This window comes from Vitis riparia, chromosome 10 (assembly GCF_004353265.1).
Source record: "Vitis riparia cultivar Riparia Gloire de Montpellier isolate 1030 chromosome 10, EGFV_Vit.rip_1.0, whole genome shotgun sequence".
Lineage (NCBI taxonomy): Eukaryota > Viridiplantae > Streptophyta > Magnoliopsida > Vitales > Vitaceae > Vitis > Vitis riparia.
Genome location: NC_048440.1, coordinates 14,885,739 through 14,952,564, shown reverse-complemented (window position 1 = coordinate 14,952,564; position 66,826 = coordinate 14,885,739). Strand labels below are relative to the sequence as shown.

Here is a 66,826-nt window from a genome sequence, read left to right as displayed (position 1 = left end):
CAAGGAGCACCAGTTGGACACGAATCAGCTGAGACACCAATTAGGCATGAATCAAATGGCGCCGTTGCCGGGGATGGTGCCACTTTGCAGTGATATGATCTTTTGAGAACACTTGTGATCTTCATCACAAGTTTGGTGACTTTTCTTTTCCTTTTACTAATTCTTTTTATTTGTTTTTGTTTCTCTCTTTGTTCATATTTTAGTATACCTTTTATTTAGTTTTTAGTTTACCTTAATTTTCTTTCTTTGAATTGTTTTTCTTTTGTTTTTCTTTCTTTGCAAAATCAGGAGGAATTGCAAAGAAATTGAAGGAAAATCGTTTGGAGCAAGAAAAGTGCAAAAACAGGGCAAAAACATGGCAAAAACAGGGGTCTGCGAGATTTCGCAGCCTCTGCGAAATTGGCACTTTGCTGCGAAACCGTTTCGCAACTCAATTGAATCCTCTGCGAAAGTTTTCACAACTGCGAATCCAAGAATGGCACACGAGTGCCACTCCGCAGCACAGGAGCCCCAATTTCGCAGCTGCGAAGTGGACTACGAAGCTCTAAGGCGTGAAAAATCCCAATTTCGCAGCAATAACTCCATTCTGCGGGGTGTTTCGCAGCTGCGAAACCGATTTTTGGCACACGAGTGCCATTCCGCGGTACAGTGACCCCAATTTCGCAGCTGCGAAACGGCTGCGAACCACCAAAGCATGAAAGATCCCATTTTCGCAGCTAAAGCCCAATTTCGCAGGGTATTTCAAAGCTGCGAAACGGCTGCGAAGCATAAAAACTCCCAATTTCACAGCCAAAGCCCCATTTCGCATCGTGTTTTGTAGCTGCGAAATGGCTATGAACGTAAAAAATTCCAATTTCGCAGCCAAAGCTCCATTTCGCAGGGCACTTTTGGGCTACAAAATCACTTTTTAGCTACGAAATGGCTATGAAATGATCTCCAAGCTTCGAAATGGCTGCCAAATCACCTCCAAGCTTAGAAATGGCCTTTAAATTGTGAAATTGACTTGCAAAATGGAGGGAAGTTTGCAAAAACACCTTGCAAAGCTAAGGGAAGTTGCTAAAATGCCAACAGAGCCCCACGCACCAGCTGAGTACCCTCTGGAACTCATGAATAGCCACCTCTCCATTTCAGCCATGGCCAAGACTAGAGGAGAGCCCCGCGCACCTTGGGATCACACACATGAAGCCTCTCATTCCATTTCTTACCTCCTTAAAACCATCAGAGCCCATAGCTCCAACTGAGGAGACTATGCCACCTAAGGAGACTACCAAAACAAAGGTCAAAGTGCTGATCCAACCCACTCAAGAGGCCACCACAGATGCATCAGCTCCACATGACTCTACCATTACTTGATCATCTCTTCATTTTTTGTATTTACATATTAGTATAAATAATTCCATATTTTGATGTCTTATATTCTAGGATTGGATGTATTACTGATGATACATCAGATATAGACATCAATTCTTGTTTAAACTTAGCATTTTTCTATTTCCTCTACTCACTAACTCTTATGTTTTCTTTGAAACATGTGGTTTCTCCTATACGACTCAAACTCCATGTCACTCAAGAGGTACCACTTCCTCCCTATTTTTTAATCGCTTTTGTCACATTGAGGACAATGTTCAGCTTGGTTGGGGGGAGAGTTGAGGAAGTAAGTATTGTTAATAATGCTAAGTTATTTTGGTAATTTAGTTGCTTTTTATTTAATTTTTAAAATTTTTAAGTTTTTTATTCTACTCTCCATGGTTATTAAGGAAAAATTTTCAAAATGAAAAGGGATAAATTAAATTTTTTTCTTTTTACTTGACTTAGAGTTTGTATTATGCTTACTAAAGTTGATGAATTGTCGAAACATCTATTGAATTCAACCTCAGTTCTTCCACTTTAAGCTATCCACACACTGTGCACACTAGGTTCCGAGTATAAGATGAAAAACTATTTCCCCCTTGACTTAGGAAAATTTTAGACTTGGTACCTTTGACCTCATTTAATAGTGTTGGGACACCTTATAAAAAAAAGCCAATGAGCCTTTGAAAAAAAAAAACGTTTACTTGCCTTGAAACCCGAGCAAGGTCTGAGGGGTATATGGTGAAAATCTTTAAAACCTGGTGCCCTAAGCCTTAATTGGTTGGGAGTCACCGACCTCAATGCTCGTTATAAGGGTGGATAGGTGGAGTTTAACATACTGTAGGTGCTTGGGTATTTAAAAATTCATTCTCAAGAGTCCGGGGTGAAATCCGAGGAGTTAGTAGTTGAAAGATCCTTAAAGCTTGATGCCCTAAACCTTGATTGGTTGGGAGTCATCGATGGACCCCCGTTACATGGACAATTTAGAAAAGAATGCCTTTAAGCCTTGTACTCCTACAAAGAAAAAAAATGTGAAAGAAAAGAGGTGCGTTCTTAGCCTATTGGAGGTTGATTAGTTTGCTAAGCTTTGAAAAAAAACTAGGTTGAGGGAAGAGATTAGTTTGACATACTATATCCGGAAACTAATAAATAACACATAGATTTTTGTGGAAGAGTAAGGTTTGGTCCTTTGGAAGTGGAAATGATTTTAAAGCTTAAATTTGCATAATGCCTTCTCTTTAAGAATTGTGATTAGACAAATTATTTGATAGCTCCTATTGAAGTTTGAGTTTTGTTTCTTTAATGTTCCATGTGAGAGTTTGATCAATCATGCCACTTAAACTTTTTTTGAAGTGATCAGCATGATGTTGTAAATTATGGTACTTTTATTTTATTTTTCTCTCCTTCATTGCTAAGGGACTAGCAATATGTCGGTTGGGGGGAGTGATTACTACTCAAAAAGTGCTATTTGATAGCTTGTAATTAATCCTTTTAAACACTTTTGAGTAGTAGTTATTGCCTTTTAACCTAATTAACATGTTAAGGACCCTTGCAATCAATTCTAATCAAATTGTGTTAAGTTTTGGTGTTTTGATAGCTTTTTGATCACCAAAGCAATCCAAGATTGAGGAGAGTTATTTGGAATCCATGGCAAAGCAATGGAAAGCTCAGAAACATGAAGAACCAAAGCTTTGAAGTCCTTTGCCATAAGCAAATCCGGAATGCAAGGAGAGAAGCAAAGAGGAAAACAGAGTGAAGAAAACAGAGAACAGCAGCTGCAGTCTTCTTTCACACTTTTGGAGTACTCCCCGAAGTCTATTTTCTACATGCTATATATCATTTCAAAGCTCAGGAAGTCAAGAATCCAACGCTTCAAACCGTGTACGATTTGGAGCTGAAATGAGGAAGTTGCAGCCATTGGAATCCAATCACTCCAAGCTAAAGGAAGAATTTTGCACAGCGCTGCGAAATCGCCCTTTTGTTGCGAGATATTTCGCAGCCTTTTTGCACAGTGCTGTGAATTCCCCCTGAAGTTTCACGTCAAGTTGGAAGCCGATAGCCACAAGCTGGATGACCACTTCGCAGCGGTGCGAAACCAACCGGTTGCTGCGAAGTAATTTCACAGCCCTTTTTGTTCATCTGCGAAATCTCGCAGACCACATTTTCACCTGCGAAATGGTCCTTAGTGCTTTCCGATATTTGTAACCGACACTTGGAGATATTTTTCTTCATATTTTTGTTGTCTAAATCCCCAAATTCTCCTTGTAACCCACCTATCATAGGATTCCTTAGTTATTAAGTTGGAAAAGGGGTGAATAACCTCAGATATTTTGTTTTGTAATTTTCTTTATATATATCTCTCGAGAGCTTGTTCTTGAGAAAGGTGAGTACGGACGGATCCTTTGTACGAATTTGCAAGGAAGTAAAATACAAAGCACTTGCTCTGCTTTTCATATATATTTTTGTTTTCTCATTCTTTTTCTTTCTAACCAATCAAACTCTGAGGATTTTTCCTTAGAGGATGAGAGGCTAGATTCTTTGTCTCTTGGAGTGAAGAAATCCGGGTAAGTTTCCTTATGCATAAATTGGAAGTTTTGTTGTTTTAGTTTTTAATGAAGAGAAAGAGTGACCCATTAATGGTTTTTATCTTTTTAGTTAACTTAAAACGTCTTTAAATTACCTGGGCCAACACTTGGTAAGGCAAGTGATCTCCGTCCATGGAGATTCACTAGTTTACCCCTTGCGAGCCTCTGGGAGGTGACTTGAAGGTAGGATTTTCTAGAATAGCCAACACTTGGTAAGCTTTTGGACTCCAAGGAGACATCCATTAGTTATCTCTTGCGAGCTTTTGACGGGTAATCCAAGGTTAAAGATCACCTTGAATGGCAAGTGCTGGGTGAGAGGTATGAGCCATTGCAAGGTGCATCAGTGATAGGGATTTAGTGTTTGAACCCATTAATGGGAAGCATCTGTATAACACCGGTTGAAGAAGGAACTATATGTTAATTCTCTAATGCGAGGAAAAGAAACAAGTGACCAGAACTCCCTTTTTGTATGAGGAATCTGAGCCTAGTGATCTGAAACTCCAAGAAACACTTTTCTTTGTAAGTAAAATTAGTTACTATTATTTTTGGTTAGCTTAAAACCAATCTTTGTTCAAACATCTTTATGTTTTCTTTAAAGCTAACCTTGAAATGAAAAAGCACCAATTCATCTTTGAAAATAATATCATTTGTGAAGTGAAAACCCATCCCAGTGAACGATCCTAGAGCCACTATGCTATAGTAGCTTTGTCTTTGCTACCCTAGTTCATGGTGTAATAGGTTATAAATTTTGTTGATTACTCCCTAAATCAAGGAGCACCAGCTGGACACGAATCGGCTGAGACACCAATTAGGCATGAATCAATGATGATAGTAATGAATACATTCTCATTACTTCAATTATTTCTGGGGGAAAACACATCTTGGAAAAGTTTCCTTCTTATTCTTGTAGGTTATATCAAACAATCATTAGACCCATTAAGTCATATGCTGTCATGAACCAGAAGTTCTATGACTTAAAAAATTTTATGATATGGCATGAACGTCTTGGTCATCCAGGATTATCCATGATGCGTCGTATCATCAATAATTTTTTAGGGCATCACTTGAAGAACCAGAAGATTATAATGCCCAATGATTACAATTATGTTGCTTGCTCATTAGGCAAATTAATTATTAAACCATCATTTACCAAGGTTGAATATGAATCACCAACCTTTCTAGAACGTATTCAAGGTGATATTTTTGGACCTATTCATCCACCTAGTGGACCTTTTCTGTATTTTATGGTTTTAATTGATGCATCAACTCGTTGGTCTCATGTTTGTCTTCTTTCAACTAGAAATACTGCCTTTGCCAGGTTACTTGCTTAAATAATTTGACTCAAGGCACAATTCCCTAATCATCCTATTAAGACAATTCGTCTTGATAATGCTGGTGAATTGTCCTCTCAAACATTTCTTGATTATTGTATGTCAGTTGGTATTGATGTTGAATATCTTGTTGCTCATACCCATAATCAGAATGGATTAGCTGAATCTCTAATTAAGTGTTTGCAACTAATTGCAAGACCATTACTCTTGAAAACAAAATTATCTTTATCTGCTTGGGGGCATGCTATTCTTCATGCTGCCACTTTAATTCAAATTCACCCTCTAGCTAATCATGATTGCTCACCTTTACAACTCGCTTTAGGCTCCTAACCAAATGTTTCACATTTTCATATTTTTGGTTGTGTTGTCTATGTTCCCATAGCTCCACCTCAACATCGACTTGGTATATATGTTGGTTTTAATTCTCCTTCCATTATCCGTTATCTTGAACCAGTCACAGGTGATGTTTTTACTGTCCACTTTGCATATTGTCATTTTGATGAAAATGTTTTCCCGCCATTAAGGGGAGACAAGTCAAAAGAATGGTGAGACATTACATGGTATGTACCCTTCTTATCTCATCTTGATCCTTGCACAAGACAATGTGAGTTAAAAGTTCAAAGGATTGTTCATTTGAAAGGACTTGCAAATCAATTACCTGATATTTTAACATATATAAAGAAAGTAACAAAGTCACATGTGCCAGTTGTGAACACCCCATCATATATTGATGTCCTTGAAGGACAATTGGAGAATGTCATAGCAAATGAATCTAAGACATGCCTGAAGTGTGGTAAACCTATTGGCTCAAAGGATTTAATTCCTAGAAAAAGAAAATGAACAACATATGAAAAACTTAGTATTCTTGAAGAGTTCACAAATATGAAATGGTCAAATGATGAAACCCAACTTGACAAACAGTTATCTCCTGAAGAGGCACAAATTGATCAAATACCGGTATCTAGAACTGAAGAGATCTCAATGAGTCACACGGGAGAAACAAAGGACCATAGCGATATTATCATAGATAATATATTCGCATTCCAAGTGACTATGGACATCATGAGAAATGATGAATATCAAGAACCACAAACTATGAATGAATGTCGAAAAATGAATGATTGGCCAAAATGGAAAGAAACAATCCAAACAAAGCTAAACTCGTTAACAAAACGAGAGGTATTTGGACCTATAGTTCAAACACCTGGAAACATAAAGCTTGTTGGATATAAATGGGTCTTTGTGAAAAAACGAAATGAGAATGATGAAATCATAAAATATAAAGCACGACTTGTTACTCAAGGTTTTTCTCAAAGACCTGGTATAGACTATGAGGAAACTTATTCCCCTGTAATGGATGCAATCACACTTCGATACTTGATAAGTTTAACAATCTCTGAAAGACTAGATATGCGTCTTATGGATGTTGTTATAGCCTATTTATATGAGTCTATAGATACTGACATATATATGAAAATCCCTGAAGGATTCAAATTGCCTGAAGCAACTAATCCAAAACCTCGAAACATGTACTCAATGAAACTACAAAGATCTTTGTACGAATTAAAGCAATCCAGACGTATGTGGTATAATCGTTTGAGTGAGTATTTGTTAAAAAAAAGATATGTGAATAATTCAATTTGCCCATGTGTTTTTATCAAGAAATCAAATTTTGGGCTTACAATAATTGCAGTGTATGTGGATGATTTAAACTTTATAGGAACTCCTGAAGAGCTCACAAAAGCAGCCAATTATTTAAAGAAGAAATTTGAAATGAAAGACTTGGGGAAAACAACATATTGTCTTGGCCTGCAAATCTAGCATTATTCAAATGACATATTAGTCCATCAATAGACATATATAGAGAAAGTATTAAAATGATTTTATATGGACAAACCACATCCAGTCAATTCCCTTATGGTTGTTCGTTCACTTGAAGTGAACAAAGACCCATTTTGTCCTAAAGAAGAAAATGAAGAATTGTTTGGTCCAAAAGTACCATATCTCAGTGCAATCGGTGCAGTAATGTATCTTACAAATTGTATTATACCAGACATAGCATTCTCTATCAACTTACTAGCAAGATACAGTTCTACCCCAACTAAAAGGCATTGGAATGGGATTAAACATATATTGTGATACCTTCGTGGAATAAGTGACATGGGTTTATATTATTCAAAAGAATCAAAATCATAGTTGATTGGGTATGCAAATGCAGGATGTCTTTCAAATCCTCATAAAGCTCAATCTCAAACGGGATATGTCTTTACTTATGATGAAACAGCAATATCTTGGAGATCAATCAAGTAAACAATGGTAGCCACATTTTCAAATCATTCAGAAATTCTTGCAATTCATGAAGCAAGTCGTGAATGTGTATGGCTAAGGTTAATGATCCAACATATACAAGAAACATGTGGACTACCTTCCATCAAAGGCAATGCAATCGTGTTACATGAAGATAATGTTGCTTGTATTGCACAAATTAAAGGAGGATTCATAAAAGGTGACATAACTAAGCATATATCCCCTAAATTCTTCTATACTCATGAGCTCCAAAAGAAATGTGAGATTGATGTTCAACAAATTCGATCATGCAATAATTTAGCAGATCTATTCACAAAGGCGTTACCTTTGACCACATTGAAAAAGTTAAGGTATGACATTAGAATGCGAAGATTGAGAGATCTACCATTTGAAATGTTGAAGAAATCATAATCATGTTTATATGAGGGGGAGAATGCTAATATGGATATATTGCACTCTTTTTTCCTTCGTCTAGGTTTTGTCCCACTGGGTTTTACTGGCAAGGTTTTTAATGAGGCAGTTACCATATTTTTATGATCATCCAAGGGGAAGTGTTAGAAAATATGAGATTTTATTGGATTATGGGAACTTTTGGATGATAATCCATATTGATATATATCTCTTTGTGACTCCCTATAAAAGGGAGATACCTCTAATAAAAATTTATTCTATTATCTTCCTACATCCTAATTTATCTTTCTTGTTTTCTTCTCCTTTCACTTTATAATTTTACAACAATGTGATTTATCAACGATGATGAATATTTATATACAAATATAATTGAGTTATATTATAATTCATACTCTATCTCCTACTCTAATTCAAACCAATAGTAGACTTCTACTCTAATTCAAACTTTATATTCTAGTCTAATTCAAACTAATAATAAATAGATAAATACTAATAGTTCAATTAAGGATAAAAATCTAAATTATTTATTTTCTCTATTATGCCCCGCAAAATGGAGCTCCAGAATGAGAGTCCAATCTTGGTCTTTAGAGAAAGAAAATGGACTATGTAGTATTGAGTATTCGGTTAAGGATAAACATCTAAATAAATGTATTCGATTAAGAATAAACATCTAAATTATTTATTTTCTCTATTATGCCCCGCAAGATGGAGCTCCAGAATGAGAGTACAATCTTAGTCTTTAGAGAAAGAAAATAGACTATGTAGTATTCAGTATTCGGTTTCCGTGGAGGATGGTCTCCCTAATTCTATGGAGTGCAGTCTCCTTGATTCTATGAAAAATGGTCTCCCTGAGTTTTTGTGGAGGGCGATCTCCCTAATTCTATGCAAGGCAGTCTCCTTGATTCTATTATAAGAGTGATCTCCTTGGGTTTGTGAAAAGTGGTCTCCTTAGGTTTAAGAGCCGAGTGGATTCGACTTGGTGGCTGAAAGATTAGGTAAGAGTAGTGGGATCTTCCTAAGTTGGATTTCCAAAAACTTTGAGGAATTTGTAGAAAGAAAGTTTGTTGAAGGAAGAGTAGGATTATGAGCTTTATTTAGCATCAAACTAGATAATGTTTTAGAAGTTGATGTAGTAGATGACATAGGAAATAAAAGAGAAGGCAGAGTATAAGGTAGATCTTAAGTAGAGGTAGAGGAACACGAGCATGTTTGTTTTCTCAAGACATGTACAAAAAAACAATCAAATATTTGAGGAAGCTTTTAAAGAAAGAGAGAGAGGTAGAGTTGAAGGTAATAAAGAAGTATATATTAAATTAAGGGAACCAATACTGGTAGGAAGCAAAGGAGAAGAAAATTCTCGTAGGTTTGAACTATGAAAATTTGGAAAATTTTGGGTTGTATAGAGGTATTGAAACCGGAATATTGACAATACATAGGCATAGCAAGGTCACTGCCATTTGCAGTAATTTGCGGTAAGAGTAGGGGAAGGTTGTACACCTTCCATCCTAAATTTTCTCCAAATCTTGCTCCAAGTTGAGATTAGGATTTAGGATTTCTGATACCATATAGAGAAAGAAAATATGGCATATGATTTTCATCAACGATGATGAATATTTATATACAAATACAATTGAGTTCTATTATAATTCAAACTCTATCTCTTACTCTAATTCAAACTAATAATAAATAGATAAATACTAATAGTTAAATTAAAGATAAACATCTAAATTATTTATTTTCTCTATTACTTGTTTTGTCTTGTACCTAGTGGAATGGGTTTGGAATTAAACTAAATAGGCTACATATGGGTTTGGGATCTTTTTTAAACCTAACGCAAGCTTAGGCATTATCTTGTCCTGTCCCAGCTCACCATGAATATATATAAATTAGCTTTTAAAAATAATTTAATTTAAATTTTTTATTTTCTTATTTTTAATATATATAAAATAATAATAATAATACTTTTCAAAAAACAAGGTGTTAAAAATTATAATATTTTAATTATTTATAAATTATATTTATTTTTAATGTAATTAAAAAAGTTAAAAATTAATTATTATTTTTTTAAGTTTTAGAAAACTTAATTAAATAAATAAATTAGGTAAGGTGGGGCAAGTATGGGAAATTCACATTTTTGTCTTGCCCCATTTAATTTTTTATTATGTCATGATGGGAATTATTTTGAATAAATGAGATGAGATTGGGATGTGATGACCTGTCCCAAATCTGTCTCATTTTCATCCTTATCCTTAAATAATATGCATATAAGGAAAAGTTAAACACCTTTGTTGGAACAAGTCTTGTGATTCAAATTGCCTAATAAGGAGTAGAGAAATATCAAATGCTCCATGAATCAATAACTCTAGCAAAAATATGGGTACAATTAAAGTTACAAAAGAATTTTGGTTAATGTTAAAGTTAATTGTACCCATATTTTTGCTAGAGTTATTATCATAGATAATATCAAGATAATAATGATAATGGAATAACATTTATAAAATAAATAAATATTTTATTTAGTAAGAATATAGAAAATCTTATGATTACATGCATAAATCTTATGATTAGAAATGTTAATAGGCATAAGAAAATAAAATCAAAGTACAAAGTATTAAAATCAAAATACAAAACAAGAAGATAAAAGTACAATGCATAAATCAAAAATAAAATAAATGAGAACTTCCGTAACCAAACCCTCTTTTAATAAGCTAGTCACGTTTTTCACATTATCAACCAAAGTAACACACGAGTTTCATTAAACCAATGATTACATGCACGCCATCTACTACATTTCTTTGATTATTTTTAAGAAAGGAATATTGTCCAATTTTCAACACTTGCGTGCATGTCATAATCTCTTCCTCAATAGCGTCATATATTTCCAAAAAAGCTGCCATTGCATGCTTTTTTTTCTTTTTTTTCTAATTTTCCTACCTCTTTTGTTTTTATTACACCAATTCAATTGCACGTTTTTTTTTTAACTTTCTTGGATTTTTCATTTTTATTACACCAATTCAATTTGTGTATGATGAAAATATCAAAAGAAAACAATGCTTCCATACATTGTATGTAAATATTTACTTGTTGTGTACAAAATTGGATATCAAATAAATCAGAAATTTTGTTTAAATAAGAGGAATAATTCAGTAAATATGTCTTAATAAAATAATAATTTTAAAACATTCTTCTTAATAAAAGAAAGTTTTTTATTAATAAAAATTCAGAAAAATGCTTTTTTTTTAAAAATTGTTTTTAATAGAATTTGAAAATTTGTTTTTAATAATAATTGTTCAAAATTTTCTTTGTTTAATAAAAATAGTTCAAAAATTGTTTTATAAAAAAATTGTCCCAAAAATTAATTTTTAATTAAAAATTATTTTTCAAATAAAGTTATATATTTTTTTAATAATTTTTTTAAGTCACTTTTCTTAAATGAAAACAAATTGAAATACTCTTGTAAATAAAATTGCAAAAATTCATTCATTTTTTTGTAAAAGCAAGTAAAAATAATTTTTGTTATCAAATTAAAATTTTTTAATAAATTCTTTTGATATAATATGTGTAAATAACTTTTTTTTAAAATTAAATACAAATGAAATTGAATCAAATCACTTAAAGAAAATATTTTGTAAATAAATAAATTGAAATCACTCATTCAAAATTGTTTTTAATAAAATCATTTGAAATTTTCGGAAAACTAATTTTTTTCAAATATTTTTTTTAAGCTCAATAAATCAATTTGCATAATTTTGTTATCATTTATTTTGTACATTTTTGTAATTTTATTTTGTCATCATCTTTGTGTATATTGTTTCGTTTCTTTAATTTTGGTATTCATAATTAATTAATTAATTGTCTCAATTTCCTTAATTTGTTTAGTAGAGACCATACGTACACGGGCTTAGAGAGGTGCTACAGCTTATCACCGTATCTTCCCAATAGGTAACATGTTTTTTTTTCAAATAAAGAGTCACACAGAGTTTTCTTTCTTATTTTATTTTTTCTTCAAAAAAAAAAAACAAAAATAAGTAGCGACTCTAAGTCTTTTTCAAAAAATCAAAATTTCACCAAATAAATGAAAAGTGAGTCGTGTCATCGAGTAGGAACGCACGTGAAAAACATAAGTCCTGCTTTGAACGTAAATACCCCATTTAAATATTAAGATAAAATTGTGATGTTTTTTTAATTTTAATATTTAAAAACATATTTATTATATTTAATACAAAAATCCTAGAAAAGTCATAATTTCTCCATTATTAGTTTTTTTTTTAATATTTATAATTCTCTTTGGAATTTTGTATTTAATTTGACCTTAACTACAAAGACAAAAAAATGTTTGTCATCTTAGTGAATTTTATATCTACAACATATAATTGGATGAAATCTAATAGAAGTAGTTGATATTTATTTATTTATTTATTATTTTTGGTTCAAAATCATTTACTATCTATTTAAATGTAATCTTTATTTTTTATTTTTGTAAAATAAAAATTTGTAATAAATTATTTATAAAAAGTAGAACATCTTGTGTAAAAAGAAAAAATTTACCTTATATATTTAAAAATCACTTTCAAAGTTTTTAAATATTGAAATAATAACCTCAATTTTTTGGAACAATTTTTAAAACTATTACCTTTTTATTATAAATCTTTAAAAATTCTTATACTTTAACTTTATATAAAAAGCAATTCTTACACTTTATATATATATTGTGAGGGAAAAATAATGCATAAATGAAAGTTTAGGTCATGACAAAAGTTATTTCATTTCTTGATATGATAAGTTTGTGATAAAGATAAATAAATTTTTAATGAGTTAAAAAAAATCATATAAACTGAGTCAAGTTCTTGTGAGTATTTTGTTAGTACATTATATTGAGTAGTGTAAGTTTAAAATTTTGCCTCATTGGAACTTATTTTGTTTATTGTATCTTACTTTCCTTTGAAGTCTCAAAGGTTGTATGATCAATGGATCAAAATTGTATACATAAATATAGAAAGGTTTTCAAAAAAAGACTAATTTGATTAAAATGTTGCATAAAGTGGAATTTAGGATTTCTAATTAAGTAGAAATGCTTTTAATTATTTAAAATTAAAAACCGATCAAACTTTTAAGTGCTTAAACAAATGGAGCCTGAGTGATAAGGGTGCTCAAGCTGTAGGGCGTTCAAGCGCTTCTCTAGAGAACTCAAGAGTTGTGCTCATGTACTATTAAGAGTTGTTCAATTGCTAGAAGCACTTAATCACTTCCTCCAAACACTTGAAGGTTTGAAGAGATTTTTTTTCTTGTTTCCTGATTTGTTTTAGTTCTTTCTAATTTTTAAAAAGTCGATTTTTGGAAACTTTAAAATTTTGTTCACTAAACTTTCATCCTATGTATGAAAATCTTTTTGTTTTGAGGCAAATTTTACAAAAAAAATTATTGGTTTGTGGATGGTTGTAAACTCCAAAATTTATCTTAATTTTATTTTTATATTAATTTTGAACTCAATTTTACCCTTAAATTTTAAATCCCTATTATATATGATATTTTTAACTCACTCCTCATTTAATTATTAGTTTTTATTATTTTATAAATTATTTTATTTTATTTTTATTATTATTATATTTTTTTCTTTCTTTTCTTCATTTTCTTTTTTCTTTCTTTTCCACCTACCCCCCATTCTCGACGTCTAACCCCTCTCTCCTCTCTTCCAAATTCTCTCTCCTCTCACTTTCCTTTTTCTTTTTCATTTTTTTGCTTTCCATTCAAGATGGCTGAGCAGATTTTTTTTCTGCCTTCCTTTCTCTTCTACCTGCCAACACACGACTGGTGACCATGTCCCCATTTTTTTCTTCCATTCTTTTTCTCCGCCCCAACACCTACTCCCGATGACCACACGTCCCCCTCCCCTTATCACTTCTTCCCCATTTTTAATTTTTTTTTTTTTTTCTTCTTCTTCCACCCATTTTTCTTCCAATCTTTTTTCCTTCCGTTTTTTTCCTTTCTCTTCTTCCACCGTACCCGACTTCCAGAGAGATCCGAACCTGACTTCCTTTCCTTATTCCCTTTTATCTCATCTTCTTCCTCTCATTCTCCTTTTTTTTCACATTATTTTATTATTATTATTATTATTATTATTATTATTATTATTCAAAAAACCCATCAACTCTCATTGTCGTCGATAGGATCACCGACCAATTGTCAAGCCACTGTTAGTCGGCAACCCTTTCCTTTTTTTCTCTCATTATCTCATTCCCTCACTTTCCCATCACACCCATTTCCCATTATTATTATTTATTTTTCTTGATTTGATTTTAATAATAATAGTTGCTTATAAGATTTGAATTATTATTATTATTATTATTATTATTTATTTTTCTTGATTTGATTTTAATAGTAATTGTTGTTTGTAAGATTTGAATTATTAAATTAATATGACATTTGAGTTTTGTTAATTAATATGGAATTTGGGTTAATTTGTTATTGGAGAATTAATATGAAATTTTGGTTAAATTATTGTCGGTGAATTAATTTGGAATTTGTTAATTTGGGTTAGATTAGTTGATAATTTATATGGTTGTATTCATTTAATTTATTTAATTTAGATATGATATAATTGTGGTATATTTTGAATGTGGGTTTGCACATTAAATTGGGTTGATTTGGTTGTAAATTTAGGTTTGCATATTGAATTAGGCTTGGATTATGAAATATTAAATTTAGCCTAATAAAATTTATTTTGATTTATCATGTTTTAGGTTTGATTAATTGAGCTTGTATTTTGGCTATTAATTTGAAAATTTTATATTAAGACCTGTGACATGTGAGATATTTTTGTTAGGTTATATTTGATAATTTGGGCCCATTTTGATTGATTTGAAGTTTGAATTTGAGTCTGAATATTTGTTTTGGAACTTTGTATATTTTTGTATATTTATATTTGGACTATTTTTGTTTTTACATGAGCCTATTTTGCAATTATATTGGATGAGTACGGATTTATGACACATGGAGTACGGAATTTCATGGAAGAAAATGAGAATAAAAAAGTTATAGGAAGATATTGAGCTTGTTGTAAGCTTATTTGGATATAAGTTTTATTACCTACTTCTATTTGGTTTTAATTTTATTGATTTCTGTAAATATTTATTTATATATATTAAGTGCATACAGAATTGAATATTGAACAAATCATAAATTTTATTTAAATAAGAAGAATAATTCAATAAACATGTTTTAATAAAATAATAATTTTAAAATATTCTTCTTAATAAAAGAAAGTTTTTTATTAATAAAATTTAAAAAAAAATCCAAAAAAAAATTATTTTTAATAAATTTTGAAAAAAAAAATTAATAATAATTGTCCAAAAATTTCTTTGTTTAATAAAAATTGTCCAAAAATTGTTTTGTAAATAAAGTTGTCCCAAAAATTAATTTTTAATTAAAAATTATTTTGCAAATAAAGTTATATTTTTTTAAATAATTTGTATAAATCACTTTTTCTTAAATGAAAACAAATTGAAATACTTTTGTAAATAAAATTGTAAAAATTCTTTTTTTTTTTCTAGTAAAAGAAAATAAAAATAATTTTTGTACCCAAATTGAAATTTTGTAATAAATTCTTTTAATACAATAAGTGTAAATAACTTTTTTGAAAATTGAATATAAATTAAATTGAGAAAATAAATTGACTCTTTTTTGTAAATAAATAAATTGAAATCATTAATTCAAAATCATTTTTAATAAAATCCTTTAAGATTTCATGAAAAAAAAAATTAATATCTTTTTTTATTTAGTTCAATGAATCATTTTGCATAATTCTCTTATTATTTATTTTGTGTATTTTTATAATTAGATTTCATCATTATTTTTATATATATTGATTTTCACCATGACTTTGTACATACTCATTTGCATGATTATTTTTCTAGGTATTTATAATAAATTAATTAATTAATTGTTACAATTCCCTTAATTTGTTTGGTAAAAATCATACGTATATGACCTTAGAGGGGTGTTACGGCTCAGCATCATACCTTCCAATAGGTAACTTGACCCTCGAAGCTAGATTCTGTTTTTACAAATATGTCTATTCCAAATAAAAAGTCATAGTTTTCTTTCTTATTTTATTTTCTCTTTAAAAAAAATAAAATAAGTGACGACTCCATATCTTTTTCTAAAAATTAATTTTTTACAAATAAATGAAAACGAGTCTCGTCATTCGAATGGAACGCATGTAAAAAATGCGGGTCCACAGTTGTTTTCACATAAATAATTATAAAAATATGTTTTAATTTAATTTTTCACATTCCTGGATCTAAAAAAATTATTTTTCATAAAAATAATTGTAATATTTATTTATAAAATATATTTATTTTTAATATTCTTTCAAAAATTAAAATAAATAAATAAATAATCGGGCAATGGCAGTGGGCACGCTCATCTAATTGTCTTTTACGATTTAAATAATGGGGACGAGATTGGATGCCTGTCATAGTCATCACCTGCCCTGCCTGTCCTCCAAATCCCTCCCCCATTTACAAGCTAACCACAACTAGTGTTTCAATTGCTCCCTTTTTTTCATCAACCGCTTCGATATTCAATTATGTGGCCACCGTTGATGCGTTGTCAGACTTCCGCCAAATCCGTGTCATAGCCCCGGATTTCCTTATACATATTTATCACACCAAGGTCATGGTCCTCGTGGATCTGAGCTTCAAGCGGAAGGTGAGAAACATTTGAGGCCAGACCTATCAGTCTTAAGGTTCTCTCTTCACAGGTCTCACTCTCAGCTATACATGGAGGAACCAGGGGAAGCAGCAAGCCTTGGTAGCTCTCTGTTGGTCCCTTCTGTTCAGGAGCTGGCAAAGGACTCACTCACCACTGTCCCACCACGATACCTGCGTCCTGAACAAGACCCTCCATTCTCATCCCAGAGTACTTCTCAAACTCCTTTACCTCATATCCCCGTCATCGACTTCCACTGCTTGCTTTCCGGAGATGGCATGGAGTCAGAACTGGAGAAGTTGCACGATGCCTGCAAGGAATGGGGTTTCTTCCAGGTACGGATGCATAGTACTCACTTGCATAAAGGATTATTAGCAAACTGGACTCTTCAAATCAAAACTCATACCAAGAAAACCGAAGTTTCAAGATCCAAAAAAATTCATGAAACACCCTGCAAAGATTTGTTTTGTTTTGTTTTTCGATTTAGCAATCACCCAATAATTGAATTCTCAAGATTATGGGTGATTTTAGATAAGCCCAGATGACCTGTTTCTCCCTTTGATTATCACAAGAAAGATTTCAAATCAAATAAATCAAAAAATATATATATTTGAAGACAAATAGGGTCTTGGACCATGTCAAGAGGGAAATTAAAGAACAAATAAATAGGTTGATTTAAAAGAAACATTTTAAAATAACAAGATATCACCTGGATTGTATCCGCATATATCTCTTCCTTGTCTGTCGTCTTCAAATAATAATAACCATTAACTTCTTTCCATTAAAATAGAATTAATAGTGATACTATAGGTGACGAATCATATAAATTGCAGTTGAAAAATCATGGAGTCAGCAGTAGTTTGATGGAGAAAGTAAAGGCAGAAATACAAGAATTCTTCAATCTCCCAATGGAAGAGAAGAGAAAGTTCTGGCAACAACCGGGACAAATAGAGGGATTTGGACAGGCATTTGTTGTCTCTGAGGAGCAGAAACTTGACTGGGCAGACCTCTTCTTCATGGTCACTCTTCCACCCCATTTGAGGAAACCACACTTATTCCCTAAGTTACCTCTCCCATTCAGGTACTGGAGAAGGATCTCTCTCTCTCTCTCTCTCTCTCTCTCTCTCTCTCAAATATATTTCTAGTAATAAAATTTTGGAAGCATCTTCAATAGATTACACCGCTTGGGCATATATAACTCAATTAGTTCAATGTATAGCTTTGTTAAAGGCTTGTTCGAGAACATATTTGACTTTTATATTACCACCTTTGTACCAATTATGTTTTAAAAATGGTTTTATAAAGGGAATGATAATTTTGATATATTTAAATTTTTAATTAAATAAAAATTTACTTTCTATATCACGTTTGGAGAAAAACATGGATGTGCCTACTTATTCGAAACATGAATAAATTATGTTAAAAGATAAAAGCTCCATTGACCTTCACATGTAGGTTTAAGCATCTTTCCTTTTCATGTAGGGATACCTTGGAAGTTTACGCAGTTGAACTGAGAAATCTTGCCATGGCAATACTTGGCTTCATGGCAAAAGCTCTAAAAATGGAAGCTAAAGCTATGAAAGCACTTTTTGAAGAAGGGCTTCAGTCCATGAGGATGAATTATTATCCCCCATGTCCACAACCTGACCAAGTCATTGGCCTAACCCCTCATTCGGATTCGGTGGGTCTCACCCTACTCCTACAAGTCAATGAAATGGAAGGCCTCCAGGTAAGGAAGAATGGGATCTGGATTCCTATTAAGGCCCTTCCTGATGCTTTTGTTGTCAACATCGGAGACATTTTGGAGGTAACAACAGCTTCTCATTCTTTAACCATTAGGATATTTTGATTGGCCAGGCTGCGGATTCTGTAATAGCTTCACCAAGTTCCAGCTCAATTGAAGAACCAATCCTAGGCTATAGCCTGACATGGGTCTAGGCCCATTTTGATCCCAATAACGACTAGTACCCTAAATTGTCATGGAACAATTTTTTCAGAATTTGTTTCGAAAACACTTGTATTACAAAGAATAGGTCACGAAAACTGTTTCTCATATATGAGTACTAAACATAATTTCATTTTGTTTTCGAAAACGTTTCCAAACGAGTCATACTTCTCCAGAAAGTCTCTGATTTGTTTTCCTGCATGGTTTGATAGATTGTGACAAATGGTAATTATCGGAGCATCGAGCATCGTGCGGTTGTCAACTCCGTCAAGGAGAGGCTCTCGATCGCCACATTTTACAGCCCAAAACTCGAAGGGGATATTGGTCCGGCGCCTAGCCTTGTCACTCCACATTCTCCGGCTCTCTTCAAAAATGTGAGTGTTGCAGATTACATAAAGGGAGTATTTTCACGCGAACTCCATGGAAGATCATACCTTGACGTCCTGAAGATTGACAGTGAAGCAGAAAGCAATTGAGATCATACCTCGAAGGTATCTGTATGCTATGTAAAAGAAAATAAACTTGGACGTAGAATTAAGACCTTTAATTCATATATAAAGTTTGAGAATGATATAAGAGTATTAGTAAAGGGTAACGGCAAGATTTCGATCAAATTGAAGGATGGATAACAAAGTTTTATCTCTAATGTATTATATGTTTCAAGTCTTTACCAAAATCAATTGAGTGTAAGCCAATTTTGAGACGAAGGGTGAGATAAAAATGACACAAAATTGTTTAATTCTATTAATTATTAATTATGAAAATTATCTTACTTTAGTTTTATAATTGACAATAAGAATGAGTCATGATATATACTTATATTTTGAGCATTTAAATTTTGAAAGTCTAAAATTACTTATTGCTAAGAATATCAATTGTGAAATATGCATTTTAGGAGAATCATAAAAATCCTTTTTCCCATAGAAAAAGCATGAAAAGTAAAAAAATTTCTTGTGTTGATTCATTCATATTTTTGTTTAGGGGAACTTCCCTTCAAATGGAGATCCAAATATTTTATTTACTTTATTGATGATTTTAATAGGAAGACATGGTTTTACTTTTTAAAGAAAAAAATATTTACTTGTAAAAATTTTAAATTTTCAAAATTATTAAAGCATATATGAAAAAACAAAGTAAGCATTCTATTAAAATTTTGAGAATATACAGATGTTAAAGATATTGTCTATGATGATTTCACTATTATGAGAAAAACAAAATAATAATAATAATAACAATCATAGAATAAAACATTCCTTTTACCACTATCAAAATAAGAGATGAAGAACCTTGACATTTTAAAAGCATCGGCTTTTTTTTTTTTAATTGACTATTAACTAGCATTGAGAGGAAAAAAAAACATCATTATAGATTTTAAATACATTGAACATCATTATACTTCAACTGAATAAAACATTTTCTTTACCACTATCAAAATAAAAGATGAAGAACCTCAATATTTTAAAAGCACCGTCTTTTTCTTTTCTTTTTCAATTGACCCTTAAAAAGCATAGAGAGAAAAAGAATAAACATCATTATAGATTTTAAATATATTAAACATCATTATATTTCAACCCAAACATGTGTACATTGACACTTCCTACAAGGGCCAAGGGACATTGCATTTGAAAAAAAAAACAATAGCAATAATTAACCACATTGCTTTTAGGACCTATAAATTTGTCAAATTTAGTTTTATTTATATTTTCAATAATTTAAATAAAAGATATATCTCAACAATAAAATTAAGAAAAAAAAACATTTTCTTTCATATATTTAACTTAACTTACAAAATCTATCCTAAAAAGTTAATTACAATATGTGAACATTGTAACCTACAAACTCTATCCTAAAAAACGAATTACAATGTGTAAAATTCGTAGCTGTTGAAAGTCGTTTGATCCTCGTGACCGACCATCCTAGAGGATTTAGAATTTGATGCCGGTGACTACCTACCCTGATGCAAGCCTCACAATCTCTCATATAGTGAAAATTTAAGGTGAGGAGCCCTGACCTGACATGTATCACTAGTTCTCTAAACCGGGTCGTGCACAGCACTATTCAGCGTGGCTTATAGCACCTCCCTCCTGTGAATGGACGGGCGATGGCCCATGCATGGGCTCATGGGCTCACCCTCCTTAAGGGGCGATGGCGCTTGCGGAGAAGCACTCTTTGACCCAACCAGTTTCCTATTTTTTGTTCCTTTCTTTTCACCAGACACAAAGATCTAGCACACCCAAATCCAGCTTTTCGCCTTCTTCCTCCCTTACACGGATCGAGCGCCTTTCCTCGACTTCTTCTTCCTCTTTTGCTTAATCACTCAACGGATGGTCAATCAAGCAAGTTTGGTACATAGATGGAGCTCTTTGGAGCCGATCGCCCGGAACTTCTTAGAGCGACTCTCTAAGCCCTCCTTTGACAAGGTGTCAACTACTCACTTCCTCTCCCGTCAGCAAATAGTGCCTGACAAATCTCAACGTCTGCAAGTCGTGCAACCCCATTGTAGTGTTGAGGTTCATGAAGTAGTGCTCACTCTCCTTTGGGTGGTCAATTACAATTTGAGGTAAAATCCAAGAACAAAAGAGGTCGGACTGGCAAGGGCATCTCTCTAGTTCTTTTCTAACAGGAGTAGGTCGTACTTGCCTTGGTTGGCATCCTTGTATAGAGAGGATTTACATTATCAAATCAGGCATTTTCAATCCAATCAACCAACTTGTCATGCCTCTTCTTATCCGTGAAGTGGTATTATCCAGTAAAGAAAGTTAAATATTATTAAAATTAATAAAAATTTCATATATTAAAAAATTATTTAATCTTTATATAAAAAAGTTAAATAATTTAAATGAGTTTGAAATAAAAATAATAGCAATTTATTAATTTAAATTTAAATTTTTCACTTTTTCTTTTATTATATTTTTTCTTTTTCTTGTATTTTCCTTGAAATTTTTTTATACATAGCCTTGAGATCATTGGAGAACTACTGCTAATCAAACATGATGACACTGCCTCTAGCCGACCCTTTTACTAGAACCTGGTAGATTTCTGACTAATTAAAGTTGAATGACTGAGAAGATGATAGGAACCACCTACTCAACTTTATGACGTAGACCAACAGTGCCTCGAGCAAAGTGATACTAACTTATGCAACCCGTCTAACATACTATATCCCATGAGAATCCCATGATGTTAAGACGAACGAACTAGAGAGGGATGTTCAAATAGAGTAGGAACTGGTTAACAAGAGATAGGAGCGGAAATCTCAACCCAACGTGAATTGCTCTTGGGTGAAATATATATGATCACCTAGAGGAGATAGGGTTGTGGACCTTGCCTTATCAGGGTCATCCAAAAACCGAGTGCCCACCACTTTCGGGATAGAATACTTGGTTCTAAATTTGTGTACTATCAAGTTATTCACTAATCAGCTTCCTTGACACATTAGTGCTTGCACTTCTTTAGTCTGTGAGAGCTACCGCCCACTTATTAATGCCCCTCCACTACTCTCCATCTAATGTAAGCAAGTGACACCTTAGATCATTGCAAACACAATCTGCTCGACCTAAGATAAGCCCAAGGACTTGCTTGGCACCATGCCGAGGACCAGAAGGGGACTTCTAGTGGTGCTCTAGGCGGACTCAACGAATTGGGCATCCTTGAATCTAGCGAACACACCAAACTACCATGAATCTACACCTAAGCTCTAGTGTGCCTATTCCATGACCTCTCCCTACCTAGGGATGAAACTAGGGAATAACACCCGTCGTTTACGTATGTAAAGGACCAAGAATTCCGTCAATGGCAAAGAAAGAGCCACTCTAGGCGATCATGGCAATGTGCAGCACCCATCAAAGAATAAACTACTAATAATCAACCATGGGTTGCCACATATCCCATAAACCCATCAGGTACTATGAATGAAATGCTCTCTCTGAAACACTTTATTAGGGGCATAATGTTCAAGACAAGATAGGAAGGCTAAAATAGTACCTTTTTACAATTTTAAACTATATGAATGCAATATATAATTATATACATATATATAATAAACATAATAAAAAGTAATTGCATATAAATTATAGATATTGGGGAAGAAAAAAGGCAAACTCAAGATTTATAGAGGTTCAACCTAATCCCAACCTACGTCCACTATCCTCTAATTCAATCTCAAGCTTGAAGTTCCATAACTCAAGGCTTTCAAACCAAATCTTCAAACTGTCCGCTATCCTCTAATTCAATCTCAAGCTTGAAGTTCCATATACTCAAGACTTTCAAACCAAATCTTCAAACTTTACAATTGGATTGACAAACTCCAATGGGCACTTACAAATACTTCAAGAGACGAGTCACTCTTAAACACCCAAGTAATACCTCATACTTGATACACACGAAGTGATACCTCATACTTAGATTTTTTCCTTAAGTGATACATCACACTTGATCTCCTCTTGTAAAGGTTTACAAGAAATGATAATTATTTCCTTAGGTGATACCAACACTTGATCTCCCCTCACAAAGGTTTACAAGAAATGATAGAAAACATCCTCACAAAATCCTAGCACAAAATTTAGACTCAAATAATATAAGATAAACTATTGATATGCAAGTTTTAAAACAAGGTGAACTAAAAAAAACTCCCTCAAAGCTTAAATATATTCTAAAAAGATTATGGAATATGAAGCTTACAAAACAGTGAAGTTTAGAACATTTTTATAGGAGTTAGAAGCTCAAACTAGATGTTAGGTACAATTTAGGGTCGTTTAATCAAGCACCCATTCAACCTGTTCATTAGTCATTAGCAATTAGTATTTTTGGCAAGTGATCATTGGGGTTTAGGGCTTCATCCAAGCCTTGACCAAGAAAGGCAAAGCTCTGCTAACAATACTTAGCTACTAGAAGAAAGAGAGTAAAAACACTCATTGACCAATTAAACCAACCAACTCAACTAGTTCATCCTCACTTCAACTTATTACATTGTAAAGTGCATAAAAAACCTCGGTTTAAGGCCTAAAACCTTTGGTAACTTGTATTCAACTTCTTAAAACCTTTTAAAATATGTTTAGAAAACATTTGGCGCAAAGTTTTAATTAAAAGCATAAAATCATCCAAATATAAAAGATTTTAAAACAATTCAACTCTAGGATAATTTTAGGTGCATGAATAAAATTAATAGACATGATCCTAATACATTAACAACCTTACAAAGAAATCCTAGGCAAATAGATTTTGAGAGCTTTTCTCTTTAAAGCCTACTATTTCTTCATTTTCCTTTTATTTAATTTATCTCTATACTTATTGCTTTGAAAATCTTATTACCTAAACATACTTAAGATAAATCATTGGTTTCAAATATTGTTTTGTTATCATCAAAATCAAGATTAACAAAACGAATCAAATAGCTACAGGGTATTTGAACATTTGTTGTCCCCCCTAACAATTCCTATAAAGTGAAGGTTCTAACAGAACTTGCTTAAACCAAACAAAAAGTTGGAAGGTTACAAGGCAAGGAAAATTCAAGCATGTTGCCATTAGCATTTCTACCATGCACAGTTAAATCAATAGAGGAAATAGAAAGCATCATCTCTTTAAAGTTTCACAAAGCAATGCCCCCAAAGTGGGGTTAGAACACATGGAGGATGGTCAAAACTTTAAAATGGGATCCTAGGGGTTAAAGAATGATAATAATTTTGTGGTTCAGAGCAAAAGAGGAAAATTATATGTTAGTGCTTGTGAACATTTATGAGAGAGAATGTCCCAATGATGGGTAACCACTAAAAAATAATAAACGGAGTCGATGACCATAGTTTAAATGCAATATAAGGCATACTGACGAATTGCTATTTGTAATTTCTTTACCCCAAGTACTGATCATTATCGACATTAAGAGCTTACTATATTTCTAAAGAGTTCCTAGACTCCCTACTGACTCAACCATGCTCCATTCCAACACAACACCACTCAACTATGCTCCATTCCAAGAAAAGATGCCTCGGAAGCTTATCAGAACTGAAGAACCATCCTACGAAAATCCTATGATGGTTTGATAAGATGAACTGCTGCTCTTCATGTCCACAGCCAGAGATTCCAATCAGCTTCACCCCTCAATCTATCACTCCTTTCCAAATCAATGAAATAGAAGGACCTAAATAATGAAAGATTGGAATTGGATTAGTGCTACAGCTGATCCCCCTCCATATGAGACTTTTTGAAGGTAATGTCCCAGCAATTTGTGAAGCAAATGGCTCAACAGAGGGATTTGTATCATACACGACTCTTGACAGAAGTCCCTTATCAGCTCAACCTATGAAGATGGCTGAAGCAGGAGTGCGCTTATACCTTGAATAATGACGATACCCAACAACAGTAAATCAAAAACAAATCATTAGCAACCTAAATACCAGTAATCATGTGGATTTATTAAAATGTTCATGTGAATTATAATCATTCCAATATATAGAAAATTCCAAACAAACCCAATTTTCCCCTTTCTCCACAATATGGTCCGCATCAACACTTCACTAAACCAGGATAAATCAGTATCCACCATGTCCTAAACTGCAACTAGTCGTGGGCATTGAATTTCAGTCAGTTGTGGCATCAAATTTCCCCAAATCAATGAAATGATCATCAGGTATAAAAGGAATTTTCTATCAACATCTCAGTTAGGGGAAACCCAACAACCATACGAGAATGAGAGGGAGATCCAATTATATTAAAATATAGAATAGCACAAAAACCAAAAGAGAACAAATGTTTAAGTTGCAGCATTCTATCTATGAACGAAAAATTTTCAAAATAGCTAAATACTTTACAGAAGATGTCAATATGATACAAATCTCACAAGGCTACGCGGACCAATGGCTTCATTCCCTATCCCAAACCTGCCATATATCAATCCATGAATTCCAACTGCCGCTGATGCAACAATTCTTTCATGTATGTTGTTGGAACAAAACATATTTCTCACAGCAGGCATTGCTGCTGTCTTCAATCCTGAAGTGGACAAAACATGGACTATAAGAGAGAGTTCAATATATGAACAAAACACAATAGACCATAAGAGACAGGTTCAATATAAGTCTCATAATTAAAGATAATGGCGCAAGGGAAGGGGGTAAGAATATCTGTGCCATTCAGACCAAAAGAATGATAACTTCAGTGAGCAGCAGTTAACTACAGAATGGCTTGCAACAAATTTGCTTCAATACCATCTCACGCATGCAAACGCACACTTGAACACATTGTTGGACCAAAAAAATGAAATATATTTCCTTTGTTCACTTCTAAGGAACACTTACTGAAGCAAAGTAAGTTGCTTGAACAGTCAGAAATAGAAAAAATTGCTGATATGATACTAAACAACAACTGACAACCAATGTTTAATTGATTTGCATGACACCAATTCAAGGTATCATGTATAAGGAAAAATACACCATGTCAGAGAGAAAACATCTAATGTTACAAGTCAGACTTCTCTATTCACAGGGGATAAAACCAGTGTCTATTTTATGCATGTCCCATTCAAAAAATCAGTTTGTTTAAGATCCACATCTTGAATCATCAAAGTACTTCTCAAATGCAAATATGGTTTTAGGCATCCATTTGGTGGAAGGTTCATTCTAAACTAGACTGTTTCTATTGTAGATTAACTACATTCACATATAACATTGACTAAAAATTCTTCACTGACCAAACCACACTCCCTACCACTGCCAGCCACAAAAGGGAGGGGAAAAAAGAATAAAAAGGAAAAAGGACAAGCAAATTCAGAAACTAAAGGTTCAGAAGCACACGGAAGGAAAAGAATTTGGTCAATTGCTCAACTACTAGAAAATAATTACCCTAGGCAAAACAGCCAGAATAGAGGCCTTGGAGAAGGAAAAGAAGGCATTACCCTAACCCCTCAACACTCGACCCATCAATGAATTCTGAAAACAAACACCTACAAATTAAATAAACATTCACTGACTAGTCATACAAGGATCTTCAAACACTTTCTTTAATCTTGGTGTTCAAAGTTTAAACCCTCTCAAGGATTCTGTGGAACCTTAGCAAAGAAAAACAAGGCATTATCCTAACCCCTCAACGCCCAACCTATAAATTTGCTTTAGAACAAGCACCAACCAACAAAGCAAACATTCAGTGACCAGTTATACAAGGATCTTCATACAACTTTAAGCTTGCTTTCCAAAGTTTAAAACCTCTCAAAGATCTGTTGTTCCTCTCATTTGAAAGTATAAAATCAACACCAAAAGGAGGTTCTCCACTCATTTCTCCATTTCTTCAGATGAACTTGCCATGAAAGCTTCCAAGCACCACCTTCATTGATCTCAGAAAAATCAAGTAATCCCAAATAATGCAAAAAGAGCACCCATATATCCTATGAAACCAAACAAAAACAAATAAAAAGATGGTCAACTCCCAACTCAATTTGCATATATGACTCTGATCAACCATTCTCCACCCCAGACACATCAAGTGCTCAATAGTCAAAATCTTCCCATGTTGCTACACAAACAAAGAGGGCTGCTTATAAAGAGGTTGCAGGATCTAAAAATATGCCAAACTGAGACTGACCACCCCCTCCTGACAATAACTTCTTACAGTAATCATTCAGAGTCAACCCATTGTGGAGGCCCTCCACATCACCCTATCTTCCTTTTCTCAATTAGACCAGGTGCAGTAGATAACCTCCATAAAGGGCTCCACCACACACATTTCTTTGGCCAGAAACCCCCAAATGAAGCTCAGGCTCCAATAACCTCTGGCCTGCTCCCAGTGATATCCCACCATTAATGCCTCTGTATTGTGTAATGTGTGTGATCTAGGAATCTCACCCTTAAAGAGCCATTTCCATACCAGACCCATGCCAAAATCTCAATCACCACTGTTATCAAAAAAAAAAAAAAATCTCAATCACTACTCATTCCTCATCAAAAAAGAAATCAAATAATATAAATCCTCCCATCCTCTCCTGACCTCCTTCCATAACCCTATTCGCTGATGACCCCTCACATGCCCCATATGCCAATCCACTGACTCAATCCCTTATTTCCTGCCCATAAACATTTTTCATAAACAATCACTACAAATTATAGATCTTTCCAAGAAAAGCTTTATTAAGCAAGCTTGAACTTCTTACACCTAAGCCCTCTTTCAACTTAGACAAGCATACAACCCCACAATTCACCAGATAAATTCCCATTTAGAATGGATGTGAGACTAAATCTTTTCTGCTCAAAGACACCAAATTTAGGACTGAATGTAAAAATGAAGGGAACTGGAAAGCTTGATAACATATTCTTAATTAACATTACCACATTTTGAAAGATAGTCTCTTCAAATTAAGCAATCTCCTGTCAAACCTGTAGGATACTGAGTCTAGGCACCTTTAACCTTAAAGAAGGCTTCGTGAGGGAGCCTTGGCTGAGTAGAAGGTAGCTTTCCTTCCTTGCAAACCAACAGAGCTGTGAATGAGGCAATGTTCTCTACATTCCCCATAGGAATCAGCTCAATCTTGGCCTAATAAACCTTCAACAAGATACTTCCTTAAAAGGAAGTAAGATGCGTCTCAATACCTTAGTTGGTCCAAACCAGCCCCACAAGTAGAGTATCACAGCCCCAACCTGAAAGCTGAAGGAAACCATCTTCCACTGCCATTTTCACCAACCTATTAAATGCTTCCATAACAACAATAAACAGAAAATGGAACAATGGTTCCACCCTAGAGACCCCTAGGATCCTCAAAGGAATACAATATAATCCCATTAAGCAAGACCAAGAATAGCATTGATTAAACTATAACGCCTAATCTATCCACCATTTCTCTTTACAAGCAATTTTTTTTTTTTTTTGATCAATAAGTATAATTGCATTGGCAAAGAGGCGCTAAAATAGCGACCCACAGAATTACAGTATAAGGGAACTTACCCCCTTACAAAAGAGCCCATACAACAAGGAAAAAAACAAAAAATCTTCTCCCTTAACGCATACACACCCACTCTATAAAATCTATTAAGGTCGAAGGACCATCTTTTATCCACAAATTGGTTTCTGACCACAGTAAATACACAAAAGAAACTTTCAGCTTTTGGATGGACAGCCTACAATCCTCGAAAGCAATTGAATTTCTAGCCTTCCATATGACCCAAAACAAACATAACGGTCCCAATTGCCATGCCACCTTCCTCTTCTTACCCACAAAATATCCCCTCCATCCTAAAAGGGTTTCCTTCACCGAAAGAGGAAAAACCCAAGAAACTCCAAAAAAAGAAAGGAGCAACATCCACACTTCCCTTGTTTTTTCACAATGAATGAGGAGGTGGTCAATTGACTCCTCACATGTATGGCATAAAAAACATCTATTTGCCAGAACCCAACCTCTCTTTTGCAAACGATCCAAGGTTAGAACTCTCCCCTATGAATCCTCCCACGCAAAGAAGCTTAATTTGGGCTGCACACAAGAGTTCCAAATAATCTTCGAAGGGAAAGAATTCTCTTTACAGGCAATATGAGTCAAACGGTTAATGGAGGAAAACTCAAGGAGCATTGTTAAAAGAGATATTCAACTGGCAAAGAGCACCAGCTAAACAACTTTTCCTCTTCAAGTCAATGGCTTCATTCCAAACAAAACTGCAGCAAAGATTGCCGCCCATTCATAGAGACACATTTTGGAAATCTGTACCACTGTGCTAGTAACATTACTAAGCATTTATGCAAGGGCCTTCACAATTAGTTTATACAAACTCCCCATCAAGCTTATCAGTCTGGAATCTTTTTAAGGCCTCTACACCATCCTTTTCAGAACTAGAACAATGGAGACAGAATTCAAACTTCTCTCAAACTCCATGGTAGTACAGAAGCCAATAACAAATCCACAGTATCCCTTTTTACAGTCTCCTAGCCACAACATCCTCTTCCACAAACCACACTCAAGCCAATCTATGTCCTTTGACTAATTGGAAATAAACATAACACTAAGCCTACTCCAGAACCTAATACTCATGAGATCAACTACACTCCAATGACAGACCCTATTGATCCCCACCAATGGAAATAAGTCATAGCCACCGGGCAATGAAGAAATAAATGGTCAATTGATTCTCCAAAGAATACATATGATGCACAATTAAGGGGTAGGATTTTAGAAGGCCTCCTCAACTACAACATATTCTTAGTATGAAACTTTCTATTTGCTACCACCCATGCAAAACTCACAACTTTAGGTGGGACTTTGAACTTTCAAATAAAATATACAAGGCAATGGGAGATCAGTCCATAAGAAGAGAAGGCCAATAAAAGGATCATGTTGAGGATAACCATGAAGAAGTTAAAGCCTCACAACATCTTACTTTGCTAAACCAATGTGGTCCCTTCATTATATGCCACATATCCAAGTACTAACAAATAGGCATCATTGAAACCTAGATAATCATAGAATGCCACATGTCCTTGGACTTAGTGCCACAAGACCCAGAGAATCCTCCACTAACATGACATTGGGTGTATCTTACCCTTGCATTCCAATCAATGTTGTTAAAAGCCAAACGTGATGTCAAGGCGATAAGACACTTTCTAAACTAAGGGGAAAGGCAAAAAAACAAAGCGATAATCTAACTATACTAAAGCAATAAAAAATATAAATATATTTTTTTCTTATTCGACACTTAACCAATATAAGCATGGTCTTCAATAATCAATACCATCAATTTTCCATCCCTCATGGTGTCTTATAAAATTAACAAAATAGTAATAATTATTCAAAGTGTTAAATATTATACCCCACATTATAAAAAACATCATATCGTTTAGAGAAATTCATCCTATCCAAATTCATATTCTAATTTTCCAAACATCTAAAAATCAAAATAAATAACAAAATAAGAAAATGAACATCCAAGAGAAATTTTGGTTATCATCATAATCGTCATTGAAATTAAAATTGTCATCATTCCCATCAAGACTAGAGTGATAGCCCTCTATCTCATTATCACTATGATTAATCATGTAATATTTTATCTTATACTTTGTTTAATCACATGTCAAATCAAATTAAATTACAATCTAAGTATGTTTAATTTTAACTCATGCACCTAAGCATTGCCTCTTTGAAGCCACCTCGCCAAGGTCTTGAAAAGGCAACTTTTATTTGCCTTGCTTGGCCTAGTGGCCTAGGGAACCCAAGTGATGGCCTTTGGTAACATTGATTCCAATACATGGCTATCTCCGTACTCTCCCTTGTACTTACCATCTCTAAAAACCTCCTTATGCCATAATGCTACAACATTTGGATATAGGTATCTATCTCTTAAGTAAATACTCCAATATCAAAACAACTCACAAAATGCAAATGCCACCTCGTGGCAGATGTCGATGAGGATTTTCCTATCCTACCTCTAGATAAAGGTAACATCATGCACAACTAGGAGGGGTGATTGTTCCACTCTTGATAAAGAAAAGATGAATATTCCTCCAAAATAGTTATCAGCCTATAATCTCATATACTGCCTTGAAGGTGTCACCTTCGAAACAATGCCCTGATATTAAATGCTTGCTTGAATAGAGACCAAGCTCAAAGGTATGATACAAATTTGGTGCACCTCAATGGTGTAGCTAGCACTCTCATCACTGAGCACTTTGAGATTGGTTTGAGGATCTTGGTTTGATAATTAAAGTTGGAGGCTTGCCGAAACAAAATTGATATGTATCAAGTACATTCTAATAGAAATAGAGAGGAGGGGCCACCACGTCTTCACTACACATGTCATCTCTTCCATTCTATTTTTTGGGGTTTTACTTCATTCAAGCACATGAAATGATTAACACAATAGTTTTCATTTAAAAAGGAAAAAAAAAAAAAAACCTATAAAAACTGCTCCATTACCTACCAAAATAAATAAGAAAAATCCCCCTCCTAAATTTTGTCTCTAGTTTTGTGGATTCTCCTTGAGCTTGCAACATCCCTTCTTACATAAGACCAATACCAATCTCTCTAACCATCTCACCTTTCACTCCATTCCACCCTCCCTTCAAACCCTAACATTTAACAATCCCTTGTGGCAAGCCATCATATCCAACTTTCTAACGGGAGGGCTTTTAATGACATTGAGAAGTCGAATCAAGCCATCAAATCCAACTTTCTAATGGGAGGGCTTTTAATGACATTGAGAAGTTGAATCAAGCAATCAAATCCAACTTTCTGTATACTTTTGTAAACTGGGTCAAGGCGTACATAGAGCATCACTCATTGACAATGATACTTTTTGTAGATAGGCTGAGCTTAAAGTAAGGGGAAGGTTTCTTTGTTTATCTTCTCCTCGTCTAGACTAGACGAATTTTGTATACTTCGTGTGTATGTTGGTGCGCCATCTTTTAGGCGCTTTTAATATATTCTCTCTTTTGCCTATCAAAATAAATAAATAAACAAACAAAGAAACAAAACACACAATTCAATGATGCTATTAGGCCACCTCAAGGATCCTAAGACAAAAAAACAGGAAAATATATTATAGATCAAATGAAACATCAACAAATTAATACTGTAGTTCATCTAATTGAGATCAAACAAATCAGATACAAGCAAGAAGAGGAACAAATAGAGAAAAGGTTAAAAAGAAGAAACAGGATAAAAACAAACAATTCACCAATGCTATTATTAGGGCAGCTGAATGATCCTGTCAGGCAACAAAATGTGGAAATCAATCAAATTAAGATTCCACAAGTGCAAACTTTGTTCATGTAATTTTAATCACAGAAGTCAATACTCATTCAAAGTAGAAAATACTACACCCAGAAGGGCCATGAATACAGAGAAATAATCCCAAGTGAGGAAAAAAAAGAACAAGGAAAGAAAAGAAAGAAAAATCATTTGAGCATGCCAGGTAACTATAAAGTCTGTTCTATTCATGGTTGCACTTGACCTAGCCAGACCAAGCTAAAGTTAGATAGACCCAATATTACAAATGATAAAAGCTTTTATACAGTTCATTTTTGGAAATCTCACACTAGTCCTTTATAATATTCACTTCCCTAAACAGCCAAAATAAATATTCATCCCTCTTTTGTGTCTACATTTTTTAATGATAATGTGTTTGTTTCTGATCAAAAACATAATTATTCATCATCCACATATAAATATATCATAGGGTCTCTTTCCTTTCCAGTCTCTTATCCACTAATTTCCTTCACCTTTCACTGTATCCGGCCGTGTCAGCAATTAGAACCCAGCCACTGCTGCACCCAATTTATTATATTTACTAAGAATCAACTTTTTCTTCTCATTCCAGCCACTCAACTGTGATTCTTTTTTCTCTTTTTGTCGAGTCTACAAAGCTTTGCTTCTTGTAGTCGGCCCATAATGCCTTCATTTGCCTGCCTCCTTCCAGCCCAGAATGACTAATGCCTATTATCTAGTTCTAGGAGCTAACAGCCGGAAGCTCACCCTTCCAGTGTCACTTCCAGTGCAGGAGGCCAACCACTGCTGCACTCAATTTATTATATGCATTAAAAATCAACTTTGTCTTATCATTTCAACCACTCAGCTTTGATTCTTTTTTCCTATTTCTCTTTTTTTTTTCTGAAGCAGCTGGATTACTTTCAGAATAATTGGAAAAAAAATATTGGGCAGCTCCTTGGTTGATATTGACCTTATCAAAATAATATTGTGTCAACTTTCTCCCAAAGAAAGAAGCAATCAATCGGACAGCCCCAAATCCAATTCTTCTTTTATTCCAACTTAGTGTGCTGAATGGTAAAATTCAGCTGAAGTTAAGGGAACAAGGGTAAGAGACTGGAAGAGAGATAAACCAATGTTTTTTTTTTTTTTTGATAAGTGAAGAGAGATAAACCAATGTTGTAACAATAAGAGAACATTTGAAAATTAGGAGCAAAAATTTGAACTTATTTCAGACATTCCCCCTTATGATTTCAGACATCATTTGGTTATCATTTTTTATAAGCTCTTGTTATTAGCAAAATATTATCGGATTTATGCCCTCAAAAGCAAATATTACCCAAAAAGGAAGAACAATCCAACATTTTATTACAATACAAACGCCCTTATCAGCCCATAAAGCACTGGACCCAATTCGCATCAAGGTAACATCAAAAATCACAACAAAAAACAAATCAACCGCGGATACCCACAAACCACAAACCCTAACAACAGACAACAAAAGCTAGAGTCCCCAATTCTTCATCCTAAAAATAAGGACAAAGAAAAAGTTGTCACCTTTTGTGTTCAAACCATCTCTCAGCGCACTGCACTGGCATGCGATACACCTCGGAGGCCCCCCACGGCCATGGAAGACTCGACATCGAATTGCAGAGGTCACTAGAAAAACCCTAAAATTATATGTGTGTTTTAGAGAGAGAGAGAGAGAGAGAGAGAGAAAACAAAGGGTTTCGAAAGGCGTTTGAGTTGTGGGGTTGAACGGGGGAGAGTGGGGACTTTGGAGGTTAAGGAAAGGAGCAAAGGGAGCACGAATCTAGAGGCAAATCTAGGGAGGGAGAGAGAGAGATTATTTTGTTTTCACATTGGAGGAGGTGCACCCATTTGAAAATGAAACCCCGCCCTTGTGCGTCCCTTTTCCCATTCTCTCCACTCCGTCACTCCCCTACCCTCCATCTCTGGTTTTTCATCAGACAATAGATTTCTCCTTAAAACCATGGGTTTTGGATTCCTTTTACGTTTCATCTCACTGTCCTTTGCATCATTACTTTTGGCCCTGTTCCATTCCAACATTTCTTCAGTTACTCAATCAATTGGTATTCTATATCCCTCCCTAAATCCATACATCAACTCCAACCTCCATCAAAATTCCTCAGAATTTGTTGCCACTCCCTTCATCCTATCATTTTTATTCTATTTACTATCAATAAAGAAATTCTTCATTCATTTTTTTATGCCAAACCCACCATCTTTTCATAGATTTTCTTCATTAATTTCTTTCTTATTGATACCCTTTTAACATTATTATTTGCAACAGGGGAATTTTTGGCCTTTTCTTGGAAAGGATAAGTTCATTAATTTTACAATCATTGTTGATAATTCTCTCAAAAAATGACAAACCATGCTATTTATTGAATAGAACTTTAATAATTAATCTATACTCCTCGGATTAATCCAAGAATTTATATTTGCATTCACCTAACCATTCTATATTTTCAAATAATATGGCAAATATAACATTGAGTTAGGTGGCAATTCCTTTACAAATGGTTTGAGTTGGCTTTATTATCTACTTCAATAGAAACTTGCAATGAATGATGGGTCAGTAAGTTTTAATATATTAAAATTTTAAAATAAATAAACAAATAATACTTAATCTAATAGTAGCATATGCTTGTATTATTCATCATATGATAAATCACTTGTGCAATTTTGCCAATAGGAAAATAAAATGAAATAGGTACCTTATTTATTACTTCCTAAAATGAAATGGGTGTCTTATTTTTTTACAAATGGTATTTTAAGAGTTCTTTTACCGAAATCATGGTCGTGAATATTATTAATGTCATGTTTGTCAGGCCTTTTTATGGATTTTATGAGATGTAAATGAAACCTCTTTTGATATATTTAAATAAAAAATAATGTTCTTTTTTCTAAATTTTAACTTAATTATTAAAAATTTGAAGATCTATGATTAAAGGGGTTAAATAATCTATAAATCAAAAAGGAAAAAATTCATTCAACCCATCAAATTTATTTTCCCTATTTTATTTATATTTTTTTTAAATACAAAAGTGGATATGAAATGGTTGACAGACTCTTGATTTCCTCACACGTACCCTCACTTAGATCTTAATCCTAACTCCTTCCCTTTACTTCTCATTTCTCTTTCCTTCCCTTTCGTTTCTTTTAACCATCGATCATGGTGACCCACCATGTCATAAGGGAAGAAAGAGAGAACGAAAGGAAAATAAAGAGAATGATTGAAAGGAAGGGTTGGGGTTTAGGTGGGGATCGGCATGGGATATATAATGTCGTTTTAGCCTTTCACATCCACTTTAAATTTTAAAAACAAATAAAAAATTAGATGAGTGGGAAATTACATTTGATGGGTCTTAATATAATTTTATGATCGTGCATTAATCTTACTTAATAAAAATATGAAATATGAACCTTTTATACAAAAACACACTATTATTATTTTTTTTTTTTAATTCTTATTTTGCATTTAGACACTTTGAAAGGAAAAAAAAAACTCAAGAAGTATTTGAAAGTCTTTTAACTTGATTCATTAAACTACTTAGAAAGGAGGATGGGGAGTCTTGTTTGTTAAACCCAAAATTCATTTTTATATAATTTATTATTTTCTTAACCAAATTAGTGTATCTAAAATATTAATAAATAAAAAATTCATCACACCAAGACATGTGAGATATATGGAAAAACTATAACGATTTGTTCTCAATCATGTAAATATTGTTTGTTTTAGATTCAAATGGGTCTTCACGACTATAAAATAGAATATCATAATCACCTTCCTCCCATACAAAATCAATGTTCTTGTTATGTTTCATGGGATTGCAGAATCAAACAGACAAACACCCTTCATATGGTTAAACAAATCACCACACCGAGGTTGGGGATTGACTCTAATATCACTTGTAATGATCCACTCCCAATAGTATAAAACACATCTACAAAGTAGAGAAACTCATAATTATATAATATTAGGAATTTTTTCTCCTATTTGATATGGGATATCATAATCACCTCCCCTTTATACAAACACGATGTCTTTATTATGTCTTATGGGATTGCGAAACCAAATAAACAAAGACCCTCATAGGGTCAAACAAACTCTCACATCGAAGTCAGAAATCAACTTTGATACAATTTATAACAATTCACTCTCAATCGTATAAATATTATTTACTCTAAGTTCAAAGAGGTTCTCATGGCTTTAAAACGCATCTACAAAGTTAAGTTAAAAGCAACATATACATATATGACGCTAGGAACTTTCTTCCCTATCTATTATAGGATATCACAAAAAAAAAAAACCACCTAGATAATCTCACAAAAGCGTTGTAGAGCTAAAATCATAAACCTAATTACCACAAAGCAAATCCATTAAATATAAAAAAACAAGTATACAATTTTACTTGGACTAGACTATACCTTCTCCCTGAGATTTATACTAAAACCTACACTTACTTTTTTGCATGCTACATAGTATCTCATACTCCTTAGTGGATACCTCAACTTCATGAGATGATATAATCAACTACCATGAACTTTACCTTGAATTGGAGTTATATTCTTAAGAATTTTGGGAATGCTTAGTTCTCATGTTAGAGCACATCAAGAAATTTCAACACATAAAGACATTTAGAAAATAAAAACCTTAGTATAGAATAGGTATGAGCACTATATATATATATATATATATATATATATATATATATATATATATATATATATATATATATATTATTTTGTCATCATTTAAAAAAAAAAAATTTGTCTCAAGTGCTTGAGCACTCAAAAGACACTTGAACCTCTTAAAGGGCCCTTGAGCACCCTAAGTACTTGATATTGGACTTAAAAAAAGGAGCATAGTACTAAGTCTTAGAGATAGAGGAAACATATGTAAGTTTTTAATTATTGCTTTATAGGATGCTTTAGGACATGCTTGGACTTGGATGTTACTAGATCCTCTTTTAAGTTGATAAAGAGTATCTCAAAGATTAAACGTCTTCCACTTGATAACTCTCCCATTGGATCTTGTCAAAAGAGAAGTTTAGGCTTCTTTTTCACCTTGAGAAGATGGTGGCTAGGGTCCTCTACAAAGAATGGGCTTAAGTGACTAAGGTTCATAACATAAGCTTAAGTCATCTAATTCAGCTCATTGGTTAATTGACTCATTAGATGTGCTCCAATTGATTAAATGGTCCAAATAGAAACTAAATGCCACCAATTATAAGTACTTGTATTTACGTATATGTATTCTTATGCTTATGCACAAATATAATTAATTAAATAACTTCCTCAAATCATATGCCGCTAGAAAATGATAGCTCAAATGGAGACTATTGGAACTATAGGAAAATACTAGATCCCTTAAAATTAAATTCTAAAATTAACTCGATATCTACTAAAGATAGTCAACTACACTTCAATATCTTTGTGAAACTCTTTTTGTGTGAAGTTGTTTTTTCCTCTTCGTTAAAGGAAATCAACTTTATTTATAAGTGAAGTTAAAGACTTAAATTTTAAATTTCCTAATAAGATTTGATTGTTTAATTCAAAAAAATTAGTTTCTTAATTTGAGTAATTTTTCTCATTCCAAGAAATTTATCAACAAAAAATTTATTATTTTTTATTCTCTTTTTTACTTTGATTGCGAGATTTGTTTCTTTCCTTTTTTTCTTTTCTTTTTTTTAGAAAATTTACCAATGAGAGAATATTACTTCTAATTCTCTTTTAACCTCAATTGTTTACTTTTATTTTATTTTGAAGACTTGATTTTGTGGCATTCTAAATGTTGCCACTTGTTATATTTTAAGTTGCATGTCATGTATTTGATGTGTTAGACCCATCACTCATGAAACTCAAATTTTGTTGAACTATAAAGTCACAATTTTAAAGACCAATTTAATAGTAATTTAATCTACTAAATTTTTTATATGTTTACATATTGATGTAATAAAGATTTTTTTATATGAAATTGTTTTTTAATAGTCCACAAATTCTCTCTTCGCTAGAATATATCTTCTTGAAGTAGTCTCTTTCTCATATTTTATTACAATAAATTGAATATAGTCACTCAAATTACTTTTATAAGTATATAACATTATCTTGGAATAATAGATTTGCTAAAGACTGCTTTAATAGATGCTTGTCATAAATTATTAGATCTAATTTGTTTTGTTTTTTTTTTTCTTTTGTCATTGGACTAAAACACCTAAAATATTGTTTTTATTTGTATGCAAACTACCATCTCTAACTTAACATTAAAATAAACACACCTCAAGTTAAGAAATATTCAAATTCTAAATCAATCCAATTTGACCTTTAATCATAAGTGCTCAATCTGACCTTATTTTTTCAAACTCAATTCGAGCTTAGGTTAAATTAGGATAGTCAAATTAGACATGGGTTGATTGAGTTTTGTGAATCAAACTTAAGTTAGATTAGACCTAAGTAGTCTACAATAACTTTTTTAATTATATATTTTTTATATTTATATTAAAATTTAGATAATAAATAAAAAAATATTTCAATTTGATAATAATAATAATAATAATTTATAACACATAATATAATTTTATATTTTTCCTTTCAAATTATTTTAAAATATATAAAAAAATGTTATTATATTAAATAACATATATTATAAATATTAAAAAAATTAGTCAACACGGATTCCTTAATCCTTGGTCCAAATTTAATTTTAATTTAGTTTGAATTAAAAAAAAAACCTTAATTATATCAAATCTAAGTATAAAAAACAATTGTATAAAAGTTCGGTATGTTTCGGGCTACCAACTTAATTTGTACTCTATGCCTTCGTTGGATTAATAAGGCACATTCTCACCCATGCTTATCAAATTTTTTCATGCAAGTAAAATAACAAAAGAGATTATGGAAACGATAACTCAAAAGGATCAAGTCAAAATCACACCACAAACATCATCCAACTTAATGGAAAAAGATAAAATTTACAATTTTATTTTGTTGTTATTTGAAAAATATTCCTTTCAATTAAATTGTACATCTATATTGTATCCTTATTCACCATAAAAAATTTGAAACATGAAACATGGTTTTGGGTATGAACATTGAGTCGACTAAATTGAAGATAAACTAATCAACTCAACCAAGTTTTGAATGATCACAAACAATGAACCACAATATTAATTGTAACATTCTAACATGGTATTTACAATCTTATCTTCACTTTTTCTTTCATGACTTAAATATTTACAGAGATATTTCCAACGATTTTCGTTATTTTATAAGGAAGTCTAATATTACAATGATATATTAATTTATAAAATATTCTCTATAATATTCTTTACAAAGAAGAATCTATACTAATTAAAAATTTGAGACACTTTCCAACAATCTCTATCTTAGGTCAAATTCCATTAAGTCAATTTTCCATCTCTCTATCTACGATTAACTCTTTTTGTATTATAGACGAGAAAACAATCAACTTCATATTTGATTAAAATTCCTTTTGTTTTTATCTTGTATACTTTATAATATTTTGTTCTTCTAAAAATCTTTTACCTGAAATTCTATATAATATTGCTTACAAAAAGAAATTTATACTAGTTAGAAATTTTGACCACCTTCCAACACATATTCATCTCAAAATTATATTTGAATTTATCTAATATTTTTTTAAAATAAAAGTAAATGATAAAAATATCCACATGCCGTATATGAGGACAAAAATTTGGGCTGTGGGCTGAGTCCATCCTTAAATTTTGCCTGTATCCAAGCCCAAAGGAAAACGATGATCACCCTCCAACATGTTCATGGTAACTTTTCTTATTCTATTATTGTTATTTATTTCTTTTTATTTAGATTCTATTTTCAGCTTTATTAGTTCCATAATACCATTCGATTTGGCTTTTATTTTACATTTTTTCTAAGCCCCTGTTTGGTAGCGTTATCGAAAAAGTTTTTGACAACCAAAAAATAAAAAAATATTTTTTATTCTCAATTTTTTTTTAAAAAATATCCTTTTAATTGTTTTTAATTATTTCTACTTCTTTTTTTCTAAAGGTATTTTAAAAAATAATTATATAAATATTAATAATAATTAAAAATAAATAAATAAATTTAAAACACTTGAATACTATTGATCCTACAAAACATACCGTTTTCAAAAGTTGTTTTTTAAAATAATTACCAAGCTTGAGGGTCTGTTTAGGTTCGGGTTTGATTTTCATTTTAGTACTGATTTTGCTTTTTATTTTTATTTTTATTTTCTCGAGTTTTGTAACATAATTCAAACTTCGTCCAAGTTTTCATGAAAAAAACCTTTTAATTCATTATCATCACAAAAGTTATGTGAGCATTTTATAAGGGACAACATTTTCACCTTTTAAATGCATTAAAGTGAGATGAGATCATGAGAGTGGGTAGTTTGAATACACTCAAACATGTGAAAACTATAAAAGAGGGTCATTGTTGGATCTGATTATCTGACCACCCAATGAAAACCCTTCAACTCGATGACTTCAAGACCACGTTTATGGTGTAGGATCATCGTCCACACTCGACCTCTGTGGTATGGGCAGCATTCAAATTTTTCTCTGTTGCACCTCACGTGACTCGCCACTCGGATTTCCTGTGATATGGACTCCTGTTGAACCACCCCTTCCAAAAGGCTACACATGAGTAAGACAACATAAAAGGATACAATTTTTTTTTCCCTAGGTTGACACAATGTCATATCGTATCCCGGAGTTCTATTACTTCCCGGGATCGGGGTTGAGAATTAGCTCTGTTATTTTATTAAAATTTTAGAATCGAAAATTAGTTCTGTTACCATTATTATAATTTATTTCTTTTTAAAATTTCTTATAATACCATTATTATTATCTCATTTACTAAATCTCATTAAGATTTTGTATTTATACGAGAAAATTTTGATATTATTCATAAATGAATATGATACAATTACTAACATTCTATATATGTATGAACTCATTTTAATTGTATAGATGCATTTTAAAGTTATAAGAGTTTATTAGACTTAAATCGGACAGAATCTATATAAAATGATTTGAATTTATAATTTCTAGATTTGGTATGTATTAAAGCCTATATATATTTTTTAAAATTCATACTTTGAAGTTTTCAAATAGTGATAATTATTTTTCTAATTTAACATTACTTTATTCTTTTTAATAAAATATTTCAAATACTCATAAAATTTTCATGTTGCATTTTCTCTTGGGTTTCTTCCCAGGTTACGCGCGCATGACGCGTGAATGCAGCGGCCGTGGGAACAAATGCCTTCTGCAACGAGCGATTTCAACATGAAACGCGTGTCAGACAGATGTAATGGCACGTCAGTAATTTTTGACTCAGCACAAAAACAATTTGCGCCCCCCCAAAAAAAAAGACATCCAAATTCCAGAACGATTTTTAGGAAAGGAAAAAGTTGGGAGGAAATTCTAGAAGAAAGGGAACAACAGAGGATCTTTAAACCACCCCAAATTGGTAGCTCCCCCTTGCCTATTTATTCTCCACTTGCGGTTATACGCAGCATATATGATATGAATGCGGAAACGCTAGGATTCTCCCCCCACTCCTCCATCCTTAAGATCTGTCCTCTTCCTATCTTCCACCACCACCTTGCTGTCTCTTTCTCCTCCTTCGCTACCCATTCATGATGCATTGAGGAGGCAAAAGAAGAGCAGGGAGACTCAGGAGATTGGGTTTGGGTTTGGGTTTGGGTTTGGGTTCGGCTGAGAATAATAAATGGGAGAGGATGGAGAAGCTCAGGCCAAGGCGCCGGCGAGGGGGAGGAAGGCAGATGAAGAGAAGGTTCCCTTTTACAAGCTCTTCTCCTTTGCGGACAAACTAGACGTGGGGTTGATGGTTGTAGGGACAGTGTGCGCCATGGCCAATGGCATGACGCAGCCCCTCATGACACTTATATTCGGTCAACTTATCAACACCTTCGGCGACTCTGATCCTTCACATGTCGTCCATGAAGTCTCCAGGGTTTGTTCTTTGTTTTGATTCTCATTATTTCATTCCCGACACATTAGTTGTTAGTTTTTGATCGATTATATGACTTGCATGTATAAAAACTTGTGAGTGGTAGTGCATGATAAATCTTGTTTTTAAATCTTGATCAGAAGAAGAGAAGAGAAAACATCTCAAGGGTTGACGTATAATAGATCGATATTGATCTTGGATTGCGATGGAACTGATTGAGAAACGAGTTAATGCGTAATAACATATGAGTTGGCTGGCTGGTTCCTGAGAAAATGGATGAAAACAAAAGATGTAGCCATCTGGGTTGGAATTGTTTCAAGATTCTGAATTTTCTTTTCTTTTCTTTTCTTTTCTTTTGTTTCACTTTCTGGGCAACCAAACGGAGCCATTAATGCGGCTTTGCTTTACGTTACAGCAACACGGCAGGACAGTGGGAGGGGGTTCAAACCCAATTGCAAATCTGATAATTTTGTTTCCTATAAATGTTGAATTTAGTGTCCTTCCTAGGAATGGAGGAAAACTTTCCCTTTTCTCTTTAAGCGTGAAGAAAAAACTTGCCTTTTTCTCCTTTATCAGAAAATCAGGGTACAACACTTTGGTAAATTTTCCCCCTTCCAACTTTCCAACTTATCTAAATAAAGCCTTTCATCCGAAGACCATTCTGGGTACAAGAATTAGTCAAACTTTTTTCCACTTACACAAATAGAAAAGGAAACCAACTTACCTAAATAGAAAATTAGACCATCTGGTATTCTCTTTCCCAAGTAGCTTCAGGTGAATTAGGAATTGAAGCTGAAGTATAGCTTATCCAAAACAGGGGTATTCTAGCTGTTTCCAATGTTCATAACAGAACATGCTGTTGTACTTGCAGAAAATTAATTTGACAAGTCCAATATGGGCGAACTTTATCATTTTCCCATATCTGAAAATGAAAAAGTAATCAATATGTGGACTGAGTATTGTTCTAAAGCAGATGAAGCATGAACTCATGGAATCAAATCCAGCTTTGCATGCATATACAATGATATTATCGTGTACCTCACCCGTATGTATGTACCGTGTGTTTTCAGGTATCCTTAAAGTTTGTATACTTGGCTATTGGTTCGGGCATCGCTTCTCTCCTACGTATGTTCAAATGACTCCTTTATCCCCCCCAACTTTTGCATGATTGCACATTCTTTCTTGGATATTCCTAGGCTAATGTTAGCATGTGGCCATGGTGGAATGCAAGCTTGATTTCATCTTAGCTTGCAATTGGGCTTAAAATCATGGCAGAATCCCTAAAAGCTAGACTCCTACTGGTCCATTGGCCTAGCTGGGCTTTGTGAAACCCAGCTTTGAGCTGCTCATATCCAACATTTATGTAAGAGGTCTTATGTGAATGCAGAGGTTCTGTTTCGTGGTTTTGAATTTAAGTCTGAAATTGTCTGACCCAACTAAGTAATCTTGAAGTTTTGGAAAGAAAACCTCAAATAAGTTACCTGTCATTGTCACAGAGGTGTCGAGCTGGATGGTAACAGGGGAAAGACAGGCAACGCGGATTCGAGGATTGTACTTGAAAACAATATTGAGACAGGACATAGCATTCTTTGACACTGAAACCACAACTGGAGAGGTCATTGGAAGGATGTCTGGAGACACGATTCTTATTCAAGATGCCATGGGTGAAAAGGTGCACTCTCCACTTCGATATATGCTATGATTCTGTTCTGGAGTGGGTCTTTTTTATTTATTATGTTGTCTATCTTCCATGTTCTTCTGGATGGAATGCATACATGTATATGTATTTGAATATGTTGAACCACATGGACATGCCTAATGAATTGCTTTGGGCAGGTGGGGAAGTTCATACAACTAATGTCAACTTTTTTGGGCGGCTTCATAATTGCCTTTGCAAGAGGATGGCTTCTCTCCCTTGTTTTGCTTCCAAGCATTCCCCTTCTGGTGATTTCGGGTGGGACCATGGCGATTATCATGTCAAGAATGTCAAGCCGTGGGCAACTAGCTTATGCAGAAGCTGGAAATGTAGTAGAACAAACAGTTGGAGCAATTAGAACAGTAAGGCACTGAGTTCATACAAGCTTAAACAAATACATATTCTTCAAATTACTAACTCAATTCTCTATGGATCTGCAAGGTTGCATCATTCACTGGGGAAAAGAAAGCGATAAAAAACTATGATAATAAGCTGCATATTGCGTATGCTTCCACTGTTCAACAAGGGCTGGCCTCAGGCATAGGGCTTGGTACAGTTCTGCTAATTATCTTCGGTACATACGGTCTTGCCATGTGGTATGGATCCAAGCTGGTTATAGAGAGAGGATATGATGGTGGACGAGTCATCAATTGTATAATGGCCATCATGTCTGGAGGAATGTAAGTAGAGCGTCACATTGATTTTAGGAATGACTATTTTGTGACTGAAACATAAGTTTACCCTCTTTGTTGCTTTGTTGATCAATAGTTGTGGCAATATCATCACTAAATTTAAACATCCAAATTTAATATCCTCCTGATTAATGTATTGATACGTGACCTCCTCTCTTACCTTTGTTTGCAAATGTTCTTGGACTAGGTCGTTGGGCCAAACATCCCCATGCTTGAATGCATTTGCAGCAGGACAAGCTGCAGCATATAAGATGTTTGAGACTATCAAACGAAAACCACAAATTGATGCCTATGACACTAGTGGGACTGTGTTAGAAGATATTAGGGGTGAAATTGAACTCAAAGACGTGTATTTCAACTACCCAGCAAGGCCAGACGTCCAGATTTTTTCCGGTTTTTCATTGCATGTTCCAAGTGGGAAAACTGCTGCTTTAGTTGGGCAAAGTGGAAGTGGGAAGTCAACGGTTATCAGTCTATTGGAGAGATTTTATGATCCCCATTCTGGTGAAGTACTCATTGATGGTGTTGATTTAAAGCAGTTGCAACTCAAGTGGATAAGGGAGAAGATTGGGCTAGTCAGTCAGGAACCTATCTTGTTTGCTACCACTATTAAGGAAAACATATCATATGGGAAAGAAGATGCTAGCGATGAGGAGATCAGGACAGCAATTGTGCTTGCTAATGCTGCAAAATTCATTGACAAACTGCCCAAGGTAAGCCTATTTTCTTTCTTTCTCCTTTTATTATGGTGAAATTCCTTCATATTCAGCATGCTAGAAAAAGTTACAAATCTTCTGTTTGTTAAATAGAGAAACAATTCTTCTTTCCTTATAAAGGCCTGCAATATTTGGAATGGTTGTGGTGTGTATACAGGGGCTTGACACAATGGTGGGTGAACATGGAACTCAGCTATCTGGGGGACAGAAGCAAAGAATTGCAATTGCAAGAGCCATTTTGAAGAACCCACGAATCCTTCTTCTTGATGAAGCAACAAGTGCACTGGATGCTGAGTCTGAACGCATCGTCCAAGATGCACTAGTAAATGTGATGGTAAATCGAACTACTGTAGTTGTTGCACATCGTTTGACAACTATCAGGAATGCAGATATCATAGCAGTGGTTTATCAGGGGAAAATCGTTGAGCAAGGTAACATTAAACCTGGAATTTCATCTTAGAACTTCGGACTCACGCACCAAACTAAAATTTTCAAAAATTGAATCCTAGGAACTCATGGGGCGCTGATCAAGGACCCTGATGGAGCTTACACTCAGCTAGTTCACCTGCAAGAAGGAAACAGTCAAGCTGAGGATCCTCATATGGAGGACACTGATAAATTAGATAAGAGTCCTGATAATATGGACAATAGTATCGCCCGTTCTGGAAGCCATAGATTGTCTTCCTGGAGATCCATGAGCAGAGGTTCATCAAGCGGCAGGTCCTCTGTCTCACTTAGCTTTAGTGTTCCCTTCCCAATTGGTATTCCTGCGACTGAAATGGCTGGGCAGGATATTGAAAGACGCGACGGAGAAGATGAGAAGAGACGCAAAGTGTCATTGAGACGGCTGGCCTACCTGAACAAGCCTGAAGGGCCAGTTTTGCTACTTGGATCCATAGCTGCAGGAATACATGGTGTAATCTTCCCAATTTTTGGACTGTTACTCTCAACAGCCATTAAGATTTTCTTTGAACCTCCTAATGAGCTAAAGAAAGATTCCAGGTTTTGGGCGCTTATGTTTGTGGGTCTGGGTGTCCTGACTCTGATGGTTGTTCCAGTACAGAACTACTTCTTTGGTGTTGCAGGTGGTAAATTGATACAACGAATTCGTTCCTTGTCCTTTGAGAAGGTTGTGCACCAAGAAATCAGTTGGTTTGATGACCCAGCAAATTCAAGGTGGGTCTATCAAAAATTAATGGTCAAGTGCTTAATCTTGTTGATTGTCTAACTGGGAAATTTTTGCTTATTTCAGTGGAGCAGTTGGTGCAAGGCTATCTACCGATGCTTCGAGTGTTCGCAGTCTGGTGGGTGATGCATTGGCCCTAGTAGTCCAGAACCTTACAACAGTCATAGCAGGCCTTGTCATATCATTCACAGCTAACTGGATATTGGCCCTAATAATTCTAGCCGTGTTGCCCTTGGTCTTCTTGCAAGGATATTTTCAGATGAAATTCGTGAAAGGGTTCAGCGCCGATGCCAAGGTTGGTAACACCCCTCACTTCCCGGGTATTTCATCATTTGAAATGATTTCTTAGATTCACTAAGGCCCTTCAAAACTTCATGTTAGGTGATGTATGAAGAAGCAAGTCAAGTTGCAAATGATGCAGTTGGCAGCATCAGAACTGTTGCATCATTTTGTGCGGAAAAGAAGGTGATGGATATGTATCAACAAAAGTGTGACGCCCCTATGAAGCAAGGAGTTCGACTAGGACTTGTTAGTGGTGCTGGTTTTGGCTTTTCTTTCTTTGCACTCTACTGCACAAATGCCTTCTGCTTCTATATTGGAGCTATTCTTGTGCAACATGGGAAAGCAACTTTTGGAGAAGTTTTCAAGGTAAAATTCTCGTTTGTTATCCTTTCTTTTTCTCACTCCATTTAGGAATGGCTATACTTGTAGCTCTAACTGGCAGTTTTCTGTAGGTTTTCTTTGCTTTGACGATTTCTGCCATTGGAATTTCCCAAACTAGTGCCATGGCTCCAGACACCAACAAAGCTAAAGATTCAACTGCTACAATATTTCAACTTCTTGACAGCAAGCCCATGATTGATTCGAGCAGCAATGAGGGCACAACCCTTGCTAATGTAAAGGGCGACATTGAGTTCCAGCATGTCAGCTTCAAATATTCAACAAGGCCAGATGTTCAAATTTTCAGAGACTTGTCCTTGAGCATCCCATCTGGAAAGGTATCACCATTCTTATTTTGGATATTTTCTTAGATATTTTACCAATTCACATGCTCAATATAGGACCTAAATCTGATCAATATATGTCCTTTCAGTATTTCATTTGCTCAACTTCATGATCTGTTGTTTGCAGACTGTTGCCCTAGTTGGAGAGAGTGGTAGTGGGAAGTCGACAGTAATCAGCCTAATAGAGAGGTTCTACAACCCTGAATCGGGTCGTATACTACTGGATGGAATGGAAATCCAGAAGTTGAAGCTTAGCTGGCTGAGGCAACAAATGGGGTTGGTAGGGCAAGAGCCTGTACTCTTCAATGAAACGATACGTGCCAACATAGCATATGGCAAAGAGGGAGCCACGGAAGATGAGATCATCGCAGCCACAAAAGCAGCAAATGCTCACAACTTCATACATTCATTGCCCCAAGGCTACGAGACCTCAGTTGGGGAACGAGGGGTGCAGCTGTCAGGTGGGCAGAAGCAGCGAATAGCCATTGCAAGGGCGATATTGAAGGACCCCAAGATCCTTCTCCTTGATGAGGCAACTAGTGCTCTAGACGCAGAGTCAGAACGTGTGGTACAGGAAGCATTAGATAGAGTGATGGTGGAGAGAACAACTGTAGTGGTAGCTCACCGCCTGACCACCATTAAAGGAGCAGATATAATTGCAGTGGTGAAGAACGGTGTGATCGCTGAAAAGGGTAGCCATGAGGAGCTGATGAGCATCACTGATGGGCCTTATGCATCTCTTGTAGCACTTCATACGACTTCCTCAACTTAAAATGACTGCATCACTATGACCCATCTGTAAGGACTGCTTGAATGGATCAGTTTCTTCATCTGCTAAAAGTTAGATTTTAGCAATGATGATGAAGTCTGTCTCCCTGCCCAGAACACTAGGACCCATAGACACCACGATGAGGCCATCTTTTCTCATTAAATCAAAAAGTTGTATACTCCCTTCCAAGTTTTCAAGTTTTCCGGTATACCAACAATGTGATCTGCAATTCTTTCAACCCGAGTTCTTCGCTTCAAATAATTTAATTGATTGATTTGCTTTTTCATACAGAAAAAGGGTTAATCATCAAACTTTCTTCTTTAGGTTACACTTGGAAAATTTTGAATAGCATGGAAAAGAGAACGGAGGAAAAAAAAATAAAATAAAAATAGAAATGTAGCTTATAATAAAAAATTGTTTTCTTTTTTAATAATAGAAAATATAGTGTTTTTAGAAAATATCTTTTAATTATTTTATATTATTTTATAAGAATTGTTTTAATAAATATAGAACTATTTTAATAAATAATTATATAAACATATAAAATGATTAAAATAAAATACTAGGTACAAAAATTATATTTAAAATATATTTAAAATATTTTAAGTTTTCAAATAGGTTTTTGTTTTACAAAAATTAGAGAAAAATTTTTAAAAATTACTTTTCAAAATTGTTTTCGTTTCGTCTTACCCTATTTAACCAAAAACCTAATGAAAAATTTCTTTACATGAATTAATGTCGTATGACCAAATTTAATGGAGTTATAACACCTAGTCAAGTTTAGAAAGCTCAGGAGGACCAGTGATTTTTATACACACAAAATTTCCTCAAAAGCTTACAAATATTAATGCACCACGTGTCTTACCATTTACTCCTCCTTTGCTTTGTCCATCGTCATCTCTACTACCCGTCCTCACTGATTTTACTTATGGACGATAGGGGTGCAACCCCAGTACAGCGGTATTTTTTTTTTTTTTTGGAATATTGTATGAATGGATCAATTGATTTTTCTTGCAGCATATTAACACTTAATTTTCAGTAGTACATGTGAAGGTATTGTAGGGGGAGAGAAGAAGAGAGATCTAGGTACGTAAAGTTGTTGAAGAGGATGAAAGAGGAAGACGAAAGTGGTTCAGGGAGGAAGGGAGATGATGAGAAGGTGCCATTTTATAAGCTATTCTCATTTTCAGACGAAGTGGACATAGTTTTGATGTGTGTTGGCACAGTGTGTGCCATTGTGACTGGGATGATTGAGCCCCTCACCACCATCATTTTTAGCCGTCTTCTCAATACCTTTGGTCGCACCGATCCTTCCAAAATGATCAGTGAAGTCGCCAAGGTACTTTTTCACTTCCTTTTCAAATCTTCTACCGGCTTTACACTAGTACTTTGTCTCCCAATAGGTATCTATTGATGCCTCGCGTCCCAGGGATCCACGTAGCTACCAAATGAACGCGCGCCTTCAACCAAGATTGAGTTCTGTCTCAGTTGACCCTGCAAAAGATGTCCGGACAGGATGTCCGGACACACCCTCCGATGGTTTTGTTAGCCATGACTCCAGAGATTAAGCTGTCGGCCTTTTTTTAGAGATAGCAAGCTTACCCTTTTCTTTGTGTAAAAGTCCTTTTATATAGTGTCAGAAGCTCTACCTCCCTCTTTAATGGTGGGAAGACTTTTTGGCTTGTCATGATGCCCTCAAGGTGGTGGCAGGGCCATCATCACCCTGCAGGCGGCTGTCAGAGATCATGGGAGGCGACTTGCCATCGCTCCTTTCCTTTCGCCCTGCAGGTGGTTGATCGTGGGCGGTGGCAGGCTGTCGGGGATGACTCAGCAAGGCTTGCTCGCTATAGTCAATGATCCGGACAATATATTCGGGTAGGATATATTGCTATCCGGGCATGATGCTTGCGAGTGCCGTGTGCTCCTTCCTGGGGGACCCGGATAGGGGTGTGCGCCACATGTCCTCTTGGGGGGGGGGGGGGGGGGTACGACCAGGGTCGATCCGGATAGAGGTGCACGCCACGTGTCATCAGAGGAGGGGTCCCTACAATGCCCCCCTTTTAACCTGTCGATTTTGCCCGGGCACAATGAGCGAGTTAAAAATGATTGTTTTTGAAACTCAAGTTTACTTTTTGCACTCATTGGGCCATGTGGTGCGCGGAGGTGAAAAGGAAGAAGGGCATTTATGACGGGCCGCCGTCCTTGGGAATTCCCAAGCAGCGTGTCTTTTCAATAACGACACGGCTGGGCGTTTGGAATACCGAGGGGTTGTCTCTCTTTAAATAGCAGACCGAGCCCCCTACGCCTGCATTTTTTCCTTCTGCATTTCTACTGGTAGTGCTCTCTCTTCGGCTCTCTGCGTATCTTCGTCTGCAAGTGAAACTCTAGGGTTTCTGCTAGCGACATTGGTGTCGTGAGGGTGACTGCATCGCGGACTTCATCTTTGCTTTGCTAGTTTACGCTAGGTACGTTCTCTATTCCTGTCTTCTCCTCGTTGTGTTTGTTTTGTGGTTGTTTCTGGCTTGTTGGGCAAGCTATTTGTGACTGGGGGTTAGTATGGGTGTTTAGGGCTTTTTCAGGGGGTTTTGGTTTCGTTTTGGGTGCGTTAGGGTTCCTGTTGCCCCCCTGCGCCTTTTGCGGGTTACCGATCCTGCTTTGGGGTAGTGCCAAGGGTTAGGATGGAGATGCTGGTTATGTTAGGCTTTCTGGGCGTTTTTGTTGTTAGGGTTGTGGGGTCGGGTCCTTGTTTTTTACTATTGGCATCTTGCCATGCAGGTTCCGTTTCGGCCTCCCTCTTGAAAATGCCTGCGAAAAAGGACGTCGCTTCGTCTAGCGTGGCCGGGCAGACCGGTAAAGATGCGTCCGGGGTGGTCTATGCGGAAAAATCTGTCGACAAGCTAAACGTGAGGCAGTTCTGTGAAAGTTTCTCCATTCCGAATGGCGTGTCCGTTCAGCTTGTGGACGAAGAGGCTGTATCCATTGAGAAATCCGCAGACAACGCTATCTACTTCACCAAGAAGCAATTCAATGCTGGGCTTCGATTCCCTCTCCCATCCTTGTTCAAAGAGTTTCTTCACTTCACCCAGATCCCCCCGGCCTACATCCACCATAACATAGTCCGGGTGTTGATGGGTTGCAGCATACTGAGCATGTTGTTTAACCTAGACCTTTAGCTGCTGGAGGTCCTTTTCGTCTATTCCATCAAGAAGGGGAAGACTGACCTCTTCAGCTTGGCCGCCTCTATGCCTTCCTCCAACTGGTGACCCATCTTCCGGATTCAACAAAGGGGGAGCCAAGGGGCATGTATTAGTCAGGGGTGTCTGAGTGAAGTGAAGAAACTCTTTGAACAAGGATGAGAGAGGGAACCGGAGTCAATGTTAATGCCTCGCGTCCCAGGGATCCATGTAGCTGCCAAGTAGACGCGCGCCTTCAACCAAAATTGAGTTCTGTCTCAGTTGACCCTACAAAAAATGTCCGGACACACCCTTCGATGGTTTTGTTAGCCATGGCTCCAGAGATTAAGCTGTCGGCCTTTTTTTAGAGATATCAAGCTTACCCTCTTCCTTGTGTGAAGGTCCTTTTATATAGTGTCAGAAGTTCTGCCTCCCTCTTTAATGGTGGGAAGACTTTTTGGCTTGTCATGATACCCTCAAGGTGGTGGCAGGGTCATCATCACCCTGCAGGCGGCTGTCAGAGATCGTGGGAGGCGACTTGTCATCGCTCCTGTCCTTTTGCCCTGCAGGTGGCGGAACGTGGGCGATGGCAGGCTGTCGGGGATGACTCAGCAAGACTTGCTCGCTATAGTCAATGATCCGGACAATATATCCGGGTAGAATATATTGTCGTCCGGGCATGATGCTTGCGAGTGCTGTGTGCTCCTTCCTGGGGGACCCGGATAGGGGTGTGCGCCACGTGTCCTCTTGGGGGGTACGACCAGGGTCGATCTGGATAGAGGTGCATGCCACGTGTCATCAAAGGAAGGGTCCCTACAATATCGATTCGACAAAAGATAGATTTGGATAATGCATGATGATATGATAAAATCTAAGTTGTTAAATGATAATATTGATATAATCATTTTGACAATTCCGGCTCAAAATAAACGTGTCAGACTAGAGGTATCACATCGACCGCATATGGAGTTTTGACCCAAAATAGTACACTTTAAAAAAAAATTCAAAAAATAAACTTGTTTCCAAAGTAATGTTCAATCTAATATGTTTGTGTAACATAAAGTGTCATGTCATAAAACCATAATTGATAACTACGGTTTTATTTTTCTAAAATGGTTAAAAACTGTAATCACGAACCACGGTTTTAACTTTAAGTTTAAAACCGTAGTTGGTGACTACGATTTTGACTTCTTTTTAAAATGGTCAAAGCCATAGTTACCAACTGCGGTTTTAACTTTATATATATATATATATATATATATATTTAAATATAACTTTAATTTTTTAAATAAAAATATTATATTATTTTGATTTTATTTCATTATTTAAAAAATAATAATATATGAAATTAAATAATTGATATTTTTAATTTGATATAAAATATAATTAGTTAATTAAAATTAAATATAATAAATTATATTTATTTAAAATAAATAAATTATAAATGCCTATTTAGAAAAAAAAAATATAAATTATTATATTAATTAATAATTTTTTATATATTATATGTAAGTGGTATATAATATCATATATATATATAAGTTTAATTTAAGTTTAAAATTTATCACATTTTTATTTAAATATATAAATAAATTATTATCATATCGATATGATATTATGAACTTAAATTAAAATATGATAAATTTTAAACTTAAATTGAACTTATATACATGGGATATTATATACCACTTACATATGACATATAAAAAATTATTAATTAATATAATAATTTATATTATTTGTTTTGTAATAGGCTTTCATATTTTATTATATTTAAATATAATTAACTAAATATATTTATATTACATATAGTGCCAATTATTTTAATAAAATTTAAAATATATATATTTTTATATCAAATTAAAAATATCAATTATTTAATTTCTTATATTATTAATTTTTAAATAATGAAATAAAATCAAAATAATATGATATTTTTATTTAAAAAATTAAAGTTATATATAAAGTTAAAGCCGCAGTTAGTGATTACGACTTTGATCATTTTTAAAAGAAGTTAAAACCGTAGTCACCAATTATCACTTTAAACTTAAAGTTAAAATTGTGGTTGATGACTACAGTTTCTAACCATTTTAGAAAAATAAAACCGTAGTCACCAACTACGATTTTATGACATGACAATTTATATGGTATAGACACGTTAAATTGGGCGGTACAATGCTTTTATTTGACAATTGCGTCCGGACTTTTTTTATTTTTTTTATTCAAGTACTTGTCTCGGTTATTGTCTCATTTTAGATGGCGAGAAAGATTATTGAAAAGAGGGAAAAGAAATTCATTGTATAATTTGACATAAAAAATTACGATAGGTTGGAATTTATTTAACTAAACCTTCATCCAATTTCATGTATGTGTTACCATGTGATTTCAGATATCCTTGATTTTCGTATACATCGCTATTGGGACGGGGATCGCTGCATTTCTACGTAAGTCTTCTTGTTTTCTCTCTGGTTGTTGTCCGTGTGTTCTTGCATGGTTCATGACACTGTTATATATTCATCTGTAACAGAGGCGTCAAGCTGGATGATAACAGGAGAAAGACAGGCAACGCGCATCCGAGGCTTGTACTTGAAAACTATATTGAGACAGGATATTGCATTCTTTGACACTGAAACCACAAGAGGAGAGGTCATTGGAAAGATGTCTGGGGACACCATTCTTATTCAAGACGCCATGGGCGAAAAGGTACAAGCCTCACTTCTTTGCTCATTTGTCTGTCTCCTCTACTTCTGGTCATGGATTTAGCTGTATCTAAATACTTGTGCAACATTTAGACGACTTAAGACACTTCTCCAAGCGGGAAATCTTTGGTTTTGGCAGGTGGGAAAGTTTATAAAACTGATGTCAACTTTTGTTGGAGGCTTTGCAATTGCTTTTGCAAGAGGATGGCTTCTCTCCCTCGTTTTGCTTTCAAGTATTCCCCTTCTTGTCCTTACTGGTGGGGCCATGGCAATCTACATGGCGAAAATGTCGAGCCGTGGGCAACTTGCTTATGCAGAAGCTGGGAATGTGGTAGAACAAACAGTGGGAGCCATCAGAACGGTAAGGCACTGAGTTCTTGCAGCTTCTAATAAATTTATATTAAACTTTCCAGGAAAAAACAAAAACCGACTTGCTCAATTCTCGATGGATTTACAAGGGTGCATCTTTCGCTGGGGAAAAGAAAGCAGTTGAAAAATACGAAAGTAAGCTGGAAGTGGACTATGCTTCTACTGTTCAACAAGGGCTAGCTTCAGGTGTAGGACTTGGTACAGTTTTAGCAATTATCTTTGGTCTCTATGCACTTGCCATTTGATATGATGGCGGACGAGTCATTAATGTTATAATACCCATTATGACCGGTGGAATGTAAGTAACTAGTACTGCTCTGTTTGTTGATTTGTTCATTTATATACATTTGATCTGATTATCCCAAATTGTATTTCCTCTTGATCAATGTATTGGCATGTCACCTCCTCTCCTTATTTCTGTTCTTGGACTAGGTCATTGGGCCAGACATCTCCATGCTTGAATGCATTTTCAGCAGGACAAGCTGCAGCATATAAGATGTTTGAGACGATCAACCGAAAACCACGAATGGACCCCTATGATACGAGTGGGACTGTGTTGGCAGACATCAGGGGCGAAATTGAACTAAAAAATGTTTACTTCAAATACCAAGCAAGGCCAGACGTACAGATATTTTCGGGTTTCTCATTGTCTGTTCCAAGTGGGAAAACTGCTGCTTTGGTTGGGCAAAGTGGGAGTGGGAAATCAACAGTTATCAGTCTATTGGAGCGATTTTATGATCATGATGCTGGTGAAGTACTTATTGATGGTGTTAATTTAAAGAAGTTTCGGCTTGGATGGATAAGAGAGAAGATAGGGTTAGTCAGTCAAGAACCTATCTTGTTTGGAGCTAGAATAAAGGAGAACATATCATATGGTAAGAAGGAAGCAACCGATGAAGAGATAAGAGAAGCAATCGAGCTTGCTAATGCTGCAAAATTCATTGACAAGCTGCCCTTGGTGAGCCCATTCTTTCTTTTGTGGGATTCCATTATATCCAGGCATTCATCTACTGTTTTGTTAGAATTGTACTAATTCAACTTGACACCTTTCTCTATCACAATACTATTTTCTTCTGATCTTTTGAGTAATTGGACTGTTGTGGTCTGTTAACAGGGGATTGAAACAATGGTGGGTGAGCATGGAACTCAGCTCTCTGGAGGACAGAAGCAAAGAATTGCAATAGCAAGGGCCATTCTGAAGAATCCAAGAATCCTTCTTCTTGATGAAGCAACAAGTGCACTAGATGCGGAGTCTGAACGCATTGTCCAAGATGCACTACAAAAGATCATGACAAATCGAACCACTGTCATCGTTGCCCATCGTTTGCCAACCATCAGGAATGCAGATATCATAGCAGTGGTGTATCGCGGGAAACTAGTCGAGCAAGGTAAAATTAAATTTCGTATTCATCTTACAATTTCCACCTCTTCGACAAACTAAAATATTTTTCAAAAATTGAATCAAAGGAACTCATACGGAGCTGATCAAAGACCCTGATGGGGCTTACTCCCAGCTGGTTCGCCTCCAACAAGGAAACAATGAGGCTGAAGATCAAGCAACGGACAATGAAGAAGAAGCGAGTTTGAATATAGAGTATGGCATGAGCAGGTCCAGCAGATCGCGTACACTGTATCTACAGGGTCTTGTAAGCGGTTCCTCAGCTAGCTGGCGTGCCCTCTCATTTCGCTATGGTCATCCCCTTCCAAATGATGTGCATGACAAAGACTTGTATGGAGAGGACAATGGTGAAAAAATTGATGCAGAAGAAGAGAGGAGAAAAAAGGTTTCAATTACACGGCTGGCCTACCTGAACAGATGTGAAATCCCAGTTTTGCTACTTGGTTCCACTGCTGCAGGAGTACATGGTGTAGTCTTCCCAGCCTTTGGGCTCATACTCTCAACAGCCATAAAAATTTTCTATGAACCTCCTCATGAGCTGAGAAAGGATTCCAGGTTTTGCTCGCTTATGCTTGTGGGTCTGGGTGCTGTGACTCTGATTGTTGCTTCAGTGCAGAATTACTTGTTTGGAGTTGCAGGTGGTAAATTGATACAAAGAATTCGCTCCTTGACCTTCAGAAAAGTTGTGCACCAAGAAATCAGTTGGTTTGATGACCCAGAAAATTCAAGGTAAGTTAACCAAGAAGTTACGATCATAAGTGCTCCAACTTGTTGATTCTGTAACGGAGAAAATTTTCTTATGTCAGTGGTGCAGTTGGTGCGAGGTTATCTACCGACGCTTCTGCAGTTCGCAGTCTGGTGGGTGATGCATTGACCTTAGTAATTCAGAACATTTCAACAGTCGTAGCAGGACTTGCGATCTCATTCACAGCTAACTGGATGTTGGCCTTGGTAATTCTAGCTGTGCTGCCCTTGGTGGGCTTGCAAGGATACCTTCAGATGAAATTCATGGAGGGCTTTAGTGCTGATGCTAAAGTACGTATGACCCTCTGTTCCTGATTTTTGAATTATTTGAAGTCACTTCTTGGATTCACTAAGATCTCCCAGAACTTCATGTTAGATGATGTATGAAGAAGCAAGTCAAGTTGCAAGTGATGCAGTTGGCAGCATCAGAACTGTTGCATCATTTTGTGCAGAAAAGAAGGTGATGGATATGTACCGACAAAAATGCGAAGGCCCCTTGAAGCATGGAGTTGGACAAGGAATTATAAGTGGTGCAGGTTTTGGCTTTTCTTTCATTGCACTTCACTGCACGAACGCCTTCTGTTTCTATATCGGAGCTGTGTTTGTGCAAAACCGGAGAGCAACTTTTGAACAAGTTTTCAAGGTAAATATATACCAGTCCTCCTCCATTTAGGATTTGCTATTGTTCTAGTTTTAACTGGCTGTTGTTTCTAGGTGTTCTTCGCTTTGACAATTTCTGCAGTTGGGATTTCTAGTACCAGTGCCATGGGTCCGGACACCAACAAGGGCAGGGATGCAGCTGCTTCTATATTTGAACTTCTTGACAGCAAGCCCAAGATTGACTCAAGCAGCGATGAGGGCGCAATCCTTGCAACTGTAAGGGGTGACATTGAGCTCCAACATGTCAGCTTTAAGCATGTAACAAGGCCAGGTGTTCAAATTTTCAGAGACTTGTGCTTGACAATTCCCTCTGGAAAGGTACAACAATTTTTGTTTTGGATATTTTGTTGAATGTTTTATTAGTTCAAAGAATCAATTCACAAGATAAGACTGACGTCTTCTTCGGATGATACCAAACAAGGCAAAACAGCTGCCTCACTTCATTTGCTTAATTTTACGATCTGTCTGCAGACTGTTGCTCTGGTGGGAGAGAGTGGAAGTGGCAAGTCGACTGTAATCAGCCTAATAGAGAGGTTCTATAATCCTGATTCGGGTCGAATATTGTTGGATGGAGTGGAACTCCGTAAGTTCAAGCTAAGCTGGCTGAGGCAACAAATGGGGTTAGTGAGCCAAGAGCCTATTCTCTTCAACGAAACAATTCGAGCCAACATAGCATACGGCAAACTGGGAGGTGCTACTGAAGACGAGATCATTGAAGCCACAAAAGCAGCAAATGCCCATAACTTCATATCTGCATTGCCCCATGGATATGAAACCTCGGTTGGGGAAAGAGGGCTGCAGTTGTCAGGGGGGCAGAAGCAGAGGATAGCCATTGCAAGGGCGATACTGAAGGACCCCAAAATCCTTCTTCTTGATGAAGCAACTAGCGCATTGGACGCAGAGTCAGAGCGTGTGGTACAGATGCATTAGATAGAGTGATGGAGAGAACAACTGTAGTTGTAGCCCACCGCCTTACCACCATCAAAGGAGCTGATATAATCGTAGTGGTGAAGAATGGTGTGATTGCTGAAAAGGGTAGACACGAGGTGCTAATGAAAATAAATGATGGGGTTTATGCATCTCTGGTGTCACTTCACATGAATTCCTCGGACTAGAAAACACCTGTCTATATTTGGATATCTCAGTTTCTTCATCTGTTTGATGAGCATGTCACCAGCAGCGCACTGGTATGGATAAAGTTTTCCATAAAAAGTCGTGTCAGCAGTGCATACATTGTACAAAATCTTGGATTTGATTTGCAGATTGGACTTTCATGAGGCCATCTTTAATCATTCAATCTACAAGTTGTACGATAATTTCTCTGAAGCACTATCCATGGGGATATATATCTCACCTCTTCCAATGCCATAATTAAATTCTGTGTAAGGGATATGAGAAAGAGGTAGGATATATTGGCTTTACCTCTTATACTATTTTCTAACTATGTAAGGGATATGAGAAAGAGGTATGATATGAGAATACTAGCCACACACACACACACATATAGCCCTCCATTTGATCTTTCACTTTTTCCAATCCCTTTTCTCCCTTCTAAACCCTAAAGATCCTTTCTAGCTCTTTCTCTCCCTCTCTTTGTTTTCTTTTTGAGGATTAGATTGTTAAGGAAAGTTATTCTATTAATCACGAGCATGGATGGGTAGTCAATGAGCAGTTACAACACTCATGAATTGTTTAATCAAGATAGATTACATCTCATTTTTTTCCTTCTCTATTTTTCTATTTGTATATGTTTTTCTTTGTCTCTTGTAAATAGACCTTCAATTTTCTTGTTGTTAACCCAGAAAACAAAGTTTCAAATCAAGATAGTTGTTTCCTGTTTTCTTGGAAAATTTAAAGAAAATTCAAACAACTAAAATAGAAGATCATTGCAATGGAGACTTGAGCTTAATGAAGGCTTGAGAAGGCGTACGTAAGGTTGTTTTTATTAGTGCACTTCAGTCATAATTTTTTTTTTTCAATTAAAGTTTCAAAAAACCATCCTTTATTAAACTCAACATATCTTCATAAAATTTAGATGATTTTCTATTTTTTTATGAAACTCCAGTTTTCTTTCACATGTTTTATCAGAGGTTTCTAACCTCGATCAGGATTTGTTTTGCACCTTACAATGCAAATGATCGAGGCAAGGAGGAACCAGTTAAGTCTATTGGGACAGACAAATTAAGGAGCACTTTATGCATTCTCTCTCATCTAGTAGTATCTATACATTGGTTGAAGTAGGAGCTTCAACCAATTAAGGATTGGCCGAACCAGTTGCCCAACAACTAGTTGGGGTCTTGAACTCCAACAATCACTTGCCAATGAACGACTAGTGATTTGGTCGAATCGATTGCTTGAACGACCAGGCCCATTTTAAGGTTTTAATTTAGAGATTCTGAGCAATACTGATATAAATTGAATTATTTAAGAGCATTTATAAATAAAAGATTCATTGAATTCAATCATTAACCTACTCATTTCTCTCATTCAAAGTTCTTTCAAGAGAGATAAATCACTTTATGTGAAGATCAATTGAAACCTTGGAATCCAAGTATGCTTATTAAAGGCTTGAGGTTCAAGTTTTGGTGTTTCAATGAACCATCACTTAGTTAGGAACTTGAAAAAAGTAGATGTAAACAAATTATTGAACCATTATAAAAAAAAGTTTGCATTTTTCTCTCTTGACTCTTTTTATATTTGCTTATTATTACTCACTCTTTTCATCTTTAATTGTTATTAATCAATTTTCTAAAAAAAATAACCAACATATAATTCACCCTCGACATATAACTAGGTTTGGATTGGTTTGTCTTCACGCTTTATACTAGTGAATAACTTGCATTCAATGGATTATTTTTTTACATATTTATGTCAATTATAATGGTTGTAGGTGACATTGAATTTGAATAATAAAAAACAAATCTTTGGCCCCATAGGGTGTGTTAGAAATCATACTTAGGGTTTGAATGTTCCCAAACCTAAGTTGTTTCACCAAAGAGATCTCAAAAACCACAAATCTTCCGCTCAATGACTTTGTTTTTCATCTTTGGCACATGTGTAGGGTAGCTACACACTTAAGAGGGAGAGAGTTTGGAAGAATGGAGTGAATGGGTTGTAAACATGAAACTCAAGGACTTTGCAAACACGAAGCTTAGCTAAAATTGGTTTTTAGTGTCTTAAAGGGAAAATAGATAGAGAGAGTGAATGCTTTATGATGTGACATCTATCTAAGATTGGGTCACAAGGTAAAAGTGCTTAAAGCATACATGAACCTTAGCCATTTTTTGTTTATTTAATTTATTAATTTTTCAACTCTCATATATGCCATCAAATTTCAATATAAAAAATACAAAGAACTTTCCTTCTATTTGCTTTGTTGAACAAGTTAATTTCTCAGACACTTTCTTTGGATTCTATTACCAGAATATTTTCCAGTACTATAAATTTCAAGTCCTTACACTTAGGGACTATTCAATAACAAGAATACAAGTTCAAGATGAAAGTAATCGATTTTAAGCCTATTAATGGTTTATCATTTTTAGTCAATATCAAGCCATCATATTGGTCTCCTAGTGATGCCATTAGATCATCATCAATCTTTGAGTAGTAATCAATTGGCCCTAAGTTGTGCTATAGCTCATCGGTAGTCATTGTCTAATTAGTATTGATTCATAAGCTGTCTCACTACTTATATTTTCAGTCATGAATATTATCACCATGGATTCATATCCATGAGCCATCTTTAGTTATCAATAGCTTGGATTTATATCCATGTAGTGGTGAAGCTAGAAACATTGACTAAGCAGAACAAGGTTAAAACATGCATTACGGTAAGTCATTTAAACTTGAATGATTAGCTAGTAAACTCGATAAGAAAACTATATATTCTCATGCAACTTCTTTCCAAATGGTACTTTCTAAATTATCAGCATATATCATTTGTATATATCAAGTTAATTTCCATTCATATAAAGGTTACTAGAAAAAGGTTTTAGGAAAATGGCTTAAAACCATTTAAAGGCAAATGGAAATTTGAGTTCAAAGTAACAAGACGCCTATTTTCAAAAGGGACATGCATATTATTTATGAAAAGATGCACTTGGTGTCTTAACAAATAACCTTTCCAACAAAATGTGTCTAATGTCTTAAAGACATAACTATTCAAATAGTCATCACATAAAGATAAGAAATCTTAAATCTTATATAAAAGAAACATTTAAACTATCAAAATAAAAAATTGTTTTAATATTATGTGGGCTTGCTTTACCTTGGCCATCTTCATAGTCAGATGAAATCCAAGCTAAGAGGGTCAACCCATTTACTACATGCCTACTCACATATTATGTTTTATTTGTTAATTTTATTTTCACCATAGAAGATTGTTTTGATGTTGATTATGCAATTTGCTAAACTCTACAAGTCCCATTGGATTGTTTACTTATTTCTCATTATTAAACAAGAAGTTAGTTTGTGGCATATTAATTTTTATTTTGTTTATGGAAAAAAAAAACTATTATTGATATAATAAAATTAGGGGTATAATTTGTGTGGGTTAAAAGGTTAATTCATGCTAAAGTTGTTTATTAATAGGTCCAATTTGCACCAAACCCAATGAGGTCGGGTTGGAAATTTCTAACCTATGCCAAGCCTATGGACAATTCGGCTATCACATGTTACCACATGTTCTGCTAGGTTATCAAACAAAAAGATTATTTTAAAGTCTATAAAATACCAAATTACCAATTATAATATAAAACAAAAGGTTAAAAGTTACAAAATTTAAATCATAAAATAAATTATTAGTTAATAATTTAATATAAATAGTTACTCATAAGTTCAAACATTTACCATCAAAGACATTTTTATAATTAAATATAAATGATACATTTGTCATTGTAATTTGATGAACAAGTAAGAAATGTTAAAAAAATTTCTTATCATTTTTATGGTTTTTCATATTTGACTAAAATAATATACAATATAATTAATAATTAATAATTAATAAATAAATAATGATGTGTGGGTTCAAGCTTCGACAAATTACTCACACCTTCAAGACACACCAATTTTAAAAATTTTAGGTTGATATTTTTCTAACCCTAATTTGACTCTAACCTATTCATACTTTACTCTTGTCAATCCCAATGTTAAATTGGATGGGTTGGACCATCCAAGTTAATTACAACCTTAAATAAAATTACCTATGTCGAGTAGGTAAAGTCAACTTTTCAATAATTGATGCAAGCTATAAAAGGGGTGAATATATAATGATATGGTCACTTAAGGTTGAATACAAGAGAATTGATAAAGTGAAAATACAACATAGGGTAGAATGGAAAATATGCCTCAAAGCCAAAAATGAAAATATAACTCAAGATCAAAATAAAAATACAACTCAAAAAAAAAACATGGCTTAGAGTCAAAAAGGGAAATACAAACTCATGGTTGAAAAAGAAAATATATCTCTAGGCCAAAATAGAAAATATAACTTAAGGTTAAAAAGGGAAATAGGGCTCATGGCCAAAAAGAAAAATATGACTTGGAATAAAAAAGAAAATATGACTTAGGTTAAAAAGAAAATTATGCCTCAAAGCTGAAACGAGTATAGTCCATAACCTAAGAATCCAACTGATGACATGGTTCATGTCCAAATACATAGGCACAATCCATGCATAATGTGAGACAAAGATTAGGGAAGACCAGCATATGTGAAATATATGATGGTGGAAAACTAATGAGAATGCCTACGGGGATGGACCAAAGAAGCCCATGGATAAAAAATCTATAGTGGTGAAGAACTAATGAAGAACACCATGGTGGTAAAATCGAGGAAAAAAAACCACAAATGTAAAACCATGTTGGTGAAAAAGAAAGAAAATGCCCTATAAATATAAATCCATGGTGGTATAACTAAGGAAAAGCCCAAAGATACCACTCTATGGTGATGAAAAGCTAATTTCCATAAATTCACGATAGTGAAACTAAGGAGAACCCCACAAACATACCACTTTATGGTGGTGAAAAGCTAATATAAATGCGCAAGGATATAAATCCATAGTGGTGAAACTAAGGAAAAACCCACAAATACCACTTTGTGGTGGTGAAAACCTGAGGAAAACGCTCATGCAAAATACAAATTCACAATGGTGAAACTAAGGAAAAACCCATAAATACGACTCTGTGATGGTGAAAGGCTAATGAAAATGCCTATGAATATAAATCCACAGTGGTGAAACCAAGGAAAAGTTCACAAATACAGCTTTGTGGTGGTGAAAAACTAATGAAAATGCCCATAGATATAAATCCATGGTGGTGAAACTAAGGAAAAGTCTACATTTTATACAACTCCATGGTGGTGAAAGGCTAATGAAAATGCCCATTAATATAAATCCACGATAGTGAAACAAAGAAAAAGCTGCTAGATACAACTTTGTGGTGGTGTAAAGCTGATGAAAATGCCATGGATATAAATCCACAATGGTGAAATTAAGGAAAAGCTCATAGGTACAATTCTGTGGTAGTAAAATGCTAATGCAAATGCCCATTGATATCATTCATGGTGGTGAAAATCTGACTAAAAGCCAACGAGTACAACTTTGTGTTGGTGAAACACTAATGAAAATGCACATGGATACACTAACAGAGCCTGTAAGGGCTTCAAAATTCAAACAAAAAATAAAATAAAATAAAATGTGCCTTATAAATTACCGATTTAAAACTATATAAAAACAAATAGGAAACTTTGCCTCTCCTTAAATATGTAAATTTAATTTTCAATTTCAAAAGATATAAAATAATTTTATTTCAATGGTATTGACAAAAAAAAAAAAAAAAAACTAACTCTCTAGGATTTAGATAAAATATATATATATATATATATATATATATATATATATATATAAATTTTAAACAAAATTTTTATGAAATCTATTTAATATTCCTAATTTTTTTTTTAGCTTCATCAGTTTTTTTCCTCACACATACATTATCTTTATTTATTTTTCATTCTTTCTATATATGTATGTAAAAGTTTTCATAACTTTTCTAATAAAATTAATTTCTTTTAGCATTTGAAATTTTATCAAACAATTTTTTTTAGTGTTCTCTTCACTTTCAATTGAAAATTTTAAATTTTTAATGTTTCATATTTTATTAAATAAAGCTTATTCATAATTTAGCTATAGAATAATATTAAAAATATATTCTATGTGGTTATTCACGTTAAGAGAATGTTTACATCCAAATTTATGATAGATAATGTTTCAGTAAAAAGTTTGTCGCTTTTAATTAATTTTATAATGAGAAAAATCTCAAATTTTATTGGAGAATATTAATCATTTACTTTAAAAAATTGCAATTTTTTCAGCTAAAAATTTATAAATTTAGTCTTGAATGGATCAACTTTTTATGTAAATCAAAAGAATAAGATTCTCACAACTCTTTCTTGGACATTATTGATTCCCACGATTGTGTTTGTTTTAACCTTGAACAACCGTTGATATTCATAAGTGCTCTAAAGAATTTTAATCTTAAAAACTCCCAAAGAAATATTCTTATTTTACACTCATACTGGCGATTCCTATTAAGAGTATCATGTTGTTGGCATATCGGAGGGTTGATCGCGTTCATTAACTCCCTTTATATTCGTCGTGGGTACTTGGGTGAATGCACTATAAGGTTAGGATATGCATTTTTTCTAACAACAATTGCTTTTAGGAGAATTAGTAACGCCTAAAGTCCTACAAGTGGTATTAAAACCGAGGTCACGAGTTCGAACCTAGGGGCGTCGCTATGGAGGAGATTGTTAGCAGATCGAAGAATTGACCACGTCCATCAACTCTCCTTGTGTTCGTCGTAGGCACTTAAGTGAATGCACTATAAGGTTAGGGTATGCATCTTTCTTAACAGTAATTGTTTTTAGAAGAGTTGGTAGCATCTAAGGTCCTACACATGTCATACTCCACTCGGTTTTTCAAGCTATATAAGATTTAACTTAGTTTACATGATACATAACACTATTACAACATAATAATAGATATGAGAGATTATTTCAATCATGCTTATGTTCAATGTTTTCAGAACCGGACCGGTCATCGAACCGGAAAAATTACCGATTCACGGTTCACTGGTCGGACCGACGGTCGAACCGGTTGAACCGGTGATGTAATAAATATATAATTTATATATTATATAAAATTAAAAATAGTTATAAAAATTAAAAATATATAAAATTATAAATTTTAATAATGTTTGGTTTGTATATTTGATATATTAAATTAAATGATAAAGTTTAATATTTTAAATTTTATTAAATAGAAATATATAATATTTAAGAATGAAGATATATTTAAGATGAAAAAATTTATAATATTTAATTTTATCTTTTTTTTTTGTATTTTATTGTTTTAAAATTATTCTATTAATTAGTTTATATTATTTTTTATAATTATTATTACAAAAATAAACAGGAATTTAAATATTTACATTTCTTTACAGATTTTATATGATAAAAATTTGAAATAAAAACATTAATCTTAAGTCTTATTATATATATATATATATATATATATATATATATTTTAACAACATTGCAATGCTCAATGTTCAAAAGTCCAGCCCTCAAAGAGGTCATGTTAGTACTATTCCCAGTCCCACATCAGAAGCAGATGAAGTCCATGTGCTTCAAGTGGTCTATAAATAGATACCTTGCAACATATGTTGTAAGTCAAGCAAGCCAGCAAATTGGGCTTGAAGGCAGGCCCAAGGGAAAGTTTTATTAGCTATATTATTATTAGATTGGGCCTGGTGGCTTGGACCAAATATGAGTTTATAATTAGTTAAGTTTTAAAAGTATTGGACCTGGAAATATTTGTAGAATAGGAAAAAAAAAAAGCTTGGCCGGTTCGTAAAAAACCGGACGGTTTGACCGGTTTGGCGGTTCAATCGACGGTTTGACCGGTTCAATACCGGTTTGACCATAAAACAGTTCATTGGGCTGGACCGAACCGGATAGGTTACCGGTCGACGGTTCGACCGGTCGGACCGGCCGGTCCGGTGCGGTTTTTAAAACATTGCTTATGTTAGTCATTCATAACTTAGTCATTCTATGAACTTAGGTCTTGGCCCATCAGCTATGTTGGGTTACAAATATAATTAAAGATTATTTGGTTATAAACTTTAATTTCATTCTTTTCAATAAGGAGTTAATTTGATCTCTTGACAAACCTTTAATAAGTGGATGCTCAAGGAGAATGATTAAAACTGTTACGCAAATTATTAAGATTGTATTGAAATAGTATGTAAAATGAACAAGACAAATAGAAATTAGACTTATAAATAAGGTTGATCAAGGTTAGATTTAAACTCTATATCTTTAAGATGAATTTACCCCA

General features: G+C 34.4%; 2 protein-coding genes, 1 long non-coding RNA gene and 1 pseudogene across 3 annotated transcripts; 3 read left to right on the top strand and 1 right to left on the bottom strand.

Annotated features, from left to right (window-relative positions):
- Positions 1-16,542: 16,542 nt before the first annotated feature.
- LOC117924337 (protein SRG1-like) lies at positions 16,543-19,229 on the top strand. Its single transcript, XM_034842950.1, has 4 exons — positions 16,543-17,028; positions 17,527-17,774; positions 18,176-18,500; positions 18,851-19,229. The coding sequence occupies exons 1-4, from the start codon at positions 16,765-16,767 to the stop codon at positions 19,112-19,114; spliced, it is 1,101 nt and encodes a 366-aa protein (XP_034698841.1). The 5' UTR covers positions 16,543-16,764; the 3' UTR covers positions 19,115-19,229.
- A 6,086-nt stretch (positions 19,230-25,315) lies between these two features.
- Positions 25,316-34,474, bottom strand: LOC117924344. The gene is made up of 2 exons (XR_004652756.1): positions 33,862-34,474; positions 25,316-25,625 (listed from the first exon to the last, which is right to left on the bottom strand). It is a non-coding gene; the product is annotated as an uncharacterized LOC117924344 (long non-coding RNA).
- A 7,281-nt stretch (positions 34,475-41,755) lies between these two features.
- On the top strand, positions 41,756-48,628 carry LOC117924335 (ABC transporter B family member 9-like). Its single transcript, XM_034842947.1, has 12 exons — positions 41,756-42,330; positions 43,398-43,452; positions 43,824-43,999; positions 44,164-44,385; positions 44,465-44,703; positions 44,903-45,428; positions 45,589-45,862; positions 45,941-46,607; positions 46,684-46,912; positions 46,999-47,265; positions 47,352-47,615; positions 47,749-48,628. Exons 1-12 carry the CDS (start codon positions 42,085-42,087, stop codon positions 48,391-48,393), a joined length of 3,810 nt encoding a protein of 1,269 aa, XP_034698838.1. The 5' UTR covers positions 41,756-42,084; the 3' UTR covers positions 48,394-48,628.
- Positions 48,629-49,498: 870 nt separating this feature from the next.
- Positions 49,499-58,549, top strand: LOC117924180 (annotated as a pseudogene).
- Positions 58,550-66,826: the final 8,277 nt, after the last annotated feature.

Bases quoted from the DNA above. Each gene is read 5' to 3' on its own strand.
- LOC117924337 (XM_034842950.1), top strand. From the start codon at position 16,765: ATGGAGGAACCAGGGGAAGCAGCAAGCCTTGGTAGCTCTCTGTTGGTC. The intron at 17,029-17,526 runs GTACGGATGCAT...TATAAATTGCAG, and splicing joins AGGAATGGGGTTTCTTCCAG to TTGAAAAATCATGGAGTCAG. The intron at 18,501-18,850 runs GTAACAACAGCT...ATGGTTTGATAG, and splicing joins ACATCGGAGACATTTTGGAG to ATTGTGACAAATGGTAATTA.
- LOC117924335 (XM_034842947.1), top strand. From the start codon at position 42,085: ATGGGAGAGGATGGAGAAGCTCAGGCCAAGGCGCCGGCGAGGGGGAGG. The intron at 43,453-43,823 runs GTATGTTCAAAT...TCATTGTCACAG, and splicing joins GGGCATCGCTTCTCTCCTAC to AGGTGTCGAGCTGGATGGTA. The intron at 46,608-46,683 runs GTGGGTCTATCA...TGCTTATTTCAG, and splicing joins GATGACCCAGCAAATTCAAG to TGGAGCAGTTGGTGCAAGGC.